The sequence below is a fragment of the Trachinotus anak genome, unplaced genomic scaffold, assembly GCF_046630095.1.
Source record: "Trachinotus anak isolate AG129_WGS33_773 ecotype Australia unplaced genomic scaffold, CSIRO_AGI_Tana_v1 ptg000002l, whole genome shotgun sequence".
In the NCBI taxonomy this organism is placed as follows: domain Eukaryota; kingdom Metazoa; phylum Chordata; class Actinopteri; order Carangiformes; family Carangidae; genus Trachinotus; species Trachinotus anak.
In genome coordinates, this window is record NW_027273853.1 from 24,400,267 (window position 1) to 24,472,355 (window position 72,089).

General features: G+C 40.7%; 2 protein-coding genes across 2 annotated transcripts in view; one reads left to right on the forward strand and one right to left on the reverse strand.

The window, feature by feature from the left end:
* Nucleotides 1-207: 207 nt before the first annotated feature.
* On the reverse strand, nt 208-32,329 carry sf3b3 (splicing factor 3b, subunit 3). The gene is made up of 27 exons (XM_071457501.1): nt 32,205-32,329; nt 31,359-31,499; nt 31,069-31,224; nt 30,646-30,816; nt 29,363-29,535; nt 28,902-29,043; nt 28,385-28,497; nt 27,938-28,075; nt 27,422-27,525; nt 27,061-27,226; nt 26,835-26,930; nt 26,098-26,170; nt 24,067-24,218; nt 22,871-23,026; nt 22,141-22,296; nt 20,940-21,083; nt 19,784-19,906; nt 19,056-19,210; nt 18,344-18,518; nt 17,062-17,267; nt 15,912-16,068; nt 11,629-11,754; nt 7,545-7,757; nt 7,149-7,247; nt 2,140-2,283; nt 1,819-1,923; nt 208-1,660 (listed from the first exon to the last, which is right to left on the reverse strand). The coding sequence occupies exons 2-27, from the start codon at nt 31,426-31,428 to the stop codon at nt 1,520-1,522; spliced, it is 3,654 nt and encodes a 1,217-aa protein (XP_071313602.1). The 5' UTR covers nt 31,429-31,499; nt 32,205-32,329; the 3' UTR covers nt 208-1,519.
* Nucleotides 32,330-65,237: 32,908 nt separating this feature from the next.
* st3gal2 (ST3 beta-galactoside alpha-2,3-sialyltransferase 2) overlaps nt 65,238-72,089 on the forward strand; it is a 16,336-nt gene continuing 9,484 nt past the window's right edge. Inside the window, exons 1-2 of the mRNA XM_071488345.1 lie at nt 65,238-65,367; nt 67,423-68,117. Of these exons, the coding sequence (XP_071344446.1) occupies nt 65,238-65,367; nt 67,423-68,117 (825 nt within the window). The remainder of the gene's footprint in view (nt 65,368-67,422; nt 68,118-72,089) is intronic.

The window sequence follows — 72,089 nt, forward strand, 5'->3', positions numbered from 1 at the left end:
AACTTGACTGGCTCACCTCACCATTTTAATAGAAAAACTGTTTTTCTTATCTTCAGCCATGACACGTGTGAAAACAAACTCACAAAACTTAATATTGGGAGCTCTAATGTGTCTAATGTGACTGAGACAAATGTAGTCATGAAGCCTTTGGCTGAGTGTGGTACTCCACACACATATTGGCATGAAATGATACACAAACTCATGGGATTATAAAGTACAAAAAAAACATCTTTATTTACAAAACAGACCACTGCCCCTGTCCCACAAACCCCTAAATTCAGTGACTACCGTGGAATGCTATGTCTGTGCCTGTGGCTGAGGTTGGGAATTTACAGGACTGAGAAGAAAAACACCCAGTGCAAACCTTCAGGATTCTTCCACCCACTTATTTAGTCTGAGTTCACCCGTTGTCTAATGCCACAGCATGGCAACACTTCCTCCATGGCCTGAGGCATGGACTTGGTTAAAGGTCGGCTTCTGGTTGGTTCCCATCTGCGAGGGAGCAATGTGCTTTGATGAGCCTGGGGCCAATGTTATCAACTAAAGACAGGTAGACCCAGGGGCTAAGAAAGATCTACTAATACCATCTGGGACTATGGTAAATACATCATAACAGATCATTCCAATCAGTACACATTAAAATAATCACACCATACAAAAAACATGTTTTCCTGAAATCAAAGATTGAGGACATAAAATGATAATCACCTTCTCGCTAAATAACCTGTTACAGACACTAAAAATATTTTCTGCTTTCAAGGGTGTTGAATCCAATCTCTACACATTGTGACCATTAGGGAAAAACTGGACTTTTATACTTGCCATGAGTTAAAACACCTTTAAATAAAAATGAATTCACTTGCTCACAGATGCTGAGAAATGATTTTGGCTCAGTATGTGTGCGCTCAAAATGTGCAGATGACACGACAAAAGCTGCTCATGCAACCGTGTGATTTCTATTCACACATCTGTGTGTGTGTGTGTGAAGGCTGTTCACACGGCTGTACGTGTGAATGGAGGCAATCATGACACCACAGTCTCACAATGTTAAGAGCGCTAATGACCAAGACTTCCTGTCATGTTTCCCTGTAATGTTATTTCTGTGTAGCTGTATGTGTATAGTCTGAGCTGACGCCAGCACAGGGGAATTGTGGAAAAACTGACGTAATTCTCAGTAATTGAGTTCGTGAGTATGTATATGGGGGAATGACAGGATGACTCTTCACACCACTGTGTGGGTGACTGTTCACGCACTTTAAGTTTTTAAATGTAACTATTTGTGTTGACAAGGAAAAGATGCATTTCACTTGCAACTTGCCTCATAATCGAGCAATGTGTGGGAAATAAAAGCATGTGACATTTTTTACTATAAGTTGTGTGTGAGCCCTATGGTAATTCATAAGTCTCCATCAATTTGTGTCCTTAAGGGGGCACACTGTGGCACAGCAGCAGGTGTACTAGTCTTATAAAAGGTGTAGTTGTCCATCCCTTCCGGCCGAAGGTGAGGCTGTGTGTACGATTAGAAGGCATAGCGAGTGCGAATATCCTCGAGTTTCTTCGACACCTCTGGTGGCGTTCTGTCCAGCTCTTCTGCCACACTCTTCTGCTTGTGAGGGTCCATACTGTTAAACTGCTCGCAGAGATCTCCATCAATCACATTCTAGAGAAAGCAACAGAGGAGACAAAAATGACTCAGACCATATTTTGTTTCTTATGGTTCATTATGCTCAAATGCATATTTTGAAAAGAGACAGTTGTGATGAACAGATCAGATCACATGAGGTCTTTCCAAAAAAAACAATACCAACAGATACCAACCTTAACTGGGAAGTAGTAGGATCTGAAGCTGAGATGATCTCTACCGCACAGTGGAGGGAACTCAGAGCGCATATGCATCTCTAAATGCTGGAAGAAGTCATGATCCTGGAGAAAAAGAAAGAATTAATAAAGAAATAATAAAAAGTTAGGGTAAGAATAATGAAATAAAGCCAATAAAAAATGTAAACAAAAAGAACAAAAAAATTATTTGCTATGTGAGCAATGGAATCTTGATGATCGTGATGCTTTAGCATCTTACAACTTGGTGTGTGAATGCATAAGAAATTCATCTATACTACTATACTAGTGTGTGTGTTTTACCTCATGTGAAGTGAATGGGACCAGGATGCCGATACCTCCGGACAGCGTGGTGTAAACCAAGGACTCTGAACCTCCAGGGATCAGAGTGGTTTTCTGAAGGGATAACACTGTTTCTCCTACGTGGTAGTTTACTATGATCTCGGCCTGAAGAGAGACAGAGGAAGGAGAAAAAACAGTCATGTGTTTTTGTTGTTAAGTAAGATTGACCACCCTGTGAACCCTCGAGGCGCTTCACTACCTGACGTGACTCCAAACAAAATTGGTGTGACCTGAACTGTATTTTTACATAAGAAATAAAACTTTAAAAACACGTAAAACCCATTAATCACCTAGATATTATTTTCTCATGGAGGACTTTAGGTTTAAATGTACTAAGCATGAGTGAGATGAAACCAGAGGGTGTGGAGTAGGACAGGATCTGAACTGAAATTAAAACATGACTCCACTGGGCTGCTCATATATGGCTATATATATATTGAGTTTAAACTGTGCACATACAGCCACTTATTAATTTCATACTGTACACACATTCCGGGCCCCCAAGTTCCGTCTGTCTACAGTCATTTCAATGGAACATTACAAAGAGATCAGTTAAGATATGGGAAATCACATCATACAATTACAGGCGTCAAATATTTCACTTAAAGCCATTTCTGGTCCCTACCGACAGCTGCATGTATAAAAAGAACATGAACAGTGGACTCTGTGCCAAGGTCAGAAAGGAGTCACACACTGTCATCCTCTACTTAGAGGAAATTGATCTGAATCTAGATCTAATCCAATAACCATCAAAAAAGCTGCTTTTGCAGTAATTGGAGGTATCAATCAGGATGTACCTTGAAGACAAAGGCAGCATTTAAGTGCATTTAACCCTCAGTATTGGTCTGAGTGAGCTGTACATAGGACATACATGACACTGACGCCATGAGACCAAAAAAAGCACAAGCTAGGGTTAGATAAAATTCCTTCTGTGACCCAGACACAGCTGAGCCAGGGATGCACAGACCACAGCTTCCCTCTGATGGGAAACAACAGGTCTGAATGAGACTCCTGACAGGGGGTAAAAGAGACCCCCTCTCAATAATGAATGTAAACCCCAAAACACCAACAGAGGACGAAGCCATCTATGTTTTAAATTGCTGTGGCCATTCACTCACTTCTGTCCTTCTTTCCCTCAGGAGAACTTCGACACACTTTTTAACGCCCAAGGCATCAGGATCAAACCTGAAGATTTCATATATCAATGCGAAACTCGCTTCAACGATTTTGAAGAATCAGGATGTGCATCCTTCAGATCTACTGTCTGAAGCGCCTGATTGAAACAAGACAGTCTACAGCTGTGTTAGCAGCTTAATGAGGCTGTAATGTGCTGATGTTTAGCAAATATGTTTACCAGGGTCACTACTGTGGTATAGCATCTTGGCATGCTATCTATTACTAATTGGCAAGAAACACTAAACTTAAGTTGATGGATAGATCATTCATTTTCTGCTTATTTAGCATGAACTACAGTATTGGACAAAAACAAAACTTTGACCTGATGAAAAGTCAGATGATCACAGAGGTTACTGTGGTTCACCCTGAGGGGGTCATGAATTTAAGCTCAAATTTCGTGGCAATTCATCAAACTGATGAAAGACACTTCACTTAAAATCGTCAATCACACGGTGGCGCTACAGGAAAAGTCAGGGGATCTCCAAAGTCAGAAGGATTCATCCTCAGATGACTATCAATGTCAAAATTTGGTGCCAATCCATCTGACAGTTGTTGAATTATTTCAGTCTGGACCAAAGTGGCAGTCAGAGCATCAGACATGGATATCCATCGAGCCATGCTGTTCAGATGGCTAAATACGAGGGAGATGTCACTGAAATTCCGCTGTGATTGAAAGTGTGTTTGACTGGGGATAATTACGTGGAGTTTGATTTTACATCACAGATGTGATGTGTTTTCCTAACTGACAAGTGAGCCAGATGAGGAATGGGCAAAACACAATGCTTTTTTTTCTTCCACTAAGAAAATGTTTAAATTAATACCAAGTTTCAAGTTGATCAAAAGCTTTTTTTGCTTTGCAGCAAAACCCTTTCTTCATCTTTGATTCTTTTTTTCTGCCTGTGTTTTATTAGCAATCAGCTGGATTGTACTGCTGTGTGGAGATTTATCCATTTCAGAAAAATCAATAACAGAACAAACCCTTTCCTGATTCACTGGCCACAGTGAAACATCTGCTCTGGTGTGGTTCATGACTGAAACTGCCCTAATGTTTTTATTCCCCCCGAATGAAGATGATGCGTTGTCTCATCTCATCACAAACTGCAGCCGCTTGTCATCGTGTTGAAAATACATGAGGCATATTCTGTTCACATGCTGTTGTGGGGAATTCCAACACAACTGAAATATCACACAAGGCTCTCAGTTTTACACAAAAATTCACACATTACTTGTTTCTTGAGTATTGAGGAGCTGAGGAAAGGAAATCTAGTCAGATGAATGTGGCCCTGGGGAAGTGGAGGTCTCCCCAGGTCCTGTTCAAACACTTAAGCCTGGAGGGCACATGACCAAAGACCACCAAAACAGATATTTGGTCACAACCTTCTCCTCCTCCTGCAGAGAAGAAGCTGAGGAATTTAACACAGAGAAGACTGTAATATTGTAATGTTAAGTGGGCTGACTATAAGTACGAGCCAACAGCTGATAACATGCGTTAAACTTATAAGAGACACCATACTAGTGAATATTTCTGTGAAAAAGAAGTTCTCTTCATTCAGTCATATGATTGCTCTGATTAAAATTGAATTTAAATGCAAATTCTGCCCTTTATGTCAATGTTTGACCTGAACTGTACAACTTTTTATTTGATTTTTTTTTTTTTTATTATTACTACAGTTGTACATGTTTTGACAATTAAAGTGTAAAACTTGGACATGCCAATGAAATTCCTATAGTGAATAAAATTATGAGAGACAATTAGAAACAACCCGACAGAAATAATCCTCACACTGTGTGACATTTGGGATTGGGACAGTCGGTCCTTTCATTTTGCCCGACAGACAGCTGTACCTCCTTGACCTTGATCTTTTGAGATACATTAATCAAATAAAAGTGGAATGCATCTAATTTAATGTAAGACATCATTCAGCCAAGCCATGTATGGGTAATTAAGTTAAAGCAGCCAGATGTGAACGTGCATGTGTGCGCCGAGCGCGCACACGCACGCACGCACGCACACGCACGCGCACACACACACACACACACACACACACACACACACACACACAAAATGCACAAAATTCTGGATAAGGAGAAATACAGACATCCACACCACATCTATAAACAGACACAGTACATTTCCACATTCAAACAAAATTGTCTATCAGTGTGCGGACAAACACTGTGTCACAAAGACAACTGGGACCAAGTCATAATGTCTAAATTGGAGGGACTTTCCCACTATATCTGCTACCTAAACAGTTTTTGACCAGATTTTAAATATGGGATGAGTGATGCTGTGTGTGCGAGTTGTGTAGAATTTGTGAGTAGGTTAAACTTGTGGTTGACGGGGTTGTGCTGTTTGTGTGACGCGTGTGTGTTGTGTCTGTGTGTGTCGGCGGTTGGAGGTCTGAGCAATGGAGGAGGCAGATTAGTGTATCAGACCAGAGTCCTGCACAGGGACTGACATTTTTGCCGGAGATCGGTCTGTTTAACGTTCCAGACCTGAGCTCTACACGGTGTTTCTGTCTAAAACGCCTCTGTCTGAAGCCACTCTAAATACAGTGGCTTCAGAGAGTACTCAGTTTCTCACTTTTTGCACACTTTGTCTTGTAGATTTAATATTAAAATAGATCAAATTGCCATCGCTCTACAATCGCAAAAAGATGCAGAAGCAAACTGAACTGATCAGACATAAGTCTTTTTCTCATATGAACTTGTTGCCCTTTCATGAATGTAGCACACAAATGGTAGTTGTCCATGAGAGACATGTTCTAACCCACTGGACATAATTTAGGCAAGGGTTGACACCTGGGTAGAGCATGCAGGAGAAATTCCTTCACTGAGATGGGAGAACCTTGGGAAAGACAACATTCTCAGCAGCACTTCATCAATCAGGCTTAGAGAGAGGCCACTTTGAGTAAAAGGCCTGTGAAAGCCTGCTCTGCCAAGTTTGCCAAGCAGCATTTATAGGACTCAGAGCATTTAGACAGAGACTGTGTGATCCAATGAGACAAAAAAGGAAGACAAAAGACAGTATCTGAGCAGAACTCCAAGCACTAGGTCAGGCTAACCCAAGGCACTGCTTGGCTAATACCACCCCTACATGAAAACAGGGTGACGGCAGCATTAGCCTATGAGGGCACTTCTCAGCAGCAGGGACAGGGAGACTAGTCACATTTAAGGGAATGATGAATGCATCCAAAAAATAAAATAAAATAATGCACCACAGTGTTTGCAACCTGAGACTGGGGAAGCAGTTAACCTTTAGCAATGACCCGAATCCGGGTCACAGGGTACAAAGAGTTTTAGATTTTTAATAAATTATCTAAGTCTCTTAAAAGACATGTTTTCATTGTGTCATAATGGATTTATCACTAACAGGTGACTGTGTGTAGCAGCGACATACTATAACAGGCAAAAATGTCAACTTCATTAACTTAACCTAAAACCTACAACACAAGAAAGTGTGCACAAAGTGAACGCACAAATGCTGAGGAAAAGACTCCATAGACTCGAAACAATGCACACATTAAAGTTCAGCTGTGTGATAAAGACACTTTTGGCCTAGTATGATGCTTCACTGGTTTTGGTGCAGAGTTAAAGATCCTGTAACTACACCCACCGGCATGACAAGTGAAACAGTGAGCTAAACCTTCATTTGCATTTCATTCAGGATACACACCTGTATCTACAGAACAAGCCAGAGATTTCATACACAAAAATATGATAAATGTGATGGTAACATGAGAGCAAACCTTCCAAACCCTGTACAAGAATAATGGTATGTTGAGTTTTACCTTCTGTGATGCTCCATTAAGGAGGCCTCTGTCCCATAAAGCTTTGTTCCCTGTGGGGTCTTCATCCACGTCATCACTGGTGTTGGGGGGGAGACGCACCTGGGTAAATCAAACATAAAAATGAGGAGATGCTTCCTTTTGTCTTGTCAGTCCCATAAACATTTCAGAAAAGTGATGTAAGACAGTCACACAAGGCAAACATCCTACATTTTTTGTTCAGGTTGGGGTTGATGTTTTCAATGTTTTTTGCAAAAAAGACAATCGTGACTTCTTCTGCTGCCATTATACACTGAATGCTCAGTTTCTCAGAGTGTTCTGCTTCTCAATTAAAGATGGTGTTTCTAAATTATTCTACCAAACGCAAACACACGCAACAATCCTCATCCCTGTACTTACGATGCTGATGTTCCCAAACTTGTCGGCGGAGGCCATGGTGTCATAGTCGAGCAGACAGGCCGTCGTCACCCAGCGGGGATACGTGTCGTCAGCAAAGATGATGAGCTGGTTCTCGTTACGTCGGTAACGAACCCAGAACAGACTCTCCTGGACGTCGGTCACAATGACGCGCTGGCCGATGGTATGGATGCCAGTCACCAGGTTGGGTACGTGCTAGAGAGGAGAGGAACACATGAAGTACACATAAGAAAGCTGATGAGAGATACTTCACATGCAGACTAAGTCACACATGGAAGGATAGAATCAATAAAAGGAGGAGCCAAACGCTCTGGGTGGTAAAGAACCATTACAAATACAACACTGAGCTGGTGTCCGATGCCCAACAGTGACACATGATCTGTGTTCCAGCTGCGGCACATATACTTATGTGTGTTTATGTGGTCCTTAATCATGTATTAGTCTGCAATAGAACAGGCAGACACAGCGCTGTACACCGACTGGGCAGCAACTGGGCCTTTGAATACACTTTGTGCAGTCGTCATGTTAAACAGCAGCTGTTTTATGCGCTCCATGAAGTACTCACAAACATGAGTGAGTGTTTTTCCTACCTAATAAAATTTTCACAAAGCCTCAAAGCCTATTAACAGACTATAAAACCAGCGATTTAAACATCAAGCATGTTTAACAGCACATTTTCACACACACACACACTAATGCATTCCCTAGCCCCTTACCCTAACCATCACAACTGAGTTCCTAACCCTAACTCAAACCCTAACCTTAACCTAATTCTAACCATAACTCTAAAACCAAGTCTTAACCCTCAACATGTGATTTGAAGGTGTCTCAAAAAGTGAGGACCGGCCAAAATATCCTCACTTTCCCAAAATGTCCTCACTCTGTTAGTAAAAAACTTTCTTTGGTCCTTACTATGTAGAAAGTACAAGTACACCTACCTCAAGTGCTTGGGCACACATTTTTTGTTGTTCAGGCTCTGTGTTTCAGGACATTCAGTTTTAGAATAAAATCATGTACACAATATTAAAGTGCCATGTCTCAGCCTCAATTTCAGTGGGTTTATATGAATATAGAAATATCTATGTTAGAGATATAACCCTTTTTATCACATCATGCTCAAAGTTCAGGGCTTTAAAAGTATATTAAATACATGAACACACATGAAGTCAAACTAAATCATGTTTAATATTTTGTGGAAAACTCTTCGCAGCCTGAACTCTTCTACCCATAGACATCACCAGATGCTTCATATCCTCCCTGGTGATGCTCTCCCAGGTCTTCACTGCTGCCAGCCTCAGCTCTTGCTTGTTGTGGAATCTTTCTTTCTTTAGTCTGGTCTTTGGCAAGTGGAACGCAGCTCGGACAGACTGAGATCAAATGACTGACGCAGCCAGTCAAGGAAATTCCACCTGTGTTTGTTCTGGCTTTACATCTGGTATGGTCGTCCAGTGAGTTTTGATGCATTTGAATCTGAGCTTGCAGGACACTCCTGTTTACCTCTGCATTAACCCTGTTGCTTTCATCAGCAGTGAAGTCACCAGCACCAGGTTTGCTTTTTAAGACGAATCCATCTGTGGTCATGAAGTCATCTCTTCGTCAGTGACAAGGAAACATGTACACCTACACCCGGACAGCATTACTGAGCTGCTGTGCTGTCATTCAGGGGTTTTTCTTCACCATGAAAATGATTTTCTGCTCATGCACCAGACAGACCAGTGCTCACCTGCTTTATTTACAACAAACCCAGCTGTTGATCTTGTTGATCTCTCTGATAGTTTTTAAGCTTTTTCTGAGTCCCATTATCTTCTTTTCTTGCATGGCCACCTCTTTACTCTTCATATTGACAGACAACTCTGCCTCGATCTAAATGGCGACTCTCAACTGTCAATCAAGTCTGAGCCACGTGTGAGCTCTTTTAAGTCTGAACTACATTTGAAATGACAGCTGTCCAAGAAACATTCAGTAGCCAAGTATCCAATTACTTTGGAAGTCTTAAACTTTAGGCACTATGTGATAAAACAGTTTTATCTCCCACACAGTTCTTACTGTACTGAAGTGAACCTGCTCAAATTGAAGCTGATACTAAGCAATTAAATATAATATCCATTACTTTTTTTTTTTTAATTCAATGTGCTTAAGCATAGAGCCTGAAGGTAAAAAATGTGTAACTGTCCAAACACAGTCTTGACTCTATACAGGCAACTGACAAAGTGTATAAAAAAAAGGGAGACACCTTTATAGACATGAGGATGACCTTGTTCACACCAGCAACTTTATCCCATTTATACTTGAACAAATGTTGTTTATTCTTTGTAAAAGAAAGTTCTTTGACAGACAATAAATGCTATCCTTAAAAGCTTAATGCTCCTGCCTAATTTAATGTTGATGTCCTTCACAATTACATTTGATCTAGAAAGGAGGAGGTGGAAGAGCAGGAGAATTTGTCCTTATTGAATTTAACACTGAACTTGTTTAAACTGGTCCTGTCATGCACTGTCAGATAAAGAAACAGCATCTTTGTCCTCACAGACCTTCATTTCTATTGACACTGACAAATTTGCTTACTTACAAGCAAACAAGGTTAAATTACCTACAGACACTGGTTCAGTGGTTCATTTAGTTTAACAGTGAAGATAATACAGCATTACTCTTACAAACTGTATTTACCTGCGCTCATGTTTCTTTTACCACAAGTCATTACAAGAAATATTTGGTGGATATAGGTAAATTTTGACCCAAGAGCAAACGTATCACTATGTCAGAATCCACCTTGCAGGCTCCAAGCTATTCACTTGTGGCCGAACCACAGTGGTTCAGACCAATCGGTGTCCTAGGAAGGAGGAACTACTGGCAGCTGCAATAGCCTCCTAGTTTAGCGGAGATGCTGCTATAGCATCGCTTACATCAGAGCTGGAGAGTATTTCTTCACTGAAAGAAGAGCAAAGGATGACACTTAAGGCTTTTCTTAATGGAAAAGATGCTTTCACTCTTTTCCTGCCTGGCTTCAGTTGGAGTTTGATTTATCAACTGGCTCTGTTGGTAGTGAAAGAAATGGGAAGGAAGATGCAGATGCTAGCCTGTGATAGATAGATGGTTCACCCGATCACCTGCCAAGTACTTTTTGAATGTGCCTGCCCTTTTCCACTTTCCATGAAGCCTTCCCAGATGGTTCTCTGTAACAAACCATCTGGCAAGTCAGCTTAGAGTTTAACAGGAGTCAGACTATTATAGACCATGTAAATACCTGAAGCCAGCTTGTCTGGATGCTACTATGCATGTTAATTTATTTCTACAATGACCTATTTTAAAACTGGAAGTAGCATTTATTGAATTAGGGCTGAAAGATGACAGAAAAAGATTGCCCAACTGGGCTACATGGTCTGTAATTATTAGCTTACTCTTATCTTACATTGTATGACTTATATGGATGACAGTGACTATGTTTAATTGCATACATGCATAACTCACACCATTACTTGCATTAAAGAGTGTTTCTGTGGCAGCTGCCGTGTCAGTACTCAATTTACAAGGCAGACTAACACTAAGCTTATTATGATGCAGGATATGAATGATTTCCCTGGCTAATCAATTAGTCGGGGGTCATGTGAAAGATGACGAGTGTTTCTAAAAACTGACAGTCCTACGTCAGCATTTTTTCAAAGGCTCCAGTCCACTTTTAACCTCTTTGATGAGCTTCTGTGAAAAATTGCCCTTTGGAGGTGGAGTTTACATGGAAGACAGTGAAAAAGCCGCATTTCTGAATTTGTCAGTGTTAGTGTGGGTGGAGCTGATGTAGGTGAATGCCAACTACAGTCCTTTCCTAACAGCAGATCTACAGGTTTGTTTGAATTTGAAAATATAAATAAAAAAAGCAAAAAACATGATCTTGAAGTATGAAATTTGTTGACAGAATTATTAGCAACCAGCGATTACTACATGTGTATTGTTTACTTTGGACTATTGTCCCTCAATTATAGCTAAAAAACCATAAGAGATAAAACACAGGCACATGACTGTTCACACAACAAAACAACTCAACCTTTTTAGCAGCTCTGTATTGCCTTACCTTATTTTCACATTTGCGAAGCAGCTTCTTTTTGCCCAAGTCATAGATTCTCAGCAGTTTCCCAACTCCCACCAGGATTCGTCCCTGGAATGGAGCAATGGCCAAAGGCACATCCTCTACCGGGGTCTGCCGATCAAAACACAGACAATTAATAAGAGACAGATAACCAGATTGTGTTACAGCAGGTTTTAGGGGAATTGAGGTTTAGATGCAGGTTTTTCTGAACAGAAACAGCTCAAGCTCTTAAGAAGCACAACAGCTCCTTTTTGAAGAAGGGTCCAATGTCCCACTAAGGACAGGTTTGGACATAAGCTTTAGATCCTCCCTGGGTTGTAACCGAGATGTGAAAGTGGCCAAAGCTCTTTGTAGTAGGATTTTATATACTCATCAGTGTCTCTGAGGATTTCCGTTAGCTGCAGTGCTGTTTTTAACTATCACTTTGTCATGTACAGTTGCTGGGTTACATTTTGTCATGAATATTAATGACCCGTGTAAAATTTCAGCAGCTGTGCTCATGATTACGTAATGCACATTGGGGAAAAACTGCTCATTTTTGTGCTGCTGTCTACTTCCCTGCATTGTGCATGGGGCCCTGTCCATTGTGTAATGCAAGTTTAAAGTAACATATAGATAGTGAATATGCAATGCTGATGCAATGATAAAAACTTGCATCTAACTTTTATTTAAAAAAGTAAACTAACAGTGTGTCCTTCAATGGCTCCCACAAAAGATAATAACTTTAGCAAATCTTGTGATGGGAAACCATGCTGATGACCTCAAATCTTCCAATCAGATTATTCTGAGGTATCTCTTTTTCTGTGATCCTGCCATTGAAATAAAAGTTCAGAGAAAATGGAACTGCCAAGTGAATTTTGACTGTAGACCTATAAGAAGGTTGGATATTAAGACTTTAGAATAATCATAGATTTCAACAGATGCAGTACTTATTATACTTTTAGAATACAGAGGTTCTAAAAGAAACTACACGATCAAAAAACAGGAAATATTTTCGTAAATTACATTTCTCAAACAAGATTACACTGGTCACAAGTCAAACATTTTCAAAACTTGTCTAAGATGTGCCTTGATCACAACTACAACACAATTTGACAATCTGAATGATTTCATTTCCTGCAGAATCACAAAGTGTCTTGTGATGTTACAGTATATTTTGCCATTTTCCTGACACTTTCCTTTTGAAGTGAGTGAGGAAAGCCGTTCACATCAGCACTCTCTCCCTTTACGGCCTTCAACAGACCTGTCATTGCTTCGATGCATTTCCTTTGCATCTCACGCCATGCTTGGCTGACAGTTTCATGGACTGCTATTAACCTCTCAAGGAGTTGTCCCCTTACATAAGCACTTAGAATGAAACTGTTCAAAGTTCACAATTTGATTCAACCATGAAGACGACATTCTTCCAGCCTGCAAAAATTTAATTTAAGATTTTGTTGATTCATGCAGATGCACAAGGGCAACAACTTCCATTTTTGTTGACATCTCAAATAACTTAAAGATGTTTTGTAGCAAAGGATCTGAATGTGTATGTTAACGTGATATTTTAGCTTTATCTTTCAAATAAATTTGCAAGAAAATCTGTTTTCACTGTGTCATTATGGGATATTGAGTGTGGACAGATGAGGCATTTCTTATTATCTTAGCATAAGGCTGTAACATCATATGAAAAAGGGAAGGCGTCTGAATACTTTCTGAATGCACTGGAGTTATTCTCATTTCTAAGCTGTTGTGCCTGGAAATAAAATCATTATTTCATGATGAAATGCACAAAGATGCAGGTCAACGACAGCGGCTGTGCTGTGAGATCAATACACTAAAATTTAAAATGAGTTATCACAGAGAAGGTATGAGCAGGCTTTGTTTCACAGATTAACTACAGCTGGACCATCAGTAAGCGCAGTGCCACTTGAAATTATCAAAACAGTCACCCTATAACAAGCACGGGTGGTGCAGACAGAGCAGACAGAAAATGAAACAAGAGAAGGCCTTTGATGTCAGCAGCAGTGTTAAAGGAAGAGCTAGAGTCTCATGAGGGTTGGGTGATTGGACAAATATTTCAGCTTTCTGCAATTCAGTCCACTGCTGTTTGGTTTTTTGGGACAATTTCTTGAGTGACCTTTTTTATGGTCTAGCCCCCTGAAAGTTCAACTCGGGAAATAATTAACCTGTAAAGTGCAATTCAATGTGTGCAGTAATGGGACCTTGTATGTGGAGTTGGGCCCAAGCGGCAACCCAACATGACATCACTTATTTGTGAACTGCCATTCTGAAGCCTCAAGTAGCCGTCACCATCTTGGTTTTTTTTTTAAACCCAAAGAAACCATATTTGGATGAGAAGGTGGAGCTGTGGGTGGGTCTGACCTGAACACCATCTTGTATTGAAGAAGACTTGAAACCAGTGACTGAGATCCTAAACTCATTAAGAAAATGTTTACTGTGGTAATAAATCATGTGAAAAGTAGGGTCATTTTACCATAGACTTCTATCCAATCTGACTTTTTATTGCAACCAATGGATGGTCATTAGATAGAGTGCAGGTTAAAGGCACTTCTGCAATGGCTTCACTTTTTAGACCTGGGGTCTACGTCCATATTTATATACAGTCTATGGCTGGGAGAACTAGACCAACTATGACACATGAGCCGCTGTCGATGTGTTTGCAGGAGCGTGGTCGGACAATTTACAATGGCCGGTCGCCACAGTGTAGGTAATTAATGGAAAACACTGCATGCCATATTGGTTTGCCTAGTGTGGCTAACGTTAGCCCAGCTAACCCGGTGTTCAGCACAGGCATGTGCACGTAAACGTCCACATGCCTGTGCTGAATGTAGCACATTGCTCCAGTGGAGTGGCTATACGGCAGTTCATCCTAACACAGCCTACATACAACCATATTTTCATTTTCTAAATCAGAAATACTGCATAACTGAGCTGGTCATACTAGATGATGTGTTCCACTTTCCTTGTCTGCCAGGGCTGCAGCTCCAACTAGTGGCAGGCGGCTGCATAACATCTTATTTGTAAGATTTACACGGTGCTGCAAATTATTAAAATAATTAATCATTTGTTTAACCGGTGCCAGTGTTTCTGGCACCAACTAGCGAGGGTAGCAACATTTAATTGTTTAGTTGATGAACCACACACACGATGGGGGATATTTAACCTTGATGATTCAGACACCACCAGCATCCATTCATATGCACACAATGCATATTAACCTGTGTGTGCCCATCACCGTGTCTGTGGTCTGTACATGACGTCATCACGTTGTGCACTCAAGTATGCCTAATCTGTGCTCTATCTGGGTATCCATATGTACGTATGACTAAAAAATGTGTTTTCAGACCACACAGACTCAGTATCACATCTATTTAAGTAGATGGGAAATTCCTCCAATGGGAAAAGCAGTGGCTGGCAATACTATGCTACAAAACACTTATGACTCAATTCCCCTGTTAATCCACATCAGGTAACAATTGCATGTGGGCTGACCCACCCTGATGGCCTCCACCCAGCTCGAGTTTCCCGGGGAATTGCCCGTGGGTGAGGTGCATGGCATCGGGGGCAGTGACATCTGTGTTTGTTGTCATTTAAACTTTACTCAGGGCTGTCCTGCAAGGTGCATTCTTAGCACCCACCTTAAACTGTGACCTACTAATATGCATTTCAATAACAGAACACAGTTTCTCTGGAGAATTAGCTCCTCTGCCTTAAATTAAATGGTAATGTGATATGATCCTCTTCCTCCAAGACAAATGCATTTAAAAGTGTCTGACAACAGGGTCACATTGGCCACATTCCTTTTTCACTCCTTCACACTGTGCTCTATTTTGCTTAGTCTGGCTATAGTCACACAACTAACTCATTTTTACCAAGCTTGGCCAAAATCACCTAGCTGCAGATCTACAGCCTCTGGATCTGCAATTCCAGCAGATAAGTAATAGCATCCACAGTTTAGACCTACAAAATCTGTAAACAAGGTTTGCCACCTACAGACAAAGAAAGAACAGCTGCAATTTTTTTCACTTGCACCATCTGCAGTCAATTAATTTTACAGTTTTATTTTTTCTGTTGCCTGTTCAATGTTAATGAGTAAGTTGTAATCCAGTTCCTTTAAGTGTATTGCGTGTAAAAATAAATATCCAAAGGGAAAAGAAAAAAAAAAAAAAATGCAGCAAAAAATTATTTTCCCACCAGCACACTAAATGAGGGAGGAAGGAAGGAATAATTTCATCTAAGATCAGTTAAGTATCAGTCAAGCCCACCTTATGCACAAACTCCAGCTTCTCCCCTCCACCACTCAGCCTGTAGGTGTAGATAAAGCCGCCGGCCACTGATCTGGGGTTGAGAATCATGTCTCTGGCAACACCAACCAGAACATACCAATCGTCTCCTGTGTTGGTGAAACGACACACTGCAACACTGAAAAAAAAAAAAAACACATGAGAAAAGGAGGAGTCACACGTGATTTTTAGTGGCAAAGAATTAAAAAAAACAACAGAGGATTAATAAGAAACGATAGAAGATTACCGAGACAGAAATAAAACTACAGCAACATTTCCTAAGGCATCAGCAAAATTATATACAACTATAACATGCATGCAAGTTACCTGCTCACTAATTATGCATAAAACACAAAGGGACTGCAATACTTCTTCTAGTATCATTAAATTAAAAAAACTGGCCATTGAATCTTTTTCGTTTGTTTAAAAATATTCACTGTCAAAAACATACAAATCTATGCAGCCTAGGCCCTCAGAACATTCATCTCTCAAAGTGAAAAAAATTAAAATAAAAATTAAAAAAACCTTCTAAAATCATCTCGGATAGTGATGTTTATTCATGCTCCCCATGGTGTCCTTGCATTTTGCTAATAAATGGAACATGCAAATGTAAAAGATCCTCTGTTGAGTTTTGGTAGCCTTCTGGGTAAATTCACTTAGTCAAGAAACCACCTGGTAAGAATCTATGGAATTCCAGGAGTTCTGGGGGCTGACTGTCAATCAAAGTGAAAGGGGTAACAAACTCTGCCCCACCCATGCACCGCTTAAAATTCAAAGCTATTCCACAGTGTCATGAAGAGCTTGTTTTCAGCATCCTGTCCTTGTGTTTCATACCTTGAATAGTCTAGAGTTCGACTTGTTATGTTGAAGCATTGTTTACCTTCGGCCCTTTCTGACCTCTACTCATTGTTCCACTGTCTTCAATCAATTTTCTTCCTTTTTAAGCTTCACTACCTCCTTTTATAAGCAACCCCTCCCTTCATTGTGATGAATGTTCTGCTTCATCTCAAGAGTAAATTCTCGACACACTACGGCACTGAACCTTGTTTCCTCTTTCTTCCATTCATCCATTCCTCAAATGAAATAAACTAAGAAACTAACTATTTTTCTACTTCAGCTGGATCTTGCTCACCTGAATGCAGCCTCATTCTGTTCCAGTTGCACCTGGTCCAATGTTGAGCCCTGAATGGGGTTGACCAGCCGCACAAGTGAGGCCCACTGCCCGGCTCCAGCTTTAGGTGCGCCAAAGATGGCTTCTGGGAGATTCTCATTGAGGAAGGCAGCAGCCATCTCAGCAGCCAGTTCTCTTTCATCCTCGCCAGCAGCCTCCACCATCTCCTGCAGGGGCACCAGCAACAAAGAACAAGAGAGAGAGAGGTTGGCTGAAAGGATACTATGGCATTTTGAAACAGCTGCACAATTGGTCAAATACAAAGGTTGCACCAGCTTCTGCGTACTTTAAAGTGTAAAATCATACTGGCGTACTTTAATATCGAAATGTGTTCAGGTTGGCATGTCTGAGTGAACCAAAGCCCACTGCTACCACACAGAGTGGTTTCAGGGCTCCACAGAGGCGCTCAGTGATTTCCACTCTCATGGAGTTATAAACTGGTACGGTACAAGGTATGTTTAATGTTTTTATCAACATAATATACAAGAGATTTCACTTGATTCTTGAAGCTCATCCACTCTCACACCATTTTTTGACATTTTCTTAGATTAAACAAGTTATTAATTGATTGAGAAAATAATTGGCAGAATAATCGATAATGAAAATAATCATTAGTTGTTGTCCTGATCTATACAGAGGCGACCCGTTGTGCCTGGGAAAGAGGAGGTGTTGGGGGCAGGGAGAGAGTAGAAAAACAGATGCAGGTAAGGAAACAATTCAGCTCCTATTTCCAAAGCAGTGTGTTTCATTTCTATAAACGACATTACTGGTCTGTTCTTCAGTCAAATCAAATCAAATATGCAAAATAAATGAAAAAAAACAAAACAAAAAACAAAACAAAACACACATTTCACCTCTTCACTGCTTCTGTGAACTTGTTTAGCACAAGTTCACAGAAGCAGGACGACGACGACGACTGCCCTTAGCCTGCTGAACCCTACTCTGAACACAATCAATCAATCACCAAAACAGATGCTCAACCTGGGTGGTCTATGTACTCTAAATGTTCTGGGTTAGAGGAAACATCAGAACTCCAGAAATTACACCCTGTCAGAGACACCAAGTTGTTTCTCATTATGCCATTTGTGTCTGCCTCTGTTACACATGTTTTCACGCCCAAGGTCAGTGTGATGTCCTACACAGGGTAGATCAACGAATGTATAACTATCAGGGACCTGGGGCTGATCTTAGCTCTGCCTGCAGCATCAATAGACCATCATCACACTGACACTGCACTTCATACCTCAGCCATCTGTTGCTTTCGCTGAGCTTTGGTCGACTCTGTGTAGGCATTGTGGTCGGTCTCAATCAAAATGAGGTTGTTGGTCTCTGAGTGGATTACAAATTTCCTGGGGGTGCACTGCAGAGGAAAAGCCACCTGGTTGAAGACAGCTCCTAACTTCTCCAAAGCCAAGATTCTGCCAGACAGATAAGTAGAGAAATGAGGAGGAGGAAATGACAGTCGCAAATCACTTTTAACTGAGGGGCACAGCAAATCTCTGAGGATAGAGTTCTTCACTGAGCTGTTCTGGTCAGTGTTTCCCCTGAAACTGCCTGACACTAACCCCAAATAAAGCAAAAAAATAAAAAATTTAATTAAATATTTTGCTTTTTAAGTTTATGTTATTTATCTAATTTATGTCCACTGGGTTCATTTCAGTCTCAACTGCATTTTGCTGTCATTTAGGGTCTAATTTCTCTGCTCTCCTCTGCTTTCTGTTTCATTATGTGTCTTAGCCCCTCGCAACACACAAGCAGCAGAGCAGAGGACAGACAAGTTAACTTATTGTTTTAATGCAATAAGTCCAATAAATCAGAGCTGGATAAACTTCGACCCCAAACGTTCGGCTCCCAGCTGTCTGCTCCCCCCACAGACTACTCTGCCATTCAAATGAACAAAACAAGGCTGTCCAAGTTACATCCACACGTCTGACTGTTATAGTGTGTATCCTTACCTCAGTGTGTTGGTGGAGATGGCCACTATACCTTCTGGGCATTGCTCAGAGGCAAAGCCAGAGGCATACTCCAGAGTCTCATATGACAGAGGGGTCAGATGGAAGCGAGACTGGTATGAGTAGCTGAGCCAGGACCGACTGGACATTGCCAGAACCTGTCAATAAGAGGAAAGAGATTATTATTTACACTTCAATTCATCTTCAATTCATGATTAATCACATGGTTGTTTGGGCCTTTTAAATGACAAAAATTACAAACACCCACAGGTTCTTACAGATAAACGTTTTCTGTTAAGATTCCTACCTTGAATTTAAATTAGTACACTGTCTGTCTCATGTGTGTTAATGAGGAGTGCGGCAAAAAATCAATGTGAATATATTACATTCTCCTGCAATATGGCGCTAAATATAGCTATATGAGTCTGAGTTATCGCTGGAAGATGAATGAGACAGAGACATCAGTCTGCAAATGTGCAGAAATGTGTCCAGTTTTATATAAAATAAGTTGATTATGCTTGTTAAGTTGAGTGTGTTTTTGTTTTTATTATTTTTTGAGAGAGAAATTTGTTTTTGCATTCAATTCAATGTAATTTATTGAGCATTGCAGAACTTCTGCATCATTACACCATCATTATTGTGGGCAACATATTGTGATAGTATTGTATTGTGAGTTACTCTGTGATTCCCATCCCAAGTATTGATTATAAGTAAATGTCTGAGTCACATACAGCTTCCTGTCCCTGCATCCTGACTCTGAAGAGTTTGACAGGTCGTGACCCCAGGTAACGTGTTCTTGTGTCCGACAGGTCACCGGTTACTGGGTCCAACACAGTCCTGAGCAGCACACCATTCTGAGAGAGGGTATCGATATCAAACACAAACACACACACACACAAGGTTAGATGTCATGGACTAAAATTCATATCACAAGAAAGTGTCATAAATAGCCTCAAAAATGATAAATGTAAATAGACAATACCTCATTTTTACATCAATTAACATCAGTGCACAATAATAATTAATACTAGACTTGGGCTCAGGATCGTGGGTAATTTCTTGGTTGAACTACTGGTTAGACATTATCAATTATTGCAGATATTTTTTACAACAGAACATTATCCAGTTTTTTCCAGCTGAAGAACACTGTCCAGTTCTCCCTAGATGACCCACAAGACAGAGGTTTTCAAATGGTGGTCAACGCCCCCCTGGTGGTCTGTGAAGGCGTTGCAGGTGGTCCTTGACCATGCATTTCATAATGCAGTTTTACTGTAGGATTCGCTTGTTTTGTATTTATTCATCACATTTCCATGCATTAATTGCTATTTGCATGAATATGAATATCAAAATATCTCAAATTTAGAAAAGCCGAGGTGACTTTCAGGATTAAAAGTGTGTTCATCTGCTCGATCCTTGGTAGACTGTGCTTTGCTAATGTTAGAATACACCCCTAAAGTCACATACATCTGCATAATGTACAGATTCTATTCTATTATAAGCTATACTGACCAGCATCTGAAAGAGTTACTACTTGATTTAGCTAATGAAAATGGCTTTTTGCAAGTTTTGGTGAAAAGTACCAGTCAGTATCTAAAGAGTTTAACAGTTAAGAAAAAAAAAACCTTCCCTCACACCACACAGCAGTGGTCCTCTGGTTGCCTCTTCTGTCTCTGGGTCACCATCGGTTGAAGACCCCTGTTCTAAACTGATGTGACCTGTGTGCCTTTACTATTAATTCATGAAGTATGAAAACATCTGTCATTCTGAGTTCAAGCATGAACTTAATATAAACCAATGATAACTTATACTGCAGATATGACTGTCTTATAGGGGGTGTGACCGTAAAGCAACATTTCTGGAATCAAGTCAGAGAATGAGGAAGAATACCTGAAGTCCTATGTTGAGGTAGAGGAATCCGATGGTTCCCTTTTCTCCAAGTTCATCCTGTTTCTCAACCCCTCCCATCTCTACAATACACAGACTCTCTGGCTGGGCTGGCAGGGCCTGCATACTCAGCGGCTGGAGGCAGTCCTGAACATGATAAAGATTTCAACACACAGACGGTTCCCAACAGACATAACACTACAAATAAACAAGAGGTTCTCTTCCTTCAAAAAAACATGTCAATAAATAGTTTACATGCTTCAGTTAATTAAGGCTAATCAGTGAATGTATCAGCACTGATTCACTTAGAAGGTGCAGTTAGCCGTGCCTCTCAAGCCAGAATTTATATTTTCAGCTTGGGCAACATCATATTCTCAAAATAAATTAAAGTAATGAAATAAAATCCATCAGGAGCCTGGTCTATATTTCAGTATTTCTCACTATTTACGTCACTGTCTCAATGATCAGGCACATAGCTTTTCTTCATTCAGAGCCTTCAGCATATCTCTCAAGAACCACTTAATACCCACAAAGGAGCTTTGTTGCTCTGTTTCTCAGTGCACTATTCTGTCTTTGTCATTTTAAAAGGAACCTATTAAATCTCATGGATGACACTGACAGCCTTGGTCTGCAGCAAAATAATTTCACTGCATAATTTGAGTATATTTTACTTTTCAAATAATTCTGTAATCTTAAATCAATTACTTTCGTCACCCTGTCTACAGCTATTTCTATCTATCTAATCTATTTTTTTTTTTCATCAGCCTCACAAACTCACTATCAGGCTTATAGCAAGAATAAAAGTGACTCATGGTAGATAAACAAGCACTTGTGAAGTTAACGCTGCTCCATTAATGACTTCAATGTTCCTGAGTTTGGTCATTTGTTTCGGTTGATAGGCAAATAAAGAGCAGTCTGGTTTGCTTTATGTTGTTATTTTGGCTGAAGCCTGAAACACAATTCTCCAGTGAACCTAAATATAAATACTGTGACGCCCAAGGGTCCCTCACTGGTCACCCTTGACAGCATGAGTCACACTTGGGATGCCAGATGAAAATTGATTTAGCATTTAAAACTGAGCTAACAAGATATGTTGAGTCTGCAGCAACAGTGTGACAACAGAGCTTCACTCAGCTGATAACAACTGCAATTTCATCAAACACTATAGACTCTATTTCATTGCAAAACTTGTGTCTGTTCATACCGAGGGGTCCAGGGAGATGATTCGGACGGTGTTGTCAACCAGTCCAACAGCCAGGAATCTTGAGCGTTGCTCACCAGGTGGGACGTTAGCCAAGCTCATGCAAACCACATCTGCAGACATCTCTTTCCGCTCTGTGTACTCGTTCAGTTGGCCGGACTAGAGAAAGGACAGGGAACCAGAAGCAGAGAGCAACTATTACACAGCTCATCTCATTCCTCTTCATTATGGTACCTGATACAGATTTCGTTTCAGTCTTCAGTATTGGGTTTAGGTACATTTAAGTCGTCTGGCTGTCACATTCTCTTCAGAAAAAAAATAATTATACTAATTTAGTCAAGTTAATGATGTTTGATTTTTGCGGAGCCTGACAGTCAACAACACTCTGTTGATCACTGTCAAAATAGTGATTCATTCTCAAAACCTGTGCTATAAACTATGAAGTGCTGAGCATGTACGCATCAGAAACGCAATGTCGTTCTGAAGTCACAACAGGCTACATTGTGGTCTATATTTACACAAACTAGTTTTGAACTGCTTGAATTTCTTTACCTCCCAAAACCAGAATTTTTCATTTTACTAAAATGTTAAGCAAACACTGTTTAGTCAAGAGCTGATCTGTTTCCTGTAGCAATATTTAATCTAAACAAATAGTCCTGGCCGTTCCGACTATATGAAACTTTCAAGTATATACAAAATGCATTTGCAAACAAAAAAAAATCTACATTCTTACCGGGTCCATCTCAAAGTACACCAGCTCCCCTCCGGTGAGGGCGATAACCACCTGCCGCTGGTTCACAGCGCAGCGCACAATCGTTTTTTTACCAGGGGTCTTCCACTCGTTCACACGCTTGTCTGCTCGGATGTGGCGGATGCCGTCGGGGTACACCTGTGTGGAGAAGTAGGGAGGGAACGAGCAGGAGAGAAAAAGATGGAAAGACAGACAAATAGTTTAGAAGGTTGGGTTGTGATCACAATGTTCTTATTCTAACATCACTTCCTGTACTTAAGGACTCAAGATAGTAAAGTTAGTCAGTAAGGTTTATCTCTAAAGCACATTTAAACCCAGCGTAAGCTGATTGAAGTGCCAATCACAAGATATCAAAATATAAAGCGAATGTAAAAACACTCAGAGAAACATACCAACAACAATAAACAACCAGGGACACATACAGGATTATAGACATCACAAAAGGTAAAAGATTAGTGGACCAAAAAGACCAGAGAATGAAAATGCGTCTTTATCCTAGATTCAAAAACAGAGATGGAGGGAGCACATCTCATTTCTGACAGCAACTCGTTTCACAACTTCAAAAGCTCTTCAGCTTTGATTGTGACCGTAGGACATACAACAGAGGTTTCGTGTCAGATCTAAGACACCTGGGAGCTGAGTGCCAGTGAAGAAGGTCTGTGACAGAAGATGGGGCCGGACCATTCAGAGCCTTCAAAACTATTAGCAAGGCCTTAAATTGGATTCTAAATGAGCAGAGAGCCAGTGAAGAGAGGCTAGACTGGAGTGATGTGACACTTTTTCGTATCCGTCACCATCCTTATGTATCAGGCAATAAATAAACTCAGAGCAGAACACACAAGATGTTAAATGATAGCCATCTGTGTCCAATTCTTAATACTTTGCATGAAATATTATGAGTAAATATTCATGAGTGCATGTGCAACAAGCCGTGTAATACATCTTATAAATTCATATCTGCCACATAAAATAAAGTTCATACAGATTTTTAATTTGAAACAAACTGCCTCTACACTCCTGCCCAAAACCTGTGGAATATTAAGCCATGACTATATAATATTCAAACACTTAAACCTCTTACAGCTAACCTCTGCAATAATTACCTGTATTACTTTATGTTATTTTGAGGTGGATCAAGATGGAGTAAAAAATTATTTTTAAAGGTCCATCTCACTCACCTGCACTAAGGCATCTTCACCCAGCAGGGAGCAGGAGAGAGTGGGCGTTGTTCCCAGAAACCCAGAATCTGTCACTTCCTCTACAGTCTCCCCGATGGACAGAACCAGAGTAGCGTTGACGAAAGACACGATGATGTAGGCATCAAACTCGTCTGATGATCAAAGGACAAGAGGAAACCCAAAGACAAATGAGTAATGATTAGATTAATGTGTTGAGGCCTGTGATGAATGAAGGACAGAAAAGGGGACACATGGGACAGAAACAGCAGCACAGAAGCGGGGTTTGTTTTATATTTCACACTGACCATTAAGAGCATTACTCATATTCATAAAAACTTGAACTACACATCTACTTAGCCTGATATTCTAAACATTCTTCCACTGTATTTCCCAGTGGTAGCTGAGACAGACGAGGCTCTTCACGTCAGCTGGTGCAGTGGTTCATGTTTGGGGTTCATCTTTGCCTCATTTAGAGCCACAGAAAAGTCCATGACTGAAGCGATGTACACACTTCTTTTACTTCAAAGTACATGTGGATGAAATTGTGAGGTTAAAAAAACACCAAACAATGAAAATGTGGGTGGGGGATGGGTTACAATATACTCTAAGCGAGAGGGAGGAAGAGTACATGTGTGGAGTTTTGCCTGCCTCTCTCTCTCACTCTTTCTTGATTACCCTTAGTGATGACAGTAGCATGACAAAAGCATGTATGGCTATGTTAATAAAACTCATCACAAATTAAGCATTAAGAGAGTTACGTACGTAGTTACATTTCAATTAAACCTTGATGACCACCATCAAAATGGCTGAAATGTGCTGATTTTAACAGGGGGAGAGACGGAGGGAGACTGGAGCTGTGGAGTACCGCAAGGATGGAGGGGTAGGGAGGGTGGGTGTGTCAGTGGTTCGTGTCCAGGCTCACAATGTATTTTCTTTTTATGAAGAAAGCATATTCAAGCTAGAAGGGGGTGTGAGGTTACTCTCTACCCCAAATAAAAATAAACTTTTCTCAAATGCAGAAATAACAAGGGTGTCTTCTTTTTAATTCAACACAGCGACATTTCGCAACAAAATTTGCAGCCATGTATGTTATCGTCATATTCATCCAAAAATCAAACATCCCTGATGAGAGGACCCTTACTTTCAGGTGATAAGTTTTTTGAATAAAACAAAGCTGACTGATATATTAACAATTTCAATGAATAATCACATTTTTTAAAAAAAGACGTGACGATATTTTTTGAGGACCTCCAGGCATCATGAGCATCATCCTGACATTAGCTGTCTCTCTCCTTCTCAAACACACACACACACACACACACACACACACACACACACACACACACACCTAAATGACTCATCTCTACCAGCTGTGGTGGAACAATGTGACAAAATATAAAAACCACACGACTGTGGTAATGCACGGTACAAGAGAAAACCCAAGAGAGAAGACAAACAGATCCAAGCTTTTCATTTTCATGTACAAATCAAAATACTAGACCAGAGGTCCTGATCCAGACCCTGGCGCCGTCCTATCCAAACCCAGACCTATAACCTATAAATCACTGAGAATTATTACATAACCAGATTCGAGTGAGTGAGATGTTCTCACTCACATACTCGCACACACACACTGTGTGACAAGACAAGAGACAGTCGGGGAGGCAAGTGATAAATGGGGGAGTCAGATAAAAGAGGGAAATAAGGGGAAAAAAGAGGTGTTAAAGCTGTCCAAATGAAAAAGGGTAAAGACACGCTATATTATTATTAGAGGAGTTATTTATTATCCTGATTCCCACTGTGTCCTAAGAAGCCTCAGAAGCTGAAACTGCACCTGAAGGCTAGTCTGGACCCTCTTTCCTACAGAAATCACTCAATTGCTCTCATTTGATGAGTCGTGTTTATAAAAAAAATAAAAGTGGTTTACAGTGACGGATGGCAGAACGCATAGAATGTAAAATACAACATAAAACAAATTTAAGAAAGCAAGTTAACAGTCGGAAAGCTAATAAGTGAAAAGACACCTGTTACCTTCAACATGTCTGCGCACAGTCCACACAGCGTTGGGGTTACCGGGCAGCTCAGACACGGCCATCTCTGAAACCTGATGAAGACGGACAGAGGAAGAAGAAGAGAGGACAAAAAAGGAGGAAAAGAGGATTCAATGTTTTTCAGTGATCACATATATTATCATGATACTGTAGCAACTTGATCCAAGGATGTTTTAAATGTTTTTGTTACACTGTAACATCTAGTTTGACTGTACAGGAGGAGGAATACAGCCACAGAAAGACTGCTCACTCTACAGCCAAATATCGGTCATTTCACATTTACCGTCCTCAGATTTGAAGGAAAAATAAACAACTACAGTGTAAAAAGTAACATATCATTTTATTTTTTGGTTGATTTTTTTCTCGTTTATAATATAAACTGACTGAAGCATTTGTATAGTGCACACGTGTAACGTCGGTAAACATCTTCTCTGAGAGCCCTGCTGGGAAATGTATGTGAATACTCAGGTGTGATCTGTACTCCTCATGAATCTAACAATGTTAACACATGCAGAGCCAAAAACTGACAACAAGGGATTGTTTTGAGCCAAGTGACAGAAACTTGATGACATCAAAACACTAGATTGATTTAGTGCTGAGATCAGAGAGATTTACAGACTCTTCAGCTTGTTTTCAGAGAAGAGACATGAAAAAACTCATCACTTTCACAGCCAGTACTGTGTGTGTGTGTGTGTGTGTGTGTGTGTGTGTGTGTACCTCCAGTCCATGCCGAAGGACCCTTAAAGTAGACCTGGGTCCTCGTCCACAGGCAACATATAGCTGAGGTGTGTCTTCATTGGCCAAATCAGAGATCTGTCAAAAACAGGAAGAAATGAACTGTTCAAATCAAAATCAAATAAAACTTTTTATCACAGGGTGAAAGAGCAGTGTTGTTGCTTTCCTCCATCTTCCTTTCTTCTTACTGAGTTTGTGGCACATTCACCTGACAGGTCATGATGGGCGATAAGTTCTCCTGTTCGTCCACCAGCACCAGGTTTTTGAGCGGACGAGGCTGGAAAAAGAAGGTGTCTCCCTCTTCCAATGGCATCGCAGATGAGAACTCGGGCTCATCATCATCATCACCCAGGTGAGCAATCTGGTAAAGGTAACTGAAGGAAACGGAGGAAGAACAACATGAGCAAAAGAGATCTGAGAGAAAAAGAGCTACAGAAATGTTTTACCTGTGAACAAGAAACGTACAAAAGGGTAAAAGGACACGGCGCATTCTTTCAGAGACAAATAAACTTCAAGAGTAATAATGACAAGGCAACATGTAGCACAGTGACGCATAGCCTTAAACTTACTGGTTTCCAAACTCTGAAGACACAAACAAGAAGCCCGTCTTCAGGACACACATGGCTGTTGCCACAGGGATCGTGTCAAAATACTTCAGCCTGATTTCAGTGACCTATGACAGAACACAGACTCATTTACAACACAATATTTTTTCTGCATTAATGTTTTGAGGTAGGTAGTATAAACAGAAAACCAATGTGTGGCAATGTAATTTCATATGGCTTATACTAACTGTGACAGTGTAAAATGGATTTTAATGTCAACTTATCAAGTGAGCCGTGAACTACAGTTTCACAGGTACATACTGTGACATACATTACTATTACAACACATGATAGTTTTTCAATAAGTAAGCTGAATAGCCTGAAATGATTTTTTCCTATTTGTAAGGCCAAATAAGTAATGTGAATATTGTATCATCTGATGGTATTTTGTCACTAATCTGAGACCTTTTAAAAGGTTAACCTATTGATAAAAAAGAAGTGATGAATTAATCACTATGTCCATTTTCCTTTTGTGCTCACCATTTCTTCATCTGTTTCCAGAGTGACCTTAAAGATGTCTCCCTGCTCCGTCTGGGCCAGGAAGAAGAACATGGACTTGGTCTTGTGGGTGGCTGAGCAGACAAATATCATGCCACGCTCTGGGTCATCCAGATCATTCTGTAGGAAGAGAAGAAGAAGAAGAAAGAAACAGGGAAGCAGAATGAATAAATGTGCATAGAGAGAGCAAAAATGACCAGAAATGGATTTTAAAAACCAAAGTAGAGTTGCCATAATGACTTAAATGATACGTTTCCACAAAAACATGCATTTGAAATCATAGTACTGAGTTACAATATTACAACTCATTACTAAATTCCAGCTTAAATTCTTACAATCAAGACAAGTGTCACATTTTGATGTAGATGTAATAAAAAAACAAAAACAGCATCATGTGTTTTATTATGTATTTCTCTGTTAAGGACTCACCCTGCGTCGAGGGATGGGACACCGAATGTCAGGCTGGTCTCCAAAATTCTTGTAAGTGATGTAGTTTTCAGAGCAGATCAGAACTCCACTGGGCCCATCTGAACCGCCAGGGACTGAACAGAGAAGAGCATTTAGTGGGGTGTGTTTTTTGTTACATTGGTCTGGCTCTTACACTGGCCTCTTTATGCTGCTCTTTGATGTGTTAATGTCTTGGTAAACCTGTGCTGAGATCAGAGATGTTGAAGCTTTCTCCAGAGTTACTCAGAGAAGAGACATGGACAAACTCATCATATCTACAACACTTTGATGTGTGGAATAATTCTTACAGCTATGCCCATATATAAATTCTAGCTGGTGTCCTACACACCGTCCTGGCTCGGTCTATTTTGGCACACTATGCTCCTCTTTGCTCCACTGTGAGTGACAGCTGCAGGTATCCTGCCTTTTCTTGCCAGCCAACTACTGCAGCAGCTGTTTCAGCCCTGACATGCACAGCCACCTGCTCCCGAACGCTTACCGGTGATGAGGAAATTTCCATGCTCTTCCAAAGCCTCGCTGTACTTGCGGACCACGTGATTCAAGCCAAGGTCCAGCTCATAAAAGGTGAGCGTCTGTTGCGTGTTGGCAGCAGCTTCTCCTGTTGGGTCATTGTCAGCTTCCTGGAAACATCAGACATAAGCAGAGAGGATCAGAGGCTGGCAAAGTGTGTCTATTTTTAGGCTTAATAATAGCATAAGACACTGTGGGGGATGGCATTGACTTTGAAATGTTAAAAACAATAAAAAGGTTTAAAAATATTTACTACACTTTACATATGATTCTTAAAAAGTAAATTATGCAAGATACAATGTGCTGAGATCAGAGGTGTTAAATCTTTCTCCAGTGATAATCAGAGAAGAGACATGACAAACTCATCACATCTACAGCAGTGTGATGTGGGTTTCGGAAAATCATAACCTCATGTTTTCACAAACTCACCTCATAGTCCATTTCTAAGCAGGCAAACATGGGATTTTCAAAGCCCACATCAACTCCCACTACATGGTACACCAGTGTGTTCGCTTTATGGGCTTCCAGTGGGGAGGAGATGGTCAGTCTCGCAGCTGCATCTCTGTTTAGAATGTAAACCAGCTTCTGTTTCTCGATTGCTCCTAGACAGGAGAAAGACGACACGTGCAAAATGCTTAATTTCATTTAATTTACAGTAATGAAATTTTTATCTCCTGTGGTTTTCTTTCAAAAACAATGCAATTTTAGCATACAATATAAATAATATAATACTCTTCTTTGAAATTGCACCACCATTCTCAGGAATTCTTGAAAAACTTCTAATTATACATAATGGCTTATGATTCCATAAATCAATTCTTTCTACAAAGCAGAAAGTACCTGCTTGCACAGTGAAACTATCAAAGCTATGGAATTGGCAGAGTTTAATCTATGTGTTTGCACTACCTCCCTACCTTTTCAGACCGAGCACGATCAGAGAATCTGCAAGTATTGCTTTACCAAGGGTGCCTACTGTTAGCAGTGCTAGCCCCAGCAGCCTTTTTACTCTGCAGGTTAATATGTCACTTTATTCTAACACAGCCTGCTCACAACCTTATTTTCATTTTCTAGACCAAAATATTGCCCAACTGCACTGTTTTCATTATGCCTCCCCTGCCCTCAACTGAGAGAGGGCAGCCCCTGCTGCCTGCTGGGGCTGCAGCTCCAGCTACTGGCAGGTGGCTGCATAACACCTTAGACTGAAAGGTTAACCACCAGTTGTTGATAAAATATGAATAATTAGTTTAACCAACTAGTATTTCTTGAGCCGACTAGCCATGGTAGCAACATACAGTTATTTAGCCGAATAACCACACGTATCCCTAGTTATGAGGTTTTGACTAGACCTTTTTGACTAGTGACCTCACTCCATCTTACATCACTGACCTTCCCACCCCTTTACACCCCTTGTGTGAATGTCTTGGTAAACTTGTGCTGAGATCAGAGATGTTGAAGCTTTCTCCAGAGTTACTCAGAGAAGAGACATGACAAACTCATCATATCTGCAACACTTTGATGTGTGGAATAATTCTTACAGCTATGCCCCCCTTCTCATACTCTCACATCTGCAGAGCAGCTGTTGCTCTTGGTCTCCAGGTCAAGGCTTGTGACAGAGGGGCATTTGCCATTAGGACTAGCAAACATTACAAACATCTGTGCTCAAGCTCCATCTCAACCTGTGGGAAAACACCATCTTTGACATCAATTCATACCTATCATAACAGCTCTGCCTTTAGGGTCAACAGCCAGGAACTGTCCAGGAACAATGCGCCGACAGCCGCTCTTTCCAAATGTTTCCTGGTGGATCTTCTCAAACATGTTTTTTGATGGATGATACTCCAGGATGACAATACGACCACTGTCACTTCCCACAACTATGTAATCTACAAATACAAACACAAACATACAACATACAAAGATGATTTGTGTAACAAAAAGATACTTTTCCCTTTCAATTCAACACTTTAGCAATGTTTTTGTGAGGTCACAAATCAAGGTCAAACTCATTATTAGATCTGAGGGAAGCAGAGAGAAATCTTTTTACTTATAATAATATAATATATATATATAATATATAATCCATGTATGTAGTCAAAAGCAAATGCATGCAAGTGCATGTAACTGTGGTTATATACCTTTGGTTCCTCCAGTGAGTCTGAATGCCATCAGGGACCTTATGATGCCAAACACCTCCACTGTCAGCAGTGTGTGCACCTTTCCTGTGTTGGCATCTGGTCGCAATAACTCCAAGATCTTTCCCCTGGAAACAACAATCTCCTGCATCTTGGTTCCTACAAAAACACAGACTCATCAACAGACATGCAGACATAAAAATGGCTGGAAAGACAGACTCTAAAAAGTAACCCAAACAAACAGGCAGAGCGAGCATGCAGTAAAGGACAGACAGTATCTTGAGCTTGCTCACCTGAGAAGTTTCCATGGATGGCATGGGTGATGCCAGTGGCACGCTGCAGGGTGATGTTGTAGAGAAACATGGCTCCCTTTCAGTGGCTTCCCGAAAAGATTCTTCAGGTGCAGCAAACAGAGCGCTCAGCGCGGCTCAAAACTGTAGCAGAAGGAAGGGAAACCAATATGGTTTGGACAAATGTTTTAAAATATATATTTTTTAAATCAAAGAAGTTCTGAACTCCCAGAGAAATCTGACAATTTGACCAATGAAATGAGCGGGTCCACTGTTGGCAAATCGGGTGCCTGTTAAGGAGGGATAATCAAACTGAGCTGAGTTTGACTTGAGAAGTAGTAATGTAGAGAAGTAAAGGTACTGTGGAACAAAAAAACAGCTTTCTAATCTATTAAACTACTAACAGTTAAGCTGGAGGAAGTAAGCGGAGGGTTAAAATAACTACCGGACACGAAAACGTTATTGTTTACATGCCAGCAACCGCAGGACCTGCTAATGGTAGCTAGTTGACATTACTACACGTTAGCTTAGCAAGTGGTAAACTTTCGTCATTAACTTCTGTTTTCAAAGTTAAGTCTTAGGTTATGAACCTAGTAGGATAGCGACACCTATTCTTTTCAAGTGAAAATATTCCTGGGGGGAAAACTGTGCGCACATTTAGCCCATACGGCTCTTACGTTAACTTGTATTCAGCGGGCTAATAGGAGCCCATTCATACAAAGCGCCACTTTTTCCTGACGCATCCTCTGTTTTCATGCTTAATAAGAGGTTGCACAGTGCACACTTTACATGCATACAGTGTCCATTTAACTACGGACAAGCTATAGATGTGTAGAATATAATATTTACCGGTGTGTTAAATAAGATGATTCAGATTTCAGGTGGATAAAGTTCCATTTGCACATATAGTTTTTCTGCAACTCCAGGAAGCCGACGACGAGCCGCCGTTCGTGGGTCCTTCGTCAGCCAAAAATGGCGTCATTGAAAGGCGGCCTACGCAGTGCCTGATAGAAATTTGTCGCATGGTGCTGTAGTGGAAAAAAATGTCCAGCAGATGTCGACAAAGACCTCAAGACTAATGGGTTGCAGTACAACGAAACACAAGGGAATTCATATGGTGGGACTAAATTTGGCCGAGCATCGCCCACTTCATACCATTGTGTCATATTTTTCTAAATAATAAACCTAATGGCTTGATAAGTGAGCTGATTTCTACACCAAACACATGTTAACAACGAGCTTTACAGTGTGGTAACAATTCATCAAACAGATCAGGCGCTAAAGCTGCGAATAGCATTATATGAGTTGTTTTGCTCCGTGGTAAGTTTTCAAACGTTCATTTATGAGTAAGTTAACATCGTATGTGTATTTACTAAGCTGCGTTTGCTCGGTGAACTGGGCATGTTTTCATCCCTCCTTTGTGGTATCTGGTCATTTCAATTAGAGACACAAAAGTACAGTCAGAAAATCCGGCTTTTGTGTAGGTGCGGCGGAGCGTGAAAACAAATCCACAACGATTAAGACGCAACAGCAGCGACTTATTCAGACCATCTGGCTAAAGTGTGAAACCTGTTATTGTAATTTATTTTTTGCATAATTTATAATCTAATGAGATAATTTAACATTGTTGGTTAACACAAAATACCACTCCTTTTAGGAAGGCGTCTTTCTGTGCACACAGGACAAAGTCTGAACATCAGAGCACAGTTTGTCTGCATCACAATAGTCTTAAGTTTAATAGCTGTAGGCTAGTTGTGGTTAAATAACACTGGTCTCATTGATGATCAGTGCTGATGATGACCTTCTGAATCTCCAGTCAGCTAGTTTGTTCATGTCCCGTACCTGCTGTTTGGACTCAGTACAGAATTTAAACTGGGCATGGGTTCAAATAATATATTTGTACTCACTGTTACTTTTGCTGTAGTTGCAGTTATTAAACACTGCAGTGGGTTGCATTACATTGATATATGCCTGTGATGTTGAGCTGATCATGTATATATGTTAGGATGTACTAAACATTTTTCATTATACATTTGTTATTTTTTATTACATATTTTGGCATCTGACATACTTTCAACATGCCTGTTGCCGCCACCGTGGAGATTCCAGCTCTGTCAACAGAGAAGAAAGTGTGTTACCTGAAGACAAGACAGCAGACATCACTTGAGTTAACAAGGGGATAACAGTCTCTTATTTTGAGCCTATGGTTCCCAAAAGTGCATCCGTCCTAGTGAGGTACATCTTCTGTGGCTGTGTCTGACAGGATATGTCTTTTAAAATACAAACACAGCGTTATGCATTATGCCTTACCTGCCTTAGAGAAAGTAAATTCTTAAACTTCTCCACACATTGGCTGTACATGCAACACTTTGAAGGTCTTAGGCTGGTGCAGTACATAAATCAACTGTTATTTTATTCATTCTCTCGTATGTAAACAAAATTCTCACATTACTGAAGTAGTAAGCATGGAGAAAGACCCCCACGAGTAATCAGTATGTAAACAGTTAATAAACTATAATCTCCTTTGTTTATCAATGCATCTGCCAACATTTACAACTTATGGACGCCCATAAGTATGGGCTGAAGAGAAGATAGACAGATCCACAAGGAGAGGCTGGAGGGTAGGTCAAGTGTTTTCTTTCTAGATTTATTGTTTAGATATTGTTTTTTTTTCCTTATCCACTTTATCCATTAGCATTAGACTGAGCCACTCTAACCTCTTTGGCATTTGGAAAATTTCACATTCATGAAGTCTGTTCTTATTTGCTCTCAAAAAGAATCCTGTTGTGTAACTAAAAGAACATACATTTCTTTACTGATGTTTAACAGCAGCTGGCATCCAAGTAGTTGCACTGTTGCCATCTTCTGAATGTGTCAGCTCCTACATTATCCCGACCACTAAATCTTTTCCATTACTCCAGTTCCCCGCAACAAGTTGACAAAGCATCTTCTGCCCTGTTTACTTGCACCCCACTTCAGTATGTTCTTCACTTCTTTTCCTCTCATCCCTAATCTTTGCATGTCCTCCATCATGTCCCCTCTTTCTGAGCTGTAAAAATAACATCAAATTGATTATACTATATATACTCTGACAGGTCCACTGTACAAACTTTTGTTGTGCAGCCAAACATAAGTAAAACTAAATCTAAAATACAAAGAAATAAAAATTGAATATGTTTACTTAAAATGTGAATGTGAGCGGTTGTACAGTATTTCAGTCACTGAAAGCATAAATGTAGCGTCATGGAAATGTTAAAGAATGGGCAACACTATTTATTTTTGTGTGATGATTTGGATGTTTTTCCTTCATTTAATTACATAAGAAGAAATTTAAGGTATGCATTAAATTTTTCAGGGGTTAATATATTGTTGTAATCACACATTGTAGGGGCTAACATGCAGTATAAATCAGTAATCAGGATCTAGCTAGCTGTCAGTCAGTGAGTTGAAAAGCAGACTGATTCTTTGACCTATCATGGCTATTCTGGCCGTGGTTATGTTTGGTGCTCTAAGGCCTTTAATAACGAGGAATGTCCCAAGAATTACAGGCTGGCAGGCAGGAAACTAGACGCAGGTGGTCCAAAGTAGAGTAACAAAACAGGAAGATAGACAGGAACAGGAATAAAAACCAAATGAAATTTATCACTGTGAATCACATGGGAATACAGGGAACAGAAGAAACTGACAAACACTGAGGGGAACACGGAGGCTTAAATGAACAAGGGAGGCAAGGGTAAATGGGAACGTGCGTAACACATCAAGGCAGGACAGAAAATCACAGAAGAGGGAAATAACAAGAAGTAAAACAACCAACAGACACTCAAGAAAGTAATTTCAAAGTAAAACAGTCCTTCAAAACAGTCACTTCAGGGGAAGATTATGACAGATTTTCAGTTTCATGGTCCATTTAGTGCTGAGTGAACGAGAAAATGAAAACTGAGCAGAACTGTTTTTGCAGGAAACCCAGCGAACAATAGTGTCTCGCACAGTTGAAAACATTACACTGAAAAAAACCAGTGCGTATGAAATGTTTGTGCAGGAGTTCAGTATAAGCTACCACAGTGATTTACTACCATTGCAACCCTGAAAACCCAGGGTTAAACCTTAAGCAACACCAAACACCAAGCTAACACCAAATCCTGATTTGTAGTTCAGGCCACAGGACCGTTAGTCAGACGACACAGCTGAAGCTCTCGTCGAAGAGGACACCTGAGTGGTCGGGCAAATTTTCACATTTTCGTTATATCATTCTGTCACATTTATTTGGTTATGCATTTGTTATATTTGTTGTAAAGAAATAATATTTACATGTCTGAATATGGATGCAAAAATAAAGCTTGACTTGGTGTGTGGTATTCCTCCAGGGTCTGGGAGAGGGTCCTCAAATAATGCCAGACAATTATGCTGCCAATGCACTGGTCCAAAGCAGACAGTCATTTGGCCCTCCTCTTGTTGCATTTACATCCCCGCTGTGGAACGTGCTGGTTTGTTTGGTTTCCACTTCATTGATCTAAGTTATTTCTGCTTCCTTAAACTTTTTTGTTTTCTCCATGTTGGCAGATAGAAATGAGTGCAGGGATATTTGATAAATTCGAACATTTTTGTATTTGCGAACATCCAAAAATATCTTTGTATGAGTGAATTTAGAAGCTTTTCCATGCACCACTGATGAGTGCGGGCCCAGGATAATTATTTTATGAATGGATTATTTAGCAAGCAAGGGAGAAACATGGCTGATCCTTATAAGGTTTTGTAGTACATTAATGCAGTAATCAATGTGTTGCATTAACAAGCCATTCTTTAGGACTGTTTGGACTTGTACTGATCATTCTTGGGGAAAATAAAAAAAGAAGTAGTATATGATATTGGAGGATATGAATCAAAGGAAAGCAGGGCATAATGTATGTTGTTTTTATGATTTTATATTAGGGAATTAGTGAATTTAGAAAAACTAATACAAAAATACATAAATAAAGGTAAAAGACAAAAAAGGCAAACACAACATTACATAATAATGTCATCTAAAATAATCATCAAAAATCCTTGTACTTCCATAACTGGCATAATTTTGAACACATACACGAACAATATTTATATTTGATTGTGAAAAGGTGGAACAGGAAGTAGTAGATTGATGCCATTCAGCATGACACGACGAGGACGTCCCTCCCAGGAAGACACCAGCCGACGCCGCCTCCTGCTCCTCCTGCCTGGCTGCTGAGGGCCGTCCCGGACCGCAGTCCACGGTCTTCCTCCGGTGTCGGCTCATCGGTCGTCTTCTTAGCAGGTGTTAGCCCCCTCAACACCTGGTGCCCGCTGCTTTTGCAAAGGTTGAAACCTAGCTTTTTTTTTTTTTTTTTTTTAATTCCATTGCTCGCTTGGCTTTGCATCCAGGAGGAGTGGAGGAAAACACACACATTTAGATTCAGGCAACGTGACTGCATGAGAGAGCAGAGCCGCTCGATGCCTGAAATAAGCAGAGAGCAAGTCTGAAAAGGACCGGCTGTTTACACCGGCGCTGATTTGGGATTTCACTCAGAAATACAACCGGCACAGCAAGGTGAGCCTTTCAAAATGCTTTTTTTTTTTTTTTTTTTTTTTAATGCAACTAGATGATGTGCACCGAGCGGGCTTTGGGGCGCACAGCTCGGTGAAACGGTGCTGATGTGGTGGGTAATGATGAAGAGGCATCATTCTCCTCCTCCTCCTCCAGTGCCTGCTGCTGGTGTCGGAGGCCATCGGCTCTTTGCGTCTCCCTCTGCCCGACTGGAGATCCATCACGGTCGTTGACCTGCCTGCCAGTGTCCGCCTCCTGTGTGGTCTTTCCCCATCAGCTGACAAAGAACGGGCACTTGGACAAAGTGTGGGCACTTTGCTTTTCACCCAAGTCTTAATTTAGCCCCACATTTAATCTTGGATGTTTTTTTTTTTAAATCATAATATCGAGGAAGTGCTTTAAAGTCAGATTCTGCTGAGGGAGCTCTCACAGCTGTTGAAGTTTCTGCTTGTTGTGTAACTGAACTTGTATTTTCCTGGAAATCTTGTGGGTGTACAGAGGACATGTGCTGCTGTCGCACAAAATGTTGTCTGCTCTGTCGGTTTGACATTTTGATCCTAAATGGCATTAATGAAGCGACCTGGCCGGAGCTTGACATTTAAACATCCCTTCCCGAGTTTCTTTCCCACTGTTTCCTCCTCTCACTCCCCCATCTTCCCTCTCTTCTTTCCCTTTTCTTCTTCCAGTCACCTTCGCTTCCTCTGCTCCCTCCCTTCATGTACACTTCATGTACACCCCCCCCCCCCCCCTTTTCTCTTCATATACTTGAAACCCATCTGCCCTTTTCCCCACTTCTCTCCACTTCTTCCTTCTTCTTTGTCCTCTCACCCCCCCCCACCCCCACCCCACCCCCCTTCCCATTCATCTCCGTGTCTCCCTCTTTTCCCCTCCATCGATTTGTCTGCTGGCGTTGCTAAGAGACAACAGCAGTCATAGTGCTGTGAAGGATAGAGGGAAAGAGGTGATGCTCAGAGAAAGAGGTGAAGATTTTAAGGGGAGCTTCTCTTCTCTTCTCTTCTCTTCTCTCTGTGTTGTGATTATGTTTGCTGCAAATGGACAGTCGATAAGCTCAGTGGCCCCCACGCATTTGAACGTCAGTCCCCTTCCTAACAGCTGCAGTTTAGGCTGTTTGATAAGATTACACCTTCCCATCTGATTTGGTAGAGAAGTCGGAAACTATCTCTGCTGTAATCTGGCAGCCCGGGGACCAGGCAGAGAGCTGACCATCTAAACGGTTCATACTATACTAGACAGTGTACAGCTGCTGCTTGAATGGACTTCTGCAAATTACACACGGATGACTTTGGTATGCAGAGCTTGTTGGTACCCCACAGAGACCTAATCAACTAACTCTAAATAATAATATAAAAGTGAGCCCAAGTATCTGTCTCCTTCAACTGTCTTCTTTGTCTGAACATCAATACAAAACCCAAAAATAGTCAATTTATAATCACATAAAGAAGCAAGAAACTGAATGTTTACCATTTTTACCTGGAAAAAATAGATTAAATGGTTTCTTCATTATCAGAATTATTATTGATTTATTTTTCTGTTGGTTGATAGACCTATTGTTAAATGTACTTTACTCTCTAATATAATATTAATAGGACCAACAAGAGGATGAAGGATGCAAATCTCATACACTGACTGCAGATACAGCACCACAGACACTTCGTACTCATGACTTTCCATCTACCTTTAACACACTATTACCTGAACTGCCACTAAAGCACTTCTATGATCACTTTCACCAAACGATTTAATGAATTCAGTTTCACTTTGTGATAGGCTGAAATATATCAAAACCAACATGGTTTTAATGAGACAGACTTCACTTTATCCTTGTCTCTTCATACCCAAATAACACATCAGCAGTACAGGTGCTGAAATCCGCCGTAGTCAAAGTAAAAAAAAAAAAAAAACATCCTTAGTTTTTTTTTGTTTTTTTTTGTTACACATGATATCTCAGCTATGTTTGCCTCATCAGGACTGTATGTGTGCGCTTTGACTTGATTAGATTGACAATAATTAAACAAAACCACCAGCTGTCATCAGATTGTGATTCAAATTGAACCAAATCCTGATAGAAATATGTGAAATCTGATTTTCAGAATGAATACTTATCGATTTTCAACCTGAGAGAGCACAAGAGATTATGCCAAATACCTAAAACTGTTTTAACTTTCGCAGAAAAATTGTTAACATTACATGTCTGCACTGATATTAGCAAACCTCCTCTTTTATCTTCCTCTTCCTCTCATCCCATGTGGGCATATTTTTAGACAACACTTTATTTTATTTCAGAAAACCCAGAGGCTTAAATGTAAACAGGGACATCCTGACACAGGCTTAGCAATCCATGTAGAGAAGTGTCATAACCTTCAACCTGGTCCTCTGGTTTAATCATGTGAGCTAACTGTTAAAAATAGACGGCCACCCAAGTAAAGTCAAGGGCAACAACAGTCCGCACTACCTTAACACTTCAGAATTTGATTGTGGTTTGTCACAAAAACTGTTTTCCATTTCAAATTCAGGACCCAGCTTTGGAAAGTGTTTCATTAAACTCTACCTTTTTGAATGGGTCCTGTGGTAATGAATGCATGAGTTGCCACATACCATGTGTATCCAGTGCATTGAGCACAATACCAAAATTCCCATTCGGGATTTTTCCTGGCTTTAGAGGCTTAGATGCTGCCTGAACAAAGCAGGCCTGGCTTTGCAATCATGGCCAGTTTAACACCTAAACCCCTTCTATTCTAATTATATGCTTGTATTGACACTGTGTTTTGGTGTAGGCTCACAAAACACTGACCTAGTTGAGGCAGTTTTCAGTTTCGAATTTATGTCACATTTTTGTGACATAAATTACGAGAGCAAACCCATCAATTTGTCACAATGAATCTCTTCTTCCTAAATTGTATTTGGGGCTTAAACAGATCAAAATCTGCCCTTTACTCTGCTCACAGGGGGAACATTATCCTCTTGTTGGCCTTGGAGCACTTTATCACCCTCTAACTTCTCTTCTCCCCCCTCCTCTGTCTAATATTCTCATTAGTAAAGCTGGAAAGAATGGGAAAAACGCTAGCAACTAGTTTAGTTACACACATTTTACAGTTATCTAGTACCGCTAATGGCTAAATGACCATTAAAAAAATATGTTCCCTTCCGTCCGCTCAACTTAAATGATTTCCAGGCATTAATTCTCTGCAGCTTATGTACACACAAGCTCACAGAATTATTGAAATCAGCAAAATATCTGCACACAGATTTTAAAAAATCCAAGATATAAACAACTGATATGCCAAGTGCACACATTTGAAATTCTTTATGTTTAATATTTAACATTTTAAGATTTTTTATATAAACACTGACAACCACAAACACATGAAAAGTTTGGCCATACAGATTGTATGTGGGAAGTTCCTGTTTGAGCATGAGAATGCACAAACAAGAAACTACGGATAAAATAAGTCAGAAATACAGTATATGTTTGTCTACTACAGATATACTAATACCCCAAAAGGTGCAGTATATGATAATTCATTTTTTTTGCATTTAAAACACCTTTTTCCTTCAAGTCAAACCAGCAATCTAAAATGATTAATGTAATGTATTAAAATAGTGTAATATATGGAATCAAATGTATATGTACTATGACTGGGCAGGTGTTTCTCATCAGACCGTGTTAGATTTAACTCAGGACACCCTGTGACAAGCTAACACATAGGTACAGCCACGGTGGCAAGGCACCAATTTATTTGATATATCATTGGCAATAACATTTGAAAGGGCCTGCACATAAATATGCCTCACCATGAAACACTAGAAGGCAACAATGACCTTGGGCGCCTGAGAAAGCGCCACTGAATGAAAAATGTGCTTCATGTGCTTCAGTTGGTTGTATGTGTGAAGCACTTCACCACAGAATGGTTCTGGTCAAAATTTGCAGTGCAGTGTCCCGACAAAATGTATTCTGTCAGAGCAAACCCTGGTGCAGAATTCTGCAAGGACTTCATGCAAGGATCTGCTCTGTGGTAAATAGAAAAAGGATATAAAATAAAACAAGAGGCTCAATTATATTTGAGGACATGATATGTACACAATATTCTTTCATTAAAAATAAAAATAGACCACTGTCTATATGTATACAGTCTAATCAGGAACATAAATATCTACTTTTTGGCTTGCAAATCTGTAATATACAGCAATAATACAGCATGAGTCAAGACTCAGGTACACACTACTGGAACATAGTGTCAGCTGACAAAATAAGCACAGACCCAAGAGGTTGCTAATAGGATTCTTACCTTAAACCATGCGTGTACACACACACACACTCACCTCATTATACTCCTGCTATATTCTGAGAATACTGAGAACAGATTTGAAATGTAAATCCCTTCTGTTGAATGCCATGAGTAGACTCAGGGTCTGTGACCAGCCCAACACAGCAGTGCCAACAGAGTCAGCAGACAGCAGAATAACTGCTAATGTGTTGACGACAGACATAAGGGTGTTTCACTTCTGAACACCAATTCACACATTTAGCGTACGGTGTTCTTTAAAATAAATGATTTGACCACGGAAAGATTCCAACTCGGAGTGTAGGTGCCACTGAGTAGTGTTATATTGTTAAATATTTTGAAGCCTTTTTTTTCTTAATGTTTTTCTTTTTTGGTTTTGTTTTTTTTTTTTTTTTTGTGATGGTTTACTATTGCAAACTGAATACTGGCAAGACAAGGCTTTTAGGCAGGCTAAAATAAGCAGCTGCTACCAAAATTGTGCCAATGTTCAGGTGGTGGCTGTTGATTTCCTATCCCTACTAGGGCTGAATGAAAAAAAAAATCTTACTGTAATTATCTGACACATATCATGATGAGTCACAATTTTAGTGGGAATGGCAATTGTTGCATTTCATTTTCCCTGAAAAGAATAAAAGAATTATGATATGATGTTATTTTTCCTGAACCATACGCACATGTTCCCTTACGTATGGAGAATATGAATTGTTGGTCGAGGCATCTATGTGGCACAACTATGCTTTATTTATAATGTTAGGCTATGTTGTGACATATTTTACTTTAACCAAAAAATTGTGGCTCTTGTGATTTGGATATTGCACTTGGCCACACTGTGATTTCACTAATATTGGTTGCATTATTTTTTTGGTTCCAGTGAAGTTCTGTGCTGAATTCTGTGGCTGGTTATCCAAAAGTCCCTGTTAGGCAACAGATTTTTAACTTCAAAACATTTTCATGAAAACTCCCTCGGGACAAAATGTGTGTTAAATCTGGCAGTGATAAGCTGAAGAAATTGTGTGATGTGCATCCAGTTTAAACACTACCTTGAGGTAAAAGGCTTTCAGTGAAGTAAAGTTTATGGGCCTTCATGAAAGGGCACCATACTTACACCATACTAATGCAAACCCCTCCAGTGAATCCCTCCATCCTGAAAACCCGAATGTAGTGGCACAGAAAGAATGGACATGATCCTGCTGAATGATAGAATTTTTTTTTCTCTTCATCAGCTCACTTAAATCCACAAAGACAAACACAGACATAATCCTATCATTTTAAACTGCTTACAGTAACTGTATTTTAATCTCTCTCTAACACAAACATATACAAGTACAAACTCAATCCTATCACTGTAAACTACTTAACTTTCTTACACACGTTTAAGTCCTTTACTCACACAGGTGTTTGAATCAACTCTAGAAACCGTTTAGCCTCAGACCAAAGAAAACCCTGCGCTGAGTACTGTCCCGTTCTTAATATAAATGACTGGAAATCAATTCGGTCTGACTTTTATTTGTATCAATCTCCATTGTTTGCCACGTCATTGATGGTTATCATGTCTTGTTGTTTATCTCTAATTATTTCTCCAATAGAAATCACAAAGCTACTTAAACCACCAGATGAGATAACACCCGTCCATTAATTTCCACTTTGTTTGTCTGGTTGCTGATCAATGGCTTCTGTTGCCGCTGATAAACACACACGCAATCATCAATGGATGTCAGCATATGATTTAAACCTTCTTCAGGCTCCATGGATGGAGGCATTTCCTCCTGCTTCTCCACTCATTTTTCAGGTGTTTGCTTTACGTCTTTAGTTTTGTCACAGTGCTCTTGAGCTGAATTTTCTTGTGTGCTGACTCACTAGCCAGCCGGGAACATGCTAGCTCTAGATAATAGAAGGAAACAACAAAACAACCAAACTCACCAAGCTCCTATTTTCTTTTCTTTGCACTGCTCCATTTACTACCACCTTTGCTATCAGGACCGCACGTAATTTCAAGAGTGTGAAATGCAATCTGAAATAATGGGCGAGCTGCCAGCTAACTCCTAGTTAGCAACTTGTAAGGCCGGTCGCTAATGGGAACAAAAGTTCACACAATTTTTAAAAAGTATTTGTATGTTATGAAATCTTGTCTCAGAAGTGGCTGCAAACTCTTCCTCCTTTGTGGAGGCGTTTATATTCACAGAGGAGGTTGAATTCATGTGTTACAGTTCAATTTGACCTGAATGCAAAACATTTTTACAGATTTACTTTGCTCCAGCAAGCGATTCCACTGATGTGGCCATTCCAATGAAATTACTTGACTTCACCAAAAAATACAAAGGCTTTTTAAATTCCTGGTGTGACCTGACCTGTATAGTGCAGTTGATTCTGGGGAGTATTGTGTAACTGAACTATGCCAAGTAGTTTTCTTGACTGTCTGCGTCCTCTCTCTCTTTTTCTACGCTTTTTGAAAGCAGACTGTCACCAACCCGAATGGTTACCCTCTGATTTACGTTGTGGAAGTGTCAAGGAATGAAGCGGTCTGAAAGCACCAGCATACACTATTAAAATGAAGTTAGTTTTCAGCCGTCCACCTAAGCCAAAAAACAATGAAACACTCAGCAAAACTCAATGACCGCTCCAGTGTTTCCCGCTTGATGAAATCAATGTCCAAATATCAGATTACATTTTCCAGAAGTCAGTCTGCTCTGCGGAGAGTTCAGACTTATCCCAATAACCTAATTATAGATCACCATCCCGCTCACATGCCCATTTCTGAAGGTGGAGCCGTTCATCTTATCATTACAAATCTACAGTGGCGCAACTCAGAAGCCTTTTCCAGTCTTGTATAATTAACACATAAGGAAAAGCCTCAACTAGGTTAATCTGATACCTAGGGAGCAGATAGAGTTTTAATAGAGAAACACAAATCCAACTGGGTTACTTCTCTTCTCTTCTCTTCTCTTCTCTTCTCTTCTCTTTACCTTTCCTCTCTTTATTTGATGGCACAACCCCTGTCACTATTGGTCCAGAGGGATTTCAAACTGGGTGAACATCCCATTGACACAGCCTTGGAAAGGTTACTCTCTCTCTCTCTCTCAGTCTGCCTCTCTACACATGCATTACTCATAACAGGAGATGGTTTAATTGCACAATACACTCACATGCAACATTCGCAGGATAAATAAGCAGAGCATCGAGCCGTCAAACTGATGTTCTTTTTACGACAAGGACAGAGAAAAACAGTGTATATGATGAATAGGCTTGTAACAGATGCACTTGCATCCAAACAAGAACAGTGTGTTCATAGAAGGGAATAGATGCACAAATTGCTGGATGTGTTGATGAATAAATGAATAAATTGATGATCTGGCAGGTGTACGGTGGCCTGTGTGAGGAGAAACATTTGGACAGATGGATCCAGAAAGTACGCAGCGTGAGACTGCCCCAATATCTGCCCTGTCCTCATGCAGGTGCATTTTTGTATTTTACTCTTGATCCAGAAAAATGTCCATGAACCACTCAATCTAAGTGTGACATGTGAAGTTAGCACCATCTATTTGTATTTCAATCTGACACAATCTATATTGGAATCTGTTTTTATGTTATCCCTGTGTTAATTGTATTTTCACAGATAGGCAGGTAGCTGCGAAGGCAAAACTGTATTTTTAAAATGTGATAATGATGTAGATGTAGCACTTTGCATGTATGCTTTGTCCTGTGAAGGTGGAAAGTTAAAATCCCTGAGGCCAGGAGCTCACCTGGTTAATTGCTACCATTAAGGCATTGAGTCCTTACTGCAGCAGCCTGCAGATCTGATCTCGGTCCTTTGCCTTTCCTGTCAATCTACACTGTTAATAAAGGCTGAAAAATGAATTTGGCAACATCTAGCATGAAAGTAGCTGCAGCAGAGGAAGAGCAGCTCTTGTATCTGTTTACAGTGCAGCAAAACAAATTATGGCCTGACTGGACTCATGTCAAGTTTTAACAAACATTAGATAAAACTTTGAGCAGTAGCACATGTATGCACCATTTCCTGTGAAACCACTGTGCGTCTGTGGGACATTTTAAACCTGTGCAGGAATGGCTCTCTCTGCCAGTTAAAATAAACCCAGCTGTACAGTTATTAAACGTAATTAAACTAAAGGGAAATTATGAACAAAATGCCAACCAAAAATAGTATCAACAATAAAATAAGCAAATTCTTAATGATTATAATTTACGTGTATTAATGACATTAAAAGGAACTTTAATTCATCTCGTCGCATGAGTCTTAGATCAGAAGGAACTTGTTTGTTTTGTTTCCAGAGCCACAAATTCATAATGACTTTTTTTTCCCACTGATGTGTCATATACAGTATTTTTATTCCTCTCTCCGAACATATCTCTGTCGGCTGGTGTGGCATCATAGAAAGAGAAAAATGCCGCTTGTCAGCATGATGACTGCAGGTAGCTGTTTAAAATCACTTCCCAGATTCCTCCAAGTACCCGCTGATCAAGAGCAACTACCGGTTGTGTCTCAATTGTGTACCTGCTATAAAGCATCTAATTTTTGTAATGTAATACAGTGTAATATCAGACAGGTGTTTTCAATATGTTGTCATGGCTGTAGAAGAAGGCAATTCTGGTATTAGTTTAGGCGATCCATTGTGGCAGCGACCACTCTGTTCAATGTGAGAGGCTATGCCAGCAGTAAAATGTGATTTGTTTACATCTTAACCCAATGCCTTCTTGTGCAGTTCTTTGCATATCTTTCTATGACGTATCCTACATGATATCATATAACACACAGCAGTGATAGTCTGCGTTTTTTTTAGGTGTTTGTGTACCTGTTTCCAAGCTCAACTCAGCCCATGTGTGTTTGCATGTCCTTGTTCCATGTGGGTGGTAGGACGGTAGACGCAATAATCCATCACATCAGTTTACTGCTCATCTGAGAGCTTTGTTCTGTCAGGATTACCGCACCTTCTTAAATGGCCTGACCTCGTCTGGGTGCTCATGTATAGACAGCCATCGCAACTCTTTCACTTCACTGATGATCAGCTTTGAAAATGCCCCATCCTGCAGCTCCAGATAGCGAGCGCTTGACGTAGCTGTTGCTATTTTGGTATCAGCTCTACAGATGCAGCCATTACTGGTTCCTCGAAACCGACGGATCTAAGTCTTATGACCAGATGACTTAGGAACATCTCAGAACTGCTCAAGTCACTGATTTTCACACCTTCCTCTACAGTGTTTCCCTGTTAATCCGGCTCGTAAAGAATAAGCTTCTGACTCTGATCCTCAAGTTTTTGAAAAAAAAAAGTGAGAGGAGCATTTCCCAGGGCTGCTATCTATCATGTGTTCAGTTCATCTGATCTGTCTCCTAGAAACCTTCTCATCCCTTTGTCTCATCTCTCTGTGGAGCAAGAAAGAGCACCCAAGGGAGAGAGTGAGTAAGAGGTAAGGGATCCTTTCCCACTCTCTCTTCCTCTCTCTCTCTTTAGGAAATGTGTAGGGGCGGGGCCTAGTTCATCAACTTTCTACTGTGTAGCTGTTCGTAGTTCAGAAAAGGTGTGAGGCAAATTAAATGAGCACATTATTGTAGAATAGTAACCAGTGCAAAGTATGTGATGTTATTGTGCCAGTGGGGGTGTATTGCTTTTATATATTAAACTCATAGTGGATGAAATGATACTTCCTGTTCTCCTAGTTGTTTATCTAGAAACAATAGTTAACTGAAATGTTATGCCTACTGGGACTTTTTTTTTTTGCTTTACTTATGATATAACAAAATTATGCCAGACATGACTCAGTGTATATTACTGCACTGTTGTCAGGCCTGACGTTGCTTTTTAAGCTTGGCTCCGTACAGACTGGTCTTTTAAAATAACTCCATCATTAGGTCTCATAATATTGATTGCTAATTATTGATGCTTCCTCAGCTTATGTTTCATACGTTCTCTCCTGGGCGGACTCTGCCTCTGGCTCTCAGAGATCATTCTGGGTAATTACAGCCGTTAATCAGAGGTTCCCTTTCTCTTTGTGTATCAGTTCACTTTAAAATTATAAAATAAAGGAATGTCATTTCATTGTTGTTTGAATAAGATTCACCATGTGGTCTCTATTCGAGACCCATTTTTGCACAAATGTGTGTGTGGTTTATGTTCATTGTGATTAATGATGTGTAGCCGACTCTTGATATTGTGTTAAAACGTTTTGTGGCCTGCTATATGGAGATGTGTTACCAAGGGAACTGAGGAATGTTTTTCCATTTTACTACAGTAACTAGACACCAAAACCAGTTGAGTAGACATGATGTTCTGAATGAAAAAATGTTAAAGGGCCATTCATCTTGTCTGGGTCATCTGGTGTTGGAGTTGGTGTTGCAAGCATATAAAATGATATATTGTGATATATAAAGATTCTTATTTGAACTCTTCAGATCAAGGTTGTCTCAAGTTGTTAACAATCAGCTGCTGATTGTGTCGTGTGGTGTATTCACTCACTTGTAAGCTTTATGCTCCCTCCTGACCATCAAAGACTAAACAATCTGTGGTTGGGTGAAAAATTCTGAATGTGTGGTTTGTCCAGTCTTTGTAGGTTTCAGCTGCTATTTAGTTTAAGAAGGAGTTTGGAGACTATAAAAAATTGTAGCAGAACATCTATGTTACAAACTGGGGGCATGGAGTTTGACAGACCTGTGTCAATACCTGACAGAAATGTGACAAAAATAGACAACTGAGGTGGATATGAACCAGCTTTTTTGGAGCTTGACTCAAAATGGGGATTCAAAATATGCTTATCTTGGCTCTTCTTTAATTGGACTATAATGGCATCAGGGCTGACTCTGTATGGTGTAAGCACAGGTTTTACATTTTTAAATAAAGGTCACAATGTGGTAGATGTGACACATCTTGCCTTTTTGCTTCTCTTTCATCTTCTATTGTCATTTTACATACATGTCATTAAGTATCTGATAGTTGTTTTTGGTACGTGTGCGTTTATTACCTCCACTGTACACATTCATGTGTAAGCATGGAGGAAAGATGAGCAGACTTCTTGCCACCTGTGTATGTGCAGATAAGAGATGGGCACACTTGTAATGATAATATTGTTTACAGAGCGTAGAGTAGGATTACTTATGTTATCACTACAGGGGCATCATGCAGCATCCAGGCAGCCCAGGGGTCTGTGGAGGAAGGCTTACCCACAGAGTTTGCATCAAGGCCTGAATTCCCAATAATGTCATTCCTGTCTGCCTGTGTTTGGACGGATAGTCTCTGCAGCAGTAGCAGCTGGCGCTGGGCCTCAGGACGAAGGACTCTCCTCCTGGTCTTCCCTTTTGTATTCCTCTCGTCTCTCTCTTTGGGATTGAAGACTAATGGAAAGAAAAGGGAGGGAGGGGAGCGGAGGAAAAGCCCAGAGACACTAGCAGGGAGACGAGAGGGGAGAGACAAATGGCTGGTTCATGCTCTCTGTGTGGCTAAAAATGAAGGAGCACCTTACGAATGCAGACATGCCATCTGCGTACTTGGGCTGTCTTGTTTCTCGCTCCTCCCGTGATGATTGGGTACCTGAGACTTTTGAGTGCATATTTTGCTGTGAGGAATGTGTAAATAAGCAAACAGCGTTGTTCTTGTAATTCAGCATAGAGCCAGTTGGTCTTAAAGAGAAAGGAAATGATAGATCAGAAAAATTTCAAGATAGTCTTGTTTGCCTGCTTAGATTACATACTTACATTACATACACACTCACTGGCCTCTTTAGTAAGTCAGTCCAACAGCCCTGCCATAAATTTTACCTTTCCTTAGTGTATAATCAGTTTTTGTTCACATTGTTGGAAAGGTGTTTGGTTCTATTTTTCATTAGGTAATAGTTCAGTGTGGTGTTGTACTGCAATACTTTATAATAAGAGGCGTTTCTAATTTCATACACAAATCAAGCAGAATATTAGAAATAGGTTTGTGAATTGAATGCCGTCCAGTATAATAGTAACTATGACTTCAGTGCCAAAACATTAAATGTACATCTCTATGACAGCATCATTTACAGCTGTACCTAATAAAGTGACCACTGAGTGCATTTTCAGTAGAGTACAGTACAGTACACAGTCAACAAGGATTTCTTTTTTTTTTTTTAACCACAAATCCATTTAGTTGGTTAATGATGTGCTGCTTGACCTTGTAAGTAATGCTCAGTTAACACTGGATGTAATGAGCTAGTTAGCCAAACATGCTAATGATTGCACTTAATGTTAGCGCAAACACAGTTTGACCTATTCCTTACACCTTCACTGTGCCCCGTGCTTCAACATGCACAAATCCAGCTGTATACTTGCCTAGTTACGGACACTAAGCTGTTTGGGGGAGTAGTGACCGGTCAACAGTTTCTAGTTAGAGCCTGCAGACGCAAATGTCCCTGACTGACTGACTGACTGACTGATCATAATTCCAATATTGGTCAGCCGAATGTCACATGACAGGGTTGGACATTGGTCGTTGCTCTTTCTAAAGAGAGGCCGAGTCTGTTACCCAGACAGAGGCTGTGCACTGAGTGAGAGACAAAAGAGGAAAGATGTTCTGTTGCTTCTAACTTTTTCTAAAATATAAATATAGCTGAAATCACAGCACAGTCTTTGTCTTTGACAACTAAATAAAAATAGAATAAAATAGCTCATGAGACCTCAACAAAAGAAATCTATACAACTTTGTCCTCAATTTTACTAATTGACCGTAAGAAGTCCAGCCATGTACGAGGTTTTGATATTGTCTTTTTTTCCACATGCAGTGTAGGGGCGAGGTTTTCATCTGAATTTCTGCTGGACATCAGGGATGTTAAGCACTAAATGTCCAAACTGCTTTACCGTCACATAATATCACCGCAGGGATTTGACACTCACAGTGAAATATAGTTTCTGCCAATGTAGCAGAACCGCTCCTCGACAGTACGAAAGCAGCGAACAGGCCAGTCTGAAAGCGATAGAGACGATCGGTCTTGTTGTAAGGTGCATATAGGTCCCACAGCCATCACCTCAATGCATATTACAGAGAGAAATGCAGAATGGAGGGAAGATTAAGAAGAGTGGGGGTGTGAGTGTGAAAGAGAGTGTGTGACAGCAGGGGTATGGATAAGAGGCTCAAAGGAAAAACTGAGGTGAGGAAAAGAGGTGGAGGTATCGAGATGCAGGGAGTAATCAAGGCTCAAATGTAAGGCAGCATGGAAGACATGACGAGAGTGTTTGACTGTGTGTGTGAGAGAAAGTCTTGGCTTGAGACTCTCGTGTGAGAGACTGACAGTTGTGTGTGAAAGTGAGCAGTGCTGTAAAAAATAGCTGAGATATGAAGAAACTTGTGGCAGACATGAAAGAGAGGTGTTGGCATGGACCCATTCTAAAACTAATGAGAAGGAAGGGAGGAGAGGAAAGTATAGATTAAAAAAAAGATATATACTGTTAATATATGTTCCCTACAGAAGGGAGCTTTACAAAAATAACCCACTCCACCAATGGCTTTATTCAGCTGTCAGGGAAGAAATATTGTAAGTGCTCTTTAAGTGCAACCATTTTTTCCAGCGATGGGACAAATGTGATGCTATCCCGTTCAGATAAAGGCTGTAACGACTCATAAATCCAAAGAAAAACAGAATCTTGAGTTAACAACTGAAAAGAGAAAGCCATGTCCTTTTACTTGAGAGTAATGACTTGGTGTTCAAGTGTATATCTGCACTATCAGACAGTAAGGAAGCACTCAGAGGGACCAGGGAAGGCTAAAATGAATTAAAGGACAAATACAGGAAAATGATTGATTAAAATGTATCACTGTTATCCCACAAAAGAGGATTTAACAAATAATTGGATTTCCCTCCATTTGGCTGTAGCTGAACTCTGTGTTTTTCTGTCGGGTTTCTCTGCTTCTGTTCATTCTGTTTCATTTCCTCCTCTGCCATAACACTCCCACTGTTCAGAGGCTGGAGTAGTTTTATAATGAAAACCCACAGACTTGCTTCAGCCGGTTAAACTGGTGGACTTTGCTTTATACCAGAAGTTGAAGTAAAGTTACAGAGCAGAGTGGTGCTGTCAGAGGACAGATAACAATCTTTTTAAGTACTGCAACAACAAACAAATAAAGTTAATTTTATCTGTCTTCAACTGTAGATTCAGATCATCACTGCATTTTCAATTTCAAAATGGAGCCCTCACATTTCGGCAACGTCACTCGGCATAATCAATAAAATAAAATATGGGACATTACCACTAGCAGATAAATGTGTAAATCCAGCCCAGAAGCTGGACTCTGTTTTTGTTTTGGCCTCTGAATACAGGAATAGTCATAAGCAGTTATTTTTGTTTGAAAGGTACCATGTGGGTTTATTGACCACCAGTAGAATTTAATACTTCTTGCAAGAAGCAAAAAGGAGGAGTGCAGTTTTACATCACATAATAGTGACACATTTCTCTCTCAAAAACAAAGAAGTGAAGATTTCTCCCTCCGTCAAAGCAGTCTAGATCTGGGCCTGCAAGAATGATACATAGTTAAAATTCAGATTTATACCACAGTGGAGTAGAGAGTCAGATTAGATTTTGCAACACCTTTCATCATAAATTTGCATATTAATGAGTAATGTTAAGTAAATATTCAGCATGCAACATGTTGCTATGAAAACTTCTTGCTAATTTATGAGCTAATTGAATGAAGAGGAAACATTTTTTTCTCATGAAGACAATAACTCCAGACCAGTACGTAGCAGAACGTTCATATTTAGATCACAGGTGCTCCATATGGAGAAGATGGTCTGATTCGATTTCCATGTGCCTTGCTCCATATATTTGCATATTAATGAGGTAAAACTACTCATACATACTGTGAGCATGTGTGTTCTTTCATCCTGAAGGTCATGGCAGGACAAAAGCAATTTGGATTCTTCTTGTTTTGATTAATATTTTCCTCCTGTCACGATGAAATCCCTTCGTCTCTTATCCAGTGTGCTGTATTTTGTCAGGTTTTAGGATCCCTGTTTTCTTTCAGTAAGTTTTGAAGTGAGCTGGTTGACAACTGTCTGACTATAAAAGATCCCAGTTTTAGCTTAGATGTTTAAAAGGCTTTTCACCATCTAATCACCTGAAAAACGCCCACTGGGTTCAGGCAAAATTGTAAAATTACAAACCAAGCGTTTATGGACTATGAAGGCACGGTTAAGCCTGTTCGTCTGCTAATGTGCCACTACTCTTTAATTGTGCAGTGGAGTTGATGCCTCTTGTCAAATAATAAAACGGTGAATTGCAAGATGTGCTTTCATGGAATTTCTTAATGGTTCTCAAACTGCATCTACTGCAATTGACTGCTGTCAATTGGTGGAATTACTTAAAGTAGTCTAAAATTTTCTATAAGTGCACAATAGCCAATCGCAGAGCTAGATTGCCCATCAATACACGGATTTAGGATATGTACTGTATATTATAGTATTTTACCAAGCTGTAGACTGGTAAAATAACCACATTGTTATATTGTTCAGGTGATGAGAAATGATGGAAGCAAAGTGTGAGGACCTTTTAAACATTACCTACTCTGTTTTCCCTCCTGCGTAGAGATGCTCCATTAGTCTGTTGATTTCGCCCCCATTCACTATTATTTTAATAACAGTGTATTTCAGCTGTATAATATTGCCTGAGTAATAGAAACTAATGAATTGCAAAAACAAGGAAAGGCCATTAGTGGCTGGTTTGGTTCTCTGAGGTTAATGTACTGTTTGTTGTGTTCTGTTACCTTTGATGAGTCGTGATGTAACCATGTTTAACACCCCCAACAATTAGCTGTCATTTTGTGAAGCATTAATATTTTATCATCTTACTGGTCTTTAATCAGAACTATTTGATTAAACCTATTTAATAAAATAGAGGTTGCTCTGCATACATAGGGAGAATTCTGCCGTATCCGTTTCACAGACACAAAAAGAAAAAAAATCAAACCACCACTCCACCACCGGCTCAGTGCTGGCATCTGTTCACAGACCGGGTCTGGTCATGTTGGAGATGGTTAGGTTCATCTGAAAGAATGCGAGTTTGGCAGAACCTCATCACAGCTGTGGCGTGAGAGGGTCAGCCAATCAGAGTGCAGTGATGTGGTGGTATGTGGCAGTGGAGGCACTGTAAAATTGGAGAGAGATCAGGCCTGAAGCGAAAACATCCGTGTGTATAAAGTGCATCCTCTAATGTGCCACCCTGGTATGATAATTCATCGTACAGTGAACAGCCCATTGCTCTGGCATCGAGGTGTGAATGATTGTTCGGTAAGTGAGACATAGCCTCAGACGAAACATCTCTTAGTCGGCATGAGGCGTTATCATGGCCTAAATTACAGCTTAGAGAGTTAATGGCTCACATTTTTCAGGTCTTTTTAAGTTTGAATATGGGTAGGTGTGTGTCTGTGTGTGTCTGCGTGAACTGGTTTTCAGGAAGGCAGCGACCAGCTCTTTTCTGCATATTTCCAGGCTGAAACAATATTGCAGTACCATGTAAGTACATTACTTTAAAATTGTATTCACCTTCTACATTTCACCTGTCCGCGAAGGTGCCTTAAAGCAATATTAACTATATTTTTGGCTACTTATGGCAGCACAAGAAGCTTAAACAAAACACTGACATATTATCATGTTAGCATTAACATTGACACATGAATATATAGTTTAAGTCCAATATCCACTGTCCTTTTAGCTTTGTTTCGTCCTCACCAAGACTTCCTAGGCTGCTTAATTGTCCACTGTGTTCACCAGTTAGTCTGGCCTAGTCTGATGTTTGTTTTGTAGTAGTCTACAGTACAGTGTCTTTCTCTAAAAAAAAAGCTGCCTGCTGCTGCTGGAAACGTGGTTAATGAGAGCGGTGAGACTGAACCATAACGTAAAGCTGTTGGCCTTCAATCCAAAACAACGAGCTAAAAGATGCTAAAATGCTCTGCAGAGCTGAGAGAACTGCGGAACAATACACAAAGTCAGTTGACCCATTATATAAAAACTGGTGCAGCTTTAAATAATAATTATATCATTTTATCTTTTTAAATGAACAAAGTTAAGAATGGGTATTTGTTGGCTGCAACCTGTACATCATTCCAAAGACAGGGCCGAGATCAATGCCCTTGTGAGTATAGTGATACCAGCAGCACCAAATATTCGGTACTTTGTACACAGCACACACACACACAGCCCTCTATATAGTCAGTGTGGAAGCAGTAGTTTAAATTGACTAACACAGTGACAGTAGCGTAAAATATTCACATAAAAACTACTAAATGGTAGCCTGCTAACGTTATGAGCACTTTTATATGGACATTTGTGTTGAAAATACAAAGTCAACAATTGAAACTCCCTCATTCTGAATTCTGTGAACAGAGCTGCATGCCTTGTGGTGTTTCCTCCCTGCATTCAAAATGCTCCGTGTCACACTGTTTGCATACTTGCTTTTGGTTGTGTGTGACCTGCTCCACACTTGTAGGGTGATGATACTGCCCTCGTCAGTACCAGACGGATCACATCTTCAGTAGCTATGACAAATATGTTATCCATGGTACCCTGGCTACTGTAGAAGAACAAGTACTGTCCCCTAATCAGAATTTGTGCATTGACTGGGTACAGTAATATGCGTTCTCATTACATCCCTACTTGTGAGTCCTAGTGCTGAGTCTGCAAGACAAACTCAAACTTGTTCTTACTGGTGCATTGTTCAGCACCACTTTGAGACTGTACTTCTTAGTAGTCCATGGTCTTTTTACATTCATATTGAACTTGTCTGGCTGCAATCCATATCCTCCCATATTCAGGCATACACCCTAGCTTTTGGGGGGGGGGGGGGTAATAACATCTCCCCACCATTAATGTTACAGATTCCTATGTATAATAAAAGATTATCAGAGGAAAGCTGAGTCTTGTCGCAGTGAAGATGCTCAGAACAGTTCATGGTTCGATTCAGGAATCTGAATTTTAATCTGTGACCTCGCTGGCACCTCCTGGCAGCACAGCAGGGGGGTTAGTGTTTTATCACTCTTCAATAGTTAGATCACACATTAATTCTCACTTGCTCTTCTCTCTCTCTGTCTGTCTCACTCCGACAAAATGACAGAAGAAAGCTTATATGACACACAAACAACGCAGTATTAGACTCATACACACTCAAGCATTACCCTTTTGAATTCTTCCAGCAGAAAGATGTCTGACGTGTTTAATTGGCCACTGGGGAGCTATTGGATAGATCTCTCTCTCTCTCTCTCTCTCTCTCTCTCTCTCTCTCTCTCTCTCTCTTACTCTCTCTCTCTCTCTCTCAGCCTTCATACTTGATCCCCTCTCTGCCTCTCAGAGCTTCCCCCCCTTACTCTCAGCATTCTCTCAGCCGCCCCTCCCTCAGCTTGACTGCTGATTAAAGTCTAGACTTGTTGAAAACAAAGACTCCTCGTTCAGTCTCACTGGTGAAAATACTCTCATTTAAAGAAAAAAAAAGGTTTTCAGTCAAATATTCAAAATAGGGTGACATCTCAAATTAATTTCCAGGCTGATTTTCTCTTCAACTTTCCCATTTAAACATGTCGCTTAATTATTAGAATATTTTATCTGCAAATTATTTTTGTTCTCCCAGCTATTCTAGACCTGACATCAATCGACACATAGCTGCTGTTGTTTTAATATTATCTCATGTTAAATTAGATGAATTTAGTTTGTCTTACGGCATGTTTCTCCAAGATAACAGCACGTGCTTCTTTAAAAAAAAAAAAAAAAGGTTGGAGTTGCTCTTGAGAATTTTAAAGCAGTGCACTGCTTTGTTAAACAATCGCCCGGCATTGTGCATAGACATCAGCCACTTGCCACGTGACCTGTTTGTGATGCTAAGGTTGGTTCCAGAAACGTTTTGGGTAATAATAAGCAAATTATACTTTTCAGCCAAGTAATAGCAGTTTTTAACAGTTCAAAGGGCATCACTGTTTCAGCTGTCGACTTAAATCTAGTGAATGTGCCCATAACCTCTGTCAGAGGATGTCACTGATTATGCTGTTACTGTATGTCCTCACCATTTTTTAATTTCCTATGCTGGGAACACATTGCTCTTGCGAATCATCTGAGTTGTTCCTCAGTATGCAAATTCCCATCTGGTGTGATTATCTATGACTCTTTGTCAGTTTCTAAGACCTCTGGGAAAACTAGCGCTGGTGCTTTCATCTCAAAGGCAAAAAAAGTTTCCACCTCCTTAGTTAACCTCTAAAAACCTAAGTCTCTATAATTACAAACTCAGAATTTGCAGCTAGACTTAATTATAAATTCTAATTCTAGAAAGTATCCACAGAAGTCTTCATTTTAGGAAATATGCATAAAGTTATGCAATAGATGTCCAGAATAATCATTAACCATAAATAATTAACCAGAAATGTTGGAGTGTTAATATGGAGTGAATGGAGTGTTATAGTGTTACAGTAATATACATATAAAGCTGCCTAATTAACGTGCACACAGAAATATGTGATCAATTATATAGAGGTTTCTGAGAAATTAAGGATTCAAGATTAACAAGGTTTTAGCTCCAGTACATGACAAATATACTTGTTGTAAGTCTATACAAGCTAATGCGATCCCAATACGACCCCGCCATAACATTTATCCTCAGGAAGCTTGTAAAGATCAGTTTTTGGGGACATTCACAGGTGGTGTTGTACTGGACCACATTTACCACCCTATCTGCAAACATGAGGCAGGAAGAATGTTAAAAACACCTCAGTAAAGTGCAGTCCAGTCCAACAGCTGTGACGCCAGGGCTGAAACAGAAAGCAGAATTTCTGTAACATAGTCAACAAAAACTGAACATTAAATGGATCATAAACACAGAACATATGGCATTTGGAAAACTCACTATTATCTACATATTCCTTATGCCTTACAGCAGTAACATGTACATTTTTTCAGGTCAGGACACTTTATTCTGAAGTGATCTTTTGCCATTGGACACAGGCTCTTCTAATTATAGTCATGCTGACAATACTAAACCAGGAACTTGCAGAGCTTTGAATTATTCGAAACACTGCTGCCAGGGTCTTGGCAAAGACAGAAATAGGAGACCATATAACACACATCCTATTTGACCTATAGTGACTTCTTATGTCAGCTAGAATTTATGTGACAATGAAAGCTCTTTGAATTACCCGTAAAGATTTGAATAGATTATGTGGTTCAGAAGATTTCAGACTGCCTGTGATCTTACGCTTTAAACTCTTCCTCTGATTGTAATTCACACTGAATGTAAAACTTGGAACCATCTTTGTTTTAGGTATGAAGGCAAGAAAATCCCAATATCTGTAACAGGAAATGAAAGAACTACCTCCCCTCTTATTTTACTTGGACAGCTGTTATTATTTATTTATTTCCTCCTTTTAAAATCATTTTCTTTTTGTTTCTAACCTCTTTAATGTGTGACTGTATTTGCATTTATTGGTGCCATCTGTCAAACCTCATGATTAGAGTTTTTTTCTGAGAGCTACAAATAGTATTGATAATATAAATTTTACTTATTGTACTTTTGTTAAAATTGTCTATGTGTCAATAGACAATATGAAAGTGAAAGTAGAAATATGTCTATTTGTACTTTGACATGTTAAAAACTACTTTGTGATGGCAGTAAGGAAACTGTGCAAAGGAAAGCACACACTTGACACTTTTGATCAATTAAGACAAATTTCCACTCAAACAAACGACCCAAACAGGCTTTATATCTTCATATTCCATGATATGCTAATGAATTCAATCATACTTATGATAGCTGATCCATAATGACTTTGTTTATCTAAAAACTGTCAAGTTTCATGCCAAAAACCCTAAAACCTCATTTTGAATCTTTAAAAAGAGGGAACAGCTACAATCCACAGTGCAATCAAATGAGATATAACTGCATTTGCTAGATCAGAGGAACTCAGACTTCTCAGTCACACCCCCTCTCTGAAGCCGATAAATAAATAAATTACCCTCAAACAGTAAATTAATGTTCAAATGGAAAAAGCTGAAATAAAGTAGAAAATAAAAAATTAAGCTGCCAGGGTTTTTATATTTGAAGACAAATCTCTCCCATTATATTAATAGTAGAAACCTCACAGTGCCAGATTATTGCAGGGAGATGTGGTTAACAGCACAGAAATCTTGAAATACTACAGCAGCTACAGTGAAAATCAGCATGTAACATGTCCTGTCTTCTTAGAGATTGAGGTATGAGCTCTCAGGTGATTATCCCCAGATGGATCGATATGACAGTGGTCCAGCTGTTTCCTAAACAGCAGCTACGATCAGTCGATCCTTGGAAAAATGACTGAATTGATTTCGGATGGGTCTTCATCATTACATGTCGCCACGCCGGCTCGGAAACAGTATGATAAATTTTAACGAATAGATTTTTTCCACAAATGTTTTGTGATCAGAGTGGCTGTGTGACACAGTGAACTGAGGGCAGGAGAGGGAGAATAATCTCTTTCCATAAGATGCAGATAGTGGGTTTCCATGGTTACAGCCCAGATGCAGAGTGAGGCTTTCTGCTCGCCGTTTATGAAAACGGAGACACTCGAATTTGGTGATAAATAAACCATTATCATCTTTTCAAACTGGCTGCTTTTTGTTGTGTGGGATTATTTTCTCATCGTCCTATATTTGATTTCATGTTTTCATTTTCTCCCTTTTCCTGTGCCGCTCAGGGCTGGTCTTGGCTTTCTCTCTGTTTTTCAGGAGGGTGAGTGGCATCAAAGTCAAGGATGTTTCTCTCAAATGCATCGAAGCACAGACATGATATCCATGTCGCCGTGGGATTTGTTCCCTTAAGTGGTTTTCTTTAAGACATAAGAGGAGACTTTTTGTGATTGTGAATAAAGATGAGAGGTCACCAGCTGTGCACCTTCCATTTGAAATATCCCAACAAACAAAAACTTTTTAACAGAGATGTTTGACCTCAGGTAACCTCATCAGCATCAACACTTCACCCTGCTGACGCTGATGAGGTTACCAGAGGTCAAACATCTCTGTTTGTAATTACTCTTTACGCGTCACAAAGTATTTTCTTTATCTCTGAGATATACAAGAATATTTTAATGTATGTATTGTATATATTTATTGTATATATTTATTGCATGTTTTGTTATAAATTTGGTGACTAACATAGAGACTAAAGGCCAGAGACAGCAACATTTCAAACAAGTTTTTTAAAACTGCAGAGCACTGTGATCAGAAACGTTTTGGGCAACATAGCTGTGACTGATCAATAAGACAAAAAGACAAAATGTGTCAATCAAAAGGAAACTAAAAGAGAGAATGTGTTTTGCAGAAGTGCAGGGAGGGTGAGGAAGATAGGATCGCATAAGAGAAATATGGATCACATTAACCTAAGACTGTGCATTGAAACCAACATCTGCAATTTATGCTGTTGGAGACCGTGGCCTCTCTTGTATGAAATTGTGATGAAGCATTGCTATTGCTAAATGCCACACACGGCCAGGATACAAAGAAGAAGGTGAGGGAGATGAGTACAGAGACAGAGACAGAGAGAGAGAGAGAGAGAGAACAGGAGGAGGAGGCACATCAGGCACCTGGAACAACCAAGATGGCTGCAGTTTTTTGTTTCTTACACCATCCACAGCGGTGATTGAAATAAAAGGGGGGGGGGGGGGCAAAGGAGATGGTGAGCTAGGTTGAGGGAATAAATTTAAAGAAAGCAAAGACAGAAGTGGCCTGTTTGAGGCTTGAGAAGGTCAATAAGATCATCTGCTGCTGACTGATGTTTCTGCTGTGAATGACACCAGAGAGGGGCAACAATCTTTCATCATCATAAACTCAGCTCTTGTCGTAATGACTGGAGGAGATAGGGGCGTCTGACAACTGGTGTCAGAAGAGGGCGGTGGAGGAGGAGGTGATGAGAGATAAATGGGAAAAGTAATTAAAAATGGTCAGTGCTACGATAACAGCTGTTAATAACAGATGTTTGTGCAGCAGGATTTTGCTGATGCCGTATTTTGAACCGATGATGAGAGAAAAAGAGACAGGAAATGGGTAAAAAGAAGATGTGGGATGACCAACAACATTTGACTCATCCAGGCAGGTTAATGGCAGGTTGGCAACAACAAGCAGCAGTTAAGGCGAGTGATTAAAGTAATTAAAGGCTGTAATTATACCTGGAAGCAAAATGACACTGAGCAGTAGTAATAGTAGTGCATTCAGAAAGTGCAAGAATTTCGAAAACTATGAGATATTGAGTGTAGATTTTTTTTCAGAACAATGTATAAAACTGAAGGTATCTAAAAACTTTCTGAGTACACTGACAGTACTTTATTCCTCAAGAATCTACAGTTCACATTGGTGTTGCCTAAAGGCTGGTTGGCTGCTCTCTGGCTCGGCAAATACTTCACAGCATTGTGCTGATGGTATTTGTCTTTTAACAGCCTCGCCTACCACATTTCTAAAGGCATAAACCATTATAGAGAGAGTTCAACAAAGCAGGGCTGAGAGATGAGTGGGTTTGATTATAAAAGCATTTGATATTTAGATAAAATCTAAAGGATAGTGCTGCAGATGTTGTATATTTTCCCATGAGACGACTAAAGCTAATGTGATTTCCCTAACCTGTGGCATTCCAGCCAGTCCCAAGCCCATTTATTCCCCCTGAAGATGTAAATCCTAAAAAATGGCTGTAGGAAGTCCGGTTTGAGTAACAGACCCAAACACTGCACAGCCATTTCTAATAATCAGAGGCAACATTTCATATCGTTGTCACAGCAACTGTTTTATGTTTTTGTTGCTTCAGTTGTGAGGTATGCAGCACAAATTTTCTTCTGTGATTACAAATTAATCCACCAAGAATGTGCAGTTTTACATATTTGTTTAGCCAAGGCGGTGCCTTGCCAGATGACATTGTATTGTGCTGTATCAAACGTTGAGCCTGGATCAACCTCTTTCCCCGAGCACCGCCATTGCACTGCTGGACTGACCTCATTCAGATGATTCAGAGGTGCCTTTTTTTTTTTTTTACACAGGGCTAAAGTCGATCTGAACGTGTCCTTTGTCTTGTTGGACAAGAATGGAGCTCTGTGGCACAGGGAAATAATTTATATCAGGCTTTGGCAACACAGGCAACACCTGTCCGGATCCATTCATGTTGGTTCTGGACTTAAAGCAAAATACAGAATTTGGACAGACTTATCCTTTAAACGGTGTAGGACTTGCTTTACCTTAATATAGTCGCAGTTTGTGGATGCTGCAATGCTGAAATGAGTTTGTGCTCGCAGTTAGGATAGCATAACCCTAATTAGACTTGTTTACCTTCTTTTCATGCTCTGCAGACCCGGAGCAGAGCTGTCTGTTTCCAAGTGCAGGTTTTCAGTGTCAGTAATAATAATGTGGCACTCAGTGTTCTGCAGCAGGTCACGTCACGTGGGGTAAAACTGCTGCAAGGATTGTCACAACTGTCTACATCTAGCCACTTGCATGGAGAGAGATTTGCTTCACTTAAGCCATTGTTTCGTTCAGTTATTAGACAGTTTCACTTGCTCCAGAGAGGAGGTGAAGCTGAATAGACTGAGGGCGTCGTAGACCAGAGAACTCAACAGGAGGCAACAGGAGTGAAAAGACTGAAATTTTCCACCACATGTTAAAAGTCACTGTGACAGAAAGGAGGGCATTGGGTGCTAATTGCTGGCTGTAGAAATGTGATGGCATCCAACGTGCAGGAATATGACAATATAACAATAGGTATGATTGAACCAGTACGGTTCTTTCAGGGCCGTTTCTGATAATTAGTTGTCAAGGAGCGATAACTGTTATACCAATAAAGAACTACTGCTTCATAAAGTCTATGGACATCCACCATGGTGTCCAGGTGTTTGTATTATTTTGTCCCCCTCATTTATATCAATGAAAGTAGGATAAATAATAGAAACACTTCTCTGCTTAATGCAATACAGCTCAACAGCACCAAACACTACAGCTTCTTTAAGTGAATAGTTTTATCATATAATCCTCATTAAAGTGAATTGTGTACTTATCTGAGTTTTGTTTGACATAAGTAATTTACTTCTACTTCAGTAAACTTTATTGTAGTCAGCAGTTGTGTAGGTAGTTAGCGTAGTGTTTCATTTCCAGTCGCTGTTTCTCGTAGCGTTTATTGCTGCTCTGCTTGCTCAGTGACAGCGGCCGACTAGCTACCTGCTGTACATTTACACTCAAGCTAGTTCTGCTCAAGATCTCATAGCTTTCTCCTTCTTTTAGCAACTGTCTCGCTAATTCCACTGTCATTAACATGCTATTCAGATCTGCTGGTTACGTTAGCCTAGCAGTTAGCGATGCTTCCTCTTCCTCGGTGTGTCTTGGGTCAACAAATGAACTTGTCATTAACATTGTGGTGCTTTTTGCAACCTCAGCACGTAGGATTGTTAGCTCCACTCATCCGTCAGAGGCCGTTACTCATGAGGCGCAGCCAGTCAGATAGCGCTCTGTGCAGAGTGGTGACTACAGACAGGGAGAGGCGGCTGCATCAGAGCCAAAGTTGTGCACTTTAAAACATTTTTTATCAGAGATTGGTTAAAAATGATGATGATAATAAAAATGCTTACTATCAGATCCAATAATCGGCCAGGGCGATGATCGGTCGACTCCTCGTACGCCTAAAGCAGGCGGTGGAGACAGCAGACAACATGGGAGAAGTGACTGACAGTTTGAAGTGGTTTGATCTATGGACTGAAATCGATGCAAGGAAAGTGTAAAATTCAAAAAGCAGAGCGATGTAAAGAAAACCCGATGAGATGAATCGTAGAACAGAAGATTTCTCTCAAGGACGTTATGGATAACGGTGGGAATACAGTGGAAAATACTGACAGCTTTTTTCATTAACAGCTGCCATAGTCTACAATTATCTGCATTTGTCCTTTGCTTTCTGAAAAATGAATAATGAAAACAATAAAGAATGCTCTCAGTTGCACTGGGAGCATTTCTTATTAAACCAAAGGGACAGAGGTGAGCTTCATGCTCAAATTAATTGTAAGTCTTGGAAGGAATGCTAACAAGCCATTATACAGAGTTTGAAAAATGGATAATTTACCTTAAGTGTAACTGGTGTGAAAACCAATCAGCTTTAATTCATATTGTAAGCCTGCAGTGCATACGTCAGTAGTAATGTCACCAGCTCCTGTTTGTGTGCAGCTGTGTGTTGTTAGTCACTGCACTCTAACACCCAGAGGACATCCAGTGAAAACAGTAAAGTTATGAAAATCCACCTGGACAGGTGGGACCAGTGGAACCACAGTCTGTGCAACTCTCTGTCATGGAAGTGTTGATACATACAGCAAAATATGGAGACAGAAAACAAGAAGAAAGAAATATGTCAACTGCTGGGAAGCAAAGTGTTACCCAGTTCTCTAGCATTGATTAGATGGGTTCAAGGTTGGGGACTTTGTGGTTTGTGTTGTCATTAACAACCCTGCATTACTTACTGGCTGCCATGGCAATGCGTCAAAAATAGAGTAGTGGGAGATAATCGTTCATTGCTGGGTGGGTGGATAGGTTGGTAGCAAGAAAATGAGGCAGATTTCTTCAGTGTAATCATCCGTAAGGCTTTGTGTCCCTTTATTCAGGCAAATTAGTTTCTCCCTTTTACCTCAGGACTGCAGCCAGGTTTTACTCTGTTAGAATAAAGAAGGAGGGAGATGGTGAGACGATGTTGTAAAAGTGGATCCCACACTGATTCTCAGTATCAGTTATTTGCTGAATATTTTTTTTAATGAAATGTCTGTTTGCTTAGTCTATTAAAGAAGCAATGTGGAGAGATAAAAGTTTTGATGTTATGTCAAAGGCAACTATGAGTTGGGAAGATAGCATGCTAAGCAGCTAGCCTTGGCTCATTCCGTCTTGTCATACCACTACGTATCACAAGAGGTGATGGTGAGTGACTGTGGTGTCCAGTCTGCCCTCAGTCCAACATGAGAGGATGAGGAAGTAACTCTGTGTATGCAGCCATCCTCTCCTCCTCAAGCTCAGATATTGATGCCCCTGCTCTCCCTCTCCTTCACGTCCTCTGCTCCTGCCACGGCCACATCTCGTTTCTCACAATAAGTGTGGACGCCCCAGCCTTCTGGTGAGACTCTGCCCCCTGTTTGTTTGGAGAATGGATTCAACCGTTGCTGCTTTAAATGTTAGAACATAGTGTCGTCCTCAATCATCCCCTGCTTTGTATTTCTCCTGTCTAATGACTTATCTGTTGGTCCTGTCCAGTTGGACAGTTAATGGAAATATTATTGAAATCGCAATGTGGCCAAGTGCGATATTCAAATTACAGGAGCTGCATTTTTTGATGAAGGTAAAAATGTGTCACAACACATCATTATAAGTGAAGTGGGTAGAGACCCCCACTAAAAAACACATCATCAGAATTTCTTTCAGTGAAAATGAAATGTAAAAGTGACCGTTCAGCCCTACTGTCCAGTGTGCATCGATTTGATCAGCCAGTAGTAGGCAAGGGTTTATTTGTAAAGGACTCATTTTAGGTTTGGCCTTGGGAACATCCAGGGAAGTTCTGTATAGACACAACAATGCAGAGATGTGCTGAAGTGGCTTCACCATGTACAGCCTGACAGGCAATAACTAAAATTTTATATTTAACTCTAAAATCTACTGGCAGCCAATGAGGAGAGGCCAACACTGGAGTAATATGCCTGAAAAACCAGCTGCAGCACATTTGTAGCCTCTAACCCGTCTAAACTGAAACATTTCAATGATGCAAAATTAAGCAACTTGATGACATTTTGTTGTTGGCTTAGTGAATAGCTCCCACAGATGCATGATCATCTGGTACAGTAGTAATATACACAGCAGATACCAGACCTAAGAGGAGTTTGTAAGGGAGGACTGCTCCTCTGTTTAGTATTCTGCCCGACTCTTTCAATCTGTGTCCTGTCAGTCTACTTCAGTATTTCCAATTCAGCATAGTGACATTTTTAAAATTTATTCAGCACCAATCAAGAGACACGCAACAGGGAAGAGCAGAAGTTTGTCCCATGTTCGCCCCTGTCCCTCACGATGGGCAGTCTGAAAGACGAACCGAGCAGGACGAGCAGGGATGAAAACAAACAGATGCAAGTGAAAAAGCAGAACGACAGTAAAAGGCTGCTGGAGACTAATAACAATAAGAGAAGAGAAACAGTTTGTGGTGAGCCGGGTTAGACTGAGGGAAGAGAAGAGGTAATGAGTCTTAAAAAGAAGGGAAGAGGACCTAAGTGGAAAAGGAGAGAAGGATTAAAGTGGTCAATGTGATCAATGAACCTAATGGCAGTAAATGACAGCCTGTCTGCTCTTTCTCTCTCTTTCTCTGCAGGTTTTCTACAGAACAGGAAGCCAGACATCATGACAGACAAGAAACCCTGAAAGGCACAAAGACACAGACATTTGATAATGAAATAATCACTGTCATAACTTTTCTGGGAGCAGAGATTTGCGCTTCAGGGGCTGAGTGTGTGTGCAGGTGAGTTAAGCAGGTCTTTATAGGGCATCAGATGAACGCGTTGAGGGCAGACAGCTGGCAGGAAGTGGGCACTGCATGGGTCCTACCCTCGGATTACAGTTTAGCAGATTAGAGCTAAGCAGCAGTCGCCTCGAGCTCACAAGCCCAATGAAACTTACGCCGCCGGCCAATAGGTCGTTTGCAAACACACACACTGGCACAGCTGTTGAACACAATTAAATTAGTGCAACTGGCAGACGGTGCCCCACCTAAGCTTAACTCCACACACATCACCGGTATACACACACACACACACACACACGTACACTCTGGGCAGCAGGACAGATGCCGCCCCCGCCCTTCCTGCCGTCATCCTTTCAAAGCCAGCTGGAGAGAAGATGAGATTTGGGACTGATTGGTTTTGTCTTTATTTTCCATCGTACCCTCTGCACATCACTCCATCCAGCACTGTTGGTGCAGCCTCGCCCCCAGATGAACGATCTTCATGAAAAAGTTTCCATCAGAGGGATGTCGACCAATCTGCTTGTGATGCTTTGATTATTTCTTCCAAAGTTATTTATACTTTTGTCTTTCATCTCTTTGGAGTCACAGCTGAACGGTGGCAGAACTTGTTGATGAGTTATGAACTGCTCTGATGTCCAGAAGCTGATAGTGGGCTGGGCTGTGCTTTCATTGAGAGAGCATCATAAAAATCCTCTGCTACTATTATCTTGGGTTTTTTTATTAAGATTTCATCATTCACCATAAGAAACGGAAACTTTTTATCCCGACTTGGAAAACTTTGTGTATGAGGAAAGAGAAACAGCAACAGAAGAGATCTTAAAACTCAACACACCAAATCAGTCACAAGGACTCAGTGAAACAGGCAGACAGGCATTGGACTCAGAGGGATTCAGAAGGAAAGGAGAGACCTTGAGACGGAGAAGGACAAGGTGAGGTGAACCTCGAGAGAAAGGCAAAGAGAGGAGAAGAAAAATACTGAGAGAACGGCAGATAACAGAGGAACCAAGCAGAGAAGAAAAGAAACCAAAAGCAAAAGAGAATCAAAGAGAGGTATTTTTTTTGTTGTTTTTTTTAGGATGGATAGGGACGTGACGGAATACACCACAGGCCAAACCTCCTCCCCTGTACTGCTCCTCCTCCCTTCTTCCCTCCCCCTCTCCACTGCTCTCTACTAGCCTGCCAGCCTTTCTTTGGCTACGTCGCTTCAGTGCTACGAGAGAGACAGAAAAGAGAGAAAGCAGAGCGCTGGAGCCAAGCTTACCATTCGCGCAGATGGCAGCGAAAGCGAGAAGGACCTGCTGCATCCATCCACTGGATTTCACTGAGGATGGGCACCGCAGCTAATGCAAACGAGAGGGAGGGAAAAGAAAGAGGTCGACCAAAAGACAGTGAAAGCCGGAGAAGGTGAAGTTAGAAAGTGCAAAAGGGAGGGAATGAACAAATGATAGAAAGGTGGAAAAAGCTGAGGCTGTGCTCGGAGCTGAGGGAGAGATCACCTCACACAGAAAGCAAAGGACTTCCGAGGCAATCAGGCTCCAGCTGTGTGTGATTCAGCTGTGTGTGTCCTGTGTGTTTGTGTATCAAGGCATTGCTGTGTGTTGTATGAGCACATCGCGGTGGAGGAGAGGGAGGGCGAGGATCCAGCGGGAGACGAGAAGAAAGGGTTGGAGCATCGCTGAGTGCACAGCTTGACTGTGAGACAAACTGACTCTGACACATTGTCTTCAGTCAGTGTGTGAGTGTGTGTTGCGCTGGTCTGTGTCGTGGTCGACCTCGTGGTTCACAATCATAGTCAGGAGGTCGTCCCAACCACGCTGACCGGGCCTTTCTGGTCATTGCACAGAGGAGGAGGAGGTGGTGGGCTGGGGACAGTGGCAGGTCCAGGGGTGGGGGCATGGCCTTGGGGGGGCCGCATCCCGTCCTCCACCCCGCACCGGGACAGGCGCTGGGGCTGGGGGTCCTGGGGCGGGGGTCCATCCAGGGGAGCTCCCAGACTCCAGGAGCTCAGGCCCTGGCTGAGCGGAGGGTCGGCTTGGGCAGCAGGAGGCGGAGGTAGTACAGGCGGAGGAGGCGCAGCGGAGAAAGGAGGCAGGGTGAGATGCTCCCGCAGGATCTGGGTTCTCCTCGGCTCGCTGGTTCTCGTCTTCCTCACCTCACTCTTCTTCTCCGTCTCACTCCGCGGGGGCGTCAGCTTCAACTACCTGGAGCCACCTGGGTGGGAGGAGTCGAGGCGGGTGAAGCTAGTGCCCAGCTATGTGGGCGCGCACCGCCTGTCCCCACCTGACACCACGCAGCAGAAGACGTGTGCCTGTCCACGCTGTGTCGGAGACCCCGGCGTTTCGGATTGGTTCGATGAGAACTACGACCCAGATATCTCACCTGTTTGGACCAGAGACAACATCCAGCTGCCCTCTGATGTCTACTACTGGTGGGTGGTAAGTAACCACATGATATAACTTTACCTTTGAAGTGGGAGGAGCTGCTGGTTCTAGAGGTGTTTTTCCTTATTTACATTTTTTCTTTAAACCATATCCTCAGTGTTACTTAACATAGAAACACAGGACTGTCCTACAGGTTTATGTCAATGGCAACAGTTTTAATTATTTCATCACCGTCTGAGGAAACAGCGCTTTGTTTGTAATTTATACCCATGATCCTCGGTCACTGATGCTACAGAGAAGAAGCCAGTCAGAGGCACGAATCAGAGCTGGCCTGCACTCAGACTGTGTTGTTGTTGAATCTGTGAGGTGAACGTGGTACCAGAGTCACTGAATTCATCCCCAGTTTATCTCGAAAAATTTCAAGCTGCAGAGTCTGTTTTCTCAACACTGTCATTTTTAGCTCCCAGAATTGTAAGCTTGGTGACTGGTATGATATAATTCCTTAGGAATCATAGTTAACTTTTACCTTTTTACATACACAGAAATTCAAAGAAGCAGATTCTTTTACTAACCCCCTTGTAAAACTTTTATACTCTTGATTTTACCAATAGAGTTTGTGAATCATGTAACATCGTCTACAGGAAAACGTCCCTAACATCAAGGATGCTCATTAAAAACAACACAACAATAAGATTGTTGATAATATCTCCTGTCTGCCTCAAAACTTATACTGAGTTTTAAAACATTTTGACCATATCTGCAACACCATCAAACACTGGGGGGGGGGGGTAATGCATCAAAGTAATGCATCATAATCACATATCTCTCTCCATCCTCCTCATCCTCCCTCTGACCGGTCCCTTCTTACAAGTATTACATGCTCCTCGTGTATCCCTGCCAGCCATATGTAATGGTGTTAGTGGAGAAGTGGAACATCACAGGGTTGGCCACTGGGCTTTTCTGAAACCACAACTGAGTAATGACTAAGAACTGAAATAAATGCATCCTCAGAGAGAGTGTGGGAGAGAGGTAGGAAGCACTTTGAGGAATTCTTCGAATTAAGGAATTCTTGCGTTAACCTCCTCCCTCAGTGTGTGTGTGTGTGTGTGTGTGTATTTGTCTTTGTGGGTGTGTCTCCATACTTGTATACTCCACTTGAAAATAGAAATATGTTTTGTGTTTGTGTTTGCAGTATTATCCTCAGTGTTGTGCGGTGTCCTTCAGCAGTCGGTTTAGAGTTTCTGTGCAGTATCCTCAGTCCTGCACTGAAATGGCAGAGAGCTGCAAACACAGGCCAACAGCTGCCAAGTCATTAGGTCACACTGCAAAAGGGAAGAGTGGAGAGAGAAAGACGGAGAAGTGAATGAGAGGAAGAAAAGAGAAATAGGAACGGATAGGGGATGAAAAGGGAAGATTAAATATGGGATGAAGCAGAGATGAGAAATGTGAACATGGAAAGACAGGAGAACAGGAGTGGTGAAATGATGAAAGATGGAAGTGAGAGATTAAAAAGATTTACTATTAAAGTAGATTAACAGGGAGGAAGGAGGACAGAAAAAGAGTAGGGAAGAAATGAAGAGTATGGAACATGTGTGTGAACAAACTATAGAACAAGGTACAGGCCATACAAAAGAGGATAAACAAAATCAGCCATCAGAGCTATTAGATCAGGCTTTCTCTGTTTGGACTCCATGCTTTCTGTTATTCCCCATGAGAGAGAACATCACGTATAATTGCATGGAATAGTCTGGCACTTACATCTTAGATGACTTACCTGCTCATATACGCATGGACAAATCTTGAGAACATATTTCAGGCTTTACTTTTGCTCCCACTAGTGTGATGACTCTTAGAAATTTAACATAGTTTCAACATAAAAAATCAGAAATATTTTGGAGAGGTCTCGGACAAATGGATAACATATCTGGAAAAACCTGCATTTGTAAAACAACATCAAGAGACATCTAGAAAGGCCTGTATTCACAAAGACCAACAAGTGATTACCACCTTTAGGGACGGTACCTGTCGACTTTGTAAAGCAACTTTACTTGATCTTAGAGGGCCCGATGTCTTACACCCAGCACAAAGTACAATGCACGTGTCTTTGCTAGTTGTAGACCGACGCAGTTGTCTTTCTCCCGTCCAGCACCCACGTCGTTTAAATAGCAAATTCACTCACACCTATCTGAGCGACCGTGGGCAAGGTGGTGTTAAAATAAGCTGGGGCCAGACGCATTGTTGGCGCGTCCGTCACCTAGACTACAGTTTCATAATGAACCAAAAAAAACTGGCTTTAAAGTGAATGGGAGATGACACTCTGATTGGTTTACGCTCCCAAAACGCTCCCATGATTAATCAAGAGACTTAGTTTTGAACCATGTGCCTGGAGCAGAGATACTTTTTTCCACAGTTAAAATAGCAGTGGCATTTGTACCACAAGCTTTAGACTGTGCTCTTTGGACCATTGAAATAGAGCCCAGAGTCTCTTTGTTTACCTCAGTGGCAGAGAGAACCAGGCCTTTGTCTGGGCTGAATTAAGGACATGCCTTTATTTCTAATGTCCCCTGTTCCACGTTAATACAAAGGACAAATGTACCTCATGTTTTTCTGTTTGATAAATCCAGTATAATCTCCTTTTTCCTTACAGCAAGAGTCACATCAGGCCTCTATATGTCTTTCAAACCTATGTTTATTTTTTGGGCATCATAATGTAAAGGTGAAAGGAAGTTCAAGCATCTGCTGTTGCGGATAAGAAGAATAATGTGGTTGATTCGTGGCAACACGGATTTACAGTGAGAGACGTCCAAAGTGGTTTTATGTTTAGTCAACATAACCAAACAAAGTGTGAAATAAACTCTGCTTGTTTTTTCTTTTATTTTCAACCCGATCCCATTGACTTTAACTCCCAAATCCAATCAACCAATGTTGGGAGGAGAAGGGCGAAAAAGAAAAGATTAGGCGTAACATTATTCAATCAAACCTTCAAACCTAATGTGTTATTGTACACTCTTGTCTCAGGAGAAGAAAGAACCAAACATTCAATGAGAAAATCATTTAACCGATTGATTTTCTGTCCAGGACTTAAATGATGGTGAAACTTTTTTGCACTCAAGATTTCAAACACTCAGCCACCAAATCTTAACTGATCACAGTTATTCACTGGAGGTGAAACTCAGTAAATAAATTTGCATGTTTGCAATTTGCATGATATTGAGAGTTGAGGCAGAAAAAATGCTTAGAATGAGGTTTGGACATTAACTTCCAGAGAGGGCTCGTATTAGAGTCTGGGATTTGGTTGCACCAGTTATTTGTGAATCATTCACCATATTAGTGAGCTAATATTCACTATCAGTTCCACTTGGTGGTAACTGATAGTGAATATTTAGTAACAACTAATCTTTGAAAGAAATATTTATGTGGTGCAATACTTTTTACTTTAGCGTCGCATAAATCTCACTAGGTTAAGTCTGAGGTCATGAAGAGCTCGTGCAGATGACTCCTGAAGTAGCAGTGGTTCATGGCAAAGACTGGTTGAAATGAAAAAGAGGAGTTTTATTTATTTGAAAGTTGATGTCATGAAGCTTATACTTTAGAAGGCAGAGGACAGCTGAGAGGAAGGAAGTGAGACGGCATCGGCATGGCTGCCAGAAAACATCTGCCAAAATTTAGTAGCCCCTGAACAACAGCGGTGCAGCGTGCCAAGCTGGCTCTGGCATCGTGCAGGGAGTCAGAGACAAGAAGAAGGCAAAGGATGGAGGGATCGAGGAAGATGGAAAAACAGGGGAAAGGAGAAAATGCAGAGAGGCAACAGTATGAGAAAGTTAGAGAGAGAGTAAAGGGTAGGAAAGGAAAGGTTTAGTGCTCTCAAATCAGCACTGATTAGCTGCGTGGTGCACAGGCGTCCCGGAGAGACAAAGAAATGAAGAAAGACGAGGAGGAGGAGGAGGAGAAACAAAAAGGAGAGCAACGGAAATTAAAGAGAAGGAATTAGCCATGAGGGCAAGGAGACTGCTGGAGAGGATGTAT

Excerpts from the sequence above, each read along its gene's own strand:
- sf3b3 (XM_071457501.1), bottom strand. The coding sequence starts at position 31,428 with ATGTTTCTCTACAACATCACCCTGCAGCGTGCCACTGGCATCACCCAT. Across the intron at positions 28,498-28,901 it reads TGGAAATTTCCTCATCACCG|TCCCTGGCGGTTCAGATGGG; the intron begins GTAAGCGTTCGG and ends TTCTCTGTTCAG. Across the intron at positions 7,758-11,628 it reads TTCGCAAATGTGAAAATAAG|CACGTACCCAACCTGGTGAC; the intron begins GTAAGGCAATAC and ends TCTCCTCTCTAG.